General features: G+C 42.3%; 1 protein-coding gene and 2 non-coding genes across 3 annotated transcripts; 2 read left to right on the top strand and 1 right to left on the bottom strand.

Moving 5' to 3' along the window:
* Positions 1-29981: 29981 nt before the first annotated feature.
* Positions 29982-30084, top strand: LOC115833627. The gene has a single exon (XR_004029013.1). It is a non-coding gene; the product is annotated as a U6 spliceosomal RNA (small nuclear RNA).
* A 2233-nt stretch (positions 30085-32317) lies between these two features.
* On the top strand, positions 32318-32424 carry LOC115833626. The gene has a single exon (XR_004029012.1). It is a non-coding gene; the product is annotated as a U6 spliceosomal RNA (small nuclear RNA).
* Positions 32425-47946: 15522 nt separating this feature from the next.
* On the bottom strand, positions 47947-66966 carry LOC100606292 (zinc finger protein 716-like). The gene is made up of 4 exons (XM_003280491.1): positions 66928-66966; positions 60850-60976; positions 60270-60365; positions 47947-48923 (listed from the first exon to the last, which is right to left on the bottom strand). Exons 1-4 carry the CDS (start codon positions 66964-66966, stop codon positions 47947-47949), a joined length of 1239 nt encoding a protein of 412 aa, XP_003280539.1.
* Between the last annotated feature and the right edge of the window lie 5123 nt (positions 66967-72089).

The raw sequence follows: 72089 nt of genomic DNA, 5'->3' as shown, positions 1-72089 counted from the left end.
CTTCTAACCACACCAAGAACTCTTGAAGCATTCAGAGCACTAACAGTAAAGGGCTTGGCCGGGCACAGTGGCTTACACCTATAATCCCAGCTTTGGGAGGCCAAGGTGAGTGGATCACCTGAGGTCAGGGGTTCGAAACCAGCCTGACCAACATGATGAAACACCGTCTCTACTAAAAATATAAAATTAGCTGGGTGTGGTGCCACGTGCCTGTAATCCCAGCTACTCAGGAGCCTGAGGCAGGAGAACCACTTGAACCTGGGAGGCAGAGGTTGCAGTGAGTTGAGATTGCACAGTTGAACTCCAGCCTGGAAAACAAGAGCAAAACTCCATCTCGGAAAAAGAAAAAACATTAAAAGGCTTGGCCTTGTGGCCTCCCACAAGTGGCTATTTTGGATGTTTCTAAATGGTACTAGAGTTTTGACCTCAGCAACTGCCATCCCACATGAAGAATGAATGCTCGTTTCTGTATGCCTTCTTTAGAGCCTTGCCTTCTATCCTCATAGGATAGTTTAACAATGATGGCTAATCACAGACTATTCTAGAGAGCAACAGTTAGCAAGCTGGTGTTCATTAACAATAAGCAAAGTGATAGATTGCATAGTAGTGTGGGTAGATGACTAATTGGATAGATGGATGGATAGGTGGATGGATGGATGGATGGATAATGGGTAAGTGGGTGGATGAATGAATAGATATGTGGATGGATGGATGAGTGGACGAATGGATGGTGGGTGAGTGGATGGATGAGTGGATGGATGGATGAATGGATGGATGGACAGACAGATAAAAATCTCTATCCAATATGTCACGCTTCATCATTTGGAAAAGGTAAAATGGGGTCATATTAGAATGAATCTAAATCCCCTCAACTTACCCAAGAAGAAAACTAACCCTTATCCAAGGATCCTCCCGTTATTTCTGGTAGCCCACAAACACCTTGGATCCACATGGATTCCACCATTGTAATCCCCCTCAAGGGAGCATTGCAGCTGCCCCTGTAACAGTCCCTGTGTGGGAAACTCATGCAAGAGCCAAGGGTGTTTCCTTGGGGGTGATCCCAACATTGCCGTTCCTCAGCCTGCCCAGGGAGTGCTGGATGCCCTCAGAGATTCCTCCCCAACTTCACATTACTCGTCAGCCCTGATAGTGATCAGAGGCCAGTACATTCTCTAGAATCTTGCTGCTGAAGGGCTGGCCCATGGACCCAGAGTATCAACATCACCTGGAAGCTTGGTAGAAATGCCCAGGTCCCAGAGATTCTTATTTAATGGGTGTGGGGTGCAGCGGAGGCATTTGGAGTTTATTTTATTTTATTTTTGAAACGATGTCTCATGGTGCAATCATGGCTCACTGCCTCCTCAACCTCCTGGGCTCAAGGGATCCTCCTGCCTCAGTCTCCCCAGTAGCTGGGACTACAGGCACATGCCAGCACAGCTGGCTAATTTTCTTATCTTTTGTAGAGATGGGGATCTCTCTATGTTGCCCAGCAGGTCTCAGACTCTGGGCTCAAGTAATCCTCCTGACTTTGCCTCCCAAAGTGCTGCAATTACAAGGGTAAGCCACTGCATCTGGCCAACATCAAGACTTCCTCAATCTCCCCAAGTGTTTCTAATGCGTAGCTGAGCTTAAAACCACTATCTCCACTGCTTTTCAAACTTTAATGTGCTGAGGTGTCACCTAGAGAACTGGTTAAAATACAGATTCTGATTTTGTTCGGTCAATGGTGGGGCCTGGAAATCTGCATTGCTGCAAGCTACAGGGCGGTGCTCCTTATCCAACTATGCTTTGCACAGCAAGAATGTGCAGGAGTTCTCTCAGCCCTGTTCTTGGACCCCCACCCAAGAGCCTCAACCCAGTCAAAGGGACAGACCTAGAAATACCCATCACGTTGAGTTTTTCCTCCCCCTCTTCTTTTCCATCTGTTTCCCCAGTTAATAAATCTCCTGTGAAAATTAAAAATCTGGAGTGTGGAAAGGGGTAGGATGGAGGAATAGAGATTATATGTCTGAAGGAACACTCCAGTGGTATGCCTCAGGGATCTGTCCTGTGTGTGACGTGGGATGTGGAAAAGTTGTCAACGTGAGCAATGTCTGAACATCATCTCAGCCACCTACCCACATCCCTCCCAAAAAAATGTGACTATGAGAGAAAGAAAGAGAGAGAGAAGTATTATCAGAGTAAAACTATATTAAAGGGTTAGAGCTCTACTTGCATTTACCCTTAAGATCTTGAGGAAGCTTATAGAAAATTACAAGCATGTTTAATAATCCCTAAAGAGGTCATTTAAATAAATCATTTGTTAGAATCCAAAGTTTCAACTCAAACCCAATTTGGAATTGGCTAACGTGTTGGATTTTAGACACAAGCAAAATCAGTATGGGTTTCACAGCAACACTACTGGAACACAGAGCTGCCCGGAGCACAGAGCTGCCAAGCTCAACAGCCATTCCTCACATCCAGTGACCCTAAAGAAGGGTTGCTGTCACCTCCATGCCCACCACATGCCCTCAGCTGTCTCCTTTCTGGACTTGGGCCAAATCCCCTAATGCTCCTCCTACCCTCAGCCTCTCCTCACTGCAGTCCACAGTCAACCTTCCACAGGCAAAGGGCTCATCATGTCTCTGTCCTAATTTGAGCCTTCCACAGATTCTTCATGGCCCCAAAATGAACCCTAAGTTCCCCAGGCTTGGCACTCAGAGTCCTGTGTGCATTGACCCCAAAGGACCATTTCCCCCCAAAGCTCCCTCCAGCCTCTGGCTGCAAGGCCAGAGCTCAAACTGGCCTCTCACAATTTCCCAAGTGTGTCCAGGGATTAATTCATTCTATTTCCTCCACCTGTGTCCTTCCAGCTTCTGTTCTGTTCTTTTGTGCCTGTCAGAGAGAGCAATCTTTGTTCAGGAGGAGACAGAATAAACCATGAAAAGCAGGAATCAGAGCTCAAGTGGGGTGGACTCTGCAGCACAGCACTTAGGCACTTAGCATTTAGGCACTTAGGCACTTAGCACTTGCACTTAGTGCAAGTCTCTTGAACTGAGTGGATTCCAAAGGAATGCTAAGAACGTATTAATTAGACCGCCAAGCCAGTAGCAGAAGCAGCAAAGAGTAGACCTGAAGATGTACATGCTGAATTCTGCTTCCCAGAAATTGCAAGAGTGATGTTCAAATATATTTGACCACCTGTAAGGCAAAAACGCTGACCAATCAGAAGGCAGCATTGGCCTGGAGTTCTAGAGGCCCCCTGATGGGCTGAGCCTTTGGTTGCCAGGGTTTGATTGGGGGTCAGCGGGATTCAAGCAATTTGCCTGCCTCTGCCTCCCAAACTGCTGGGATTAGAGGCCTGAGCCACTGCACCTGGCCCTTCCCAGTCTTCTTCACAGACCTTCCCCTGCTGGTCGTCTCATTTCTCTCTCTCTATGCTAGGAGTGTGCCTTCATTCCCATGGCTTTGAGACTGCCTGTATGTGCTCCCAACATTCAAATTTGTATCTCTAAACCCTATCTCTCCTTCTGCTACTGATTCATATTTCCAACATCCTGCCCAATATCTTCATTTGAATGATAACAAGAAGCCTCAAATCTAACTTGGCAACAAACAAACCATTTACTCCCATCTCCCACAAAAAGAAAGCATTGCTCCATCCTCAAGCCTTCTTTATCTCAGCAAATAGCATCATCATCGTCCAAATTCTTATGCACAGAACCTAAGCATATTCTTGATTATTTTCCTCACATCTTACATCTAATCCACATATAAGTTCTATCCATTAAACCTCCAAAATTGATATCAAATATCACCATTTCTCCCATCTCCCTTGCTACTTTCCTCATCAAACTACCATTCTCTCTTGCCTGGACCACTGTCCTAATTGGTCTCCCTGCCTCCACTTTTTCCTCACTACAAAACATCATCCACATATCAACAAGGATGATCTTTCCAAATCATAACTCAGATCATACTTATGTTTCTGATGAACAATCTTCTCATCACAGCCAAAGTCCTCAGCAAGGTCCGTAAGATCCTTCATCTACAAGGCACCTGACCACCTGCTTCACATCATCCTCACCACTCTTTCCCTTCTTGCTCACTACTCTCCAGATGTTCCAGCTTCTCTCATTCACAAAAGCCAAGCTGATTCCTCTCTCTGCATCTTTGTACCTGTCATTCTTTAGTCATCCCAGGACCCTCCTCCAGATTGTCACATAAAACTGCCTCCTTCTCATTCAGGTCTCAGTCAAAATGTCCCTCTTCTTTTCCTTACCACCTCAGCTAATGCTGCCTCACCTAGTTCTCTTTCATGTCACCCTATTTTACCTTCTTTGTGCCACTTGATAACTACGGTTATCTCGTTTTCTTATTTGCTACATGTTTATTACCTGTCTCCCACCACAGCTATCAGAATACAAACTCCTTAGGGATAGAGGACTCTGCCTTTTTTTCATTTGCCACTGTCATTGACCCATAGAAGGTATTCTGTTTGCTAGATTGATGGATGGTTGGATGGAGGGATAGAGGAATAGAGGGATGGATGGATGGATGAGTGGATGGATGGATGGATAAATGGATGGATGGATGAATGGATAAATTGATGGATGGATGGTTTAGTGGTTGGATGGATGATGAATGGATGGATGGATTCATGATTGGGTGGTTAGCTGGATGGACAGACAAATGGATGGATGGATTGGTGATAGGGTTGTCAGATGGATGGATGAATGAATGGATGGATGGATGGTTAAGTAGTTGGATGGATGGATGATAAATGGATGGATGGATTGTGATTGGGTGGTTAGATGGAAGGATGAATGGATGGATGATGGATGAATGAATGGGTAGGAGGGTGGGTGGGTGGATAGATGGATGATGGATGGATGGGTGGGTGGGTGGTTAGATGGATAGATGAATGATGAATGGATGGATGGATAGATGAGTGACTAGATGCTGACCTCATAAAGGCTTCATCTTAGCCCTTTCTTTACACTTCCCCTAAACATTTTCATTCCTCCATATTCAACTATTATCTCAGGGTTTATGATCCCCAAATCTGTATCTCCCAGTCCACTTCTTTTCTGCCCATGTGGATGGATATATTCAACTATCTTCTGGACATCTCTAATTAGACGCCTTACAGTGCATCAAGATCAAAGACCCATACTGAAACCTATTTCTCTTCTCAATTTCTTATCCAAATTAAGATTGCCATTATGTACTCAGGTGCTAAGGCCAAGATTCTTGGCACCAACCTTCACTCTTTCCTTCCAATCATTACCAAGACCTGTTGATTCAATCCCAGATCTACATATACTCCTGTCCATCCACACCACCTTGCTTTGTCATCACCCCAACAACTCTCACCAGGAGCATGGTTAACAGTTCCACTGTACTCTCCACCTCTAGGTATGAACCATGTGCCCAATCCCCTTTACCCTCAAGCTGCATGGTGTTTCTTCAACCCAAATCTACATGTATCAGCCCCCTGTAGAAGCCCCTTTGTGGTTCCCTACTGCCCATAAGGACGAAGTCTGAAGTCTTCAGGCCCTTCATATCTGACCTCTCTATTCCCCAACTGCTTGCAGGTTCTCAAGTGTTCCATGCATTAATGTACCCAACATCTTCTGCTCTCCTACTTTGTATGCAGGATTTATTGTAGTTGTCACCCCTGCGGGGATGCCTTCCCCTTCCCCCATTTCTCACCCCAGTCTAGATTAGGGACTTCTACCTGCTTCCATCAAACTTGCTTTCTCTTTTATTGCACCCAGTGCACTGCATCTTTTTTTGTCTTTGTGCATGTCTGTGAGCTCTCTGAAGGCAATGAGAGAGTCTCAAACATTTCTAAATCCTCAAGGTCGAGAACAGCACTGACACAGAAGAGGCATTGAAATGTGTGTAGATTGATGGGTTGGAAACTTGTGGGAGTATAGCATGTATTTTGGAAAACCTAATAAGGGCTCCAGGCATTTTTGAAAGGATCGAGTGATGAACTGGGTTTAACAAGATAAAATTTAATTGGAACAAATGTAAGATTCTGCCCTAAGATTCCCCAAAAGGCACAGGTGTGGGAAGAGGGAGCCATGTGTGGCTGCAGTTTTTTTGTTTTAGTTTTTTTATTATACTTTAAGTTTTAGGGTACATGTGCACAATGTGAAGGTTAGGGGAGGGGGGAGGGATAGCATTAGGAGATATACCTAATGTTAAATGACGAGTTAATGTGGTTGCAGTTTGTATGAAAAGCCTGGGGAGTTACTTGTCAGTAAGCTCAGCGCGGATCAATAGTGTGATCCGACTGCCAAAACAATTAACACAATCTTAGCTTGCACTGAATGTGTAGTTTCCAGAATGAGAGAAGCGATACATGCAGTGCAGTCAGGCCATACTATAGATCTGGGTTCATTCTGAGCTTCACAGTTTAGGACTCAGACAGTAATAGGTGTTGAGGAAAAATACTAGGTGGTGAGAAGACATCAGATCCAGTCTAATGAGAAACAGGTGGAGGACCAGATCCGCTTAGCCTTCAGAAAGTGTCTGGGTCCGTGCTAGCTATCTTCAAACGTCCAAAGATGTTTGAAGAAATAGGCTATACAGCCTATTTTAAGAAATTATTTTCTAACCAAGAAAGCTGTCCAAAAAATGGACAGGTAGAAAGTCTCTTCCAATGGTCATATTTCAAAGTATGAGAGAATTGTCTTTTGAAAAACATAGGTGATGACATCACACACACACACACACACACAATCACAATCACAATTTCCACATGCTACACACCCTGCCCCATCCCTACCTGCTCAACTCCTACTCAAACATCTGCTTAAAACCCTTCTAACACTGTACTGGACTTACTTATTTATTTATTTTTTGAGACAGAGCATCACTCTGTCACCCAAGCTGGAGTACAGTGATGTGATCTCAGCTCACTGCAACCTCTGCCTCCCGAGTTCAAGCGATTCTCCTACTTCAGCCTCCTGAGTAGCTGGGACTACAGGTGTGTACCACCACGCCTGGCTAATTTTTGTACTTTTAGTAGAGACATGGTTTCACCATGTTGGTCAGGCTGGTCTCGAACTCCTGACTTCAAGTCATCTGCCTGCCTCAGCCTCCCAAGGTGCTGGGATTACAGGCATGAGCCACTGTGCCCAGCCCCAAGCTTTTTTTTTTTTTTTTTTTTTGAGATGGGAGTCTCATGCCAGGCACGGTGGTACACTCCTGTAATCCCAGCACTTTGGGAGGCCGAGGTGGGCAGATCACCTGAGGTCAGGAGTTTGATACCAGCCTAGCCAACATGATGAAACCCCGTCTCTATTAATAATATAAAAATTAGCTGGGCATGGTGGTGCATGCCTGTAATCCCAGCTACTTGGGAGACTGAGGCAGGAGAATTGCTTGAACCCAGGCGGTGGAGTTTGCAGTGAGCCAAGATCATGCCATTGCACTCCAGCCTGGGCGACTAGAGCGAAACTCTGTCTCCCTAAAAAAAAAAAAAAAGAGAGAGAGAGAGATGGAGTCTCACTCTGTTGAGCAGGATGGAGTGCAGTGAAGCTATTAACATCATAGCTCAGTGCAGCTTCCAACTGCTGGGTTCAAGTGATCCTCCCATCTCAGCTCCAAGTAGCTGGGACTGCAGGTGTGTGCCACCAAGCTGGACTAATTTTAAAATATTTTGTAGAAATGGGGTCTTGCCATGTTGCCCAGGCTAGTCTCAAACACATGACCTCAAGGGATATTTCTGCCTTGCCTCCCAAAGTGCTGGGATTACAGGAGTGAGCCACCATGCCTGGCCCCTATTGGACTTTGTAATGTGCTTCCCCATATTTGCCTCACTGGCTGACAAGCTGCTTGCTAAATGGACAGCTCTGGTTGTGCTCATCTTCTCTGCTGTGAGGACACTCTCGGGCGTGGCCTCCATTGCACCTGCCAGAACAGTTCTCAAGCCAGCCCAACCTGACCTTGACCATGGAGTCTCTGGCTCCTCCCACCCTTTCCAGACTCAGAGATAGCACCATGCCTCACTCCAGCTATGACTTACAGGGGTTCCCTGGAGGGGTCTTTGGTGACATAGCCCAGGAGTGCCAGAGAGTTTTATTAGTCCATTTTCATGCTGCTGATAAAGATGTACCTGAGACTGAGTAATTTATAAGGGAAAAGATGTTTAATGGACTCACAGTTCCGTGTGGCTGGAGAGGCGTCATAATCATGGCAGAAGGCAAAAGGCACATCTTACATGGCAGCAGGCAAGAGAGAAAAATCAGAGCCAAGCAAAAGGGGAAACCCCTTATCAAACCATCAGATCTCATGAGACTTATTCGCTACTATGAGAAGAGTATGGGGGAAACCGCCCCTATGATTTAATTATATATCCCACTGTGTCTCTCCCACAACATGTGGGAATTCTGGGAGCTACAATTTGAGATGAGATTTGGGTGGGGACACAGCCAAACCATATCAAGAGTTATCACCCTGTGAGGTCTACTCTGACCAAAGAGAGACAGGAGGTGCAAAAAATCCAGCAAATGGATTTACCCCCTCACCCCTTGGTGGGCCACTCTGTGCGCCATAAATTATGGTCCATATGGCCCAACCATGCAGCCCTTGAAGCTGTGGCCAGCTCCCTAATGCACCACTTTGGAAGGGTTTTTTTTGTTTTTTGTTTTTGTTTTTGTTTTTTGTTTTTTGGAGACAGGGTCCCACTCTGTAGCCCAGGCTGGAATGCAGTGGTGTGATCACAGCTCACAGCAGTCTTGACTTCTTGGGCTCAAACAATCTTCCCACCTCATCCTCCTGAGTAGCTGGAACTACAGGTATGTGCCACCATGCCTGGATAATTTTTAAATTTTGTAGAGACAGAGTCTCTCTATGTTGCTCAGGCTGGTCTTGAACTCCTGGCCTCAAGCAATCTTCCTGCCTCAGTCTCCTAAAATGCTGGGTTTACAGGTCTGAGCCACTGCACCCAGCCTGAAGCTTTGTATTTGCTATTTCTCCTTCCTTTTGGCTCTCTCTCTTGCTGCTCTGGAATTGTATCCTCTCCCTTCTAAAAAAACATTAGCCTATTTTAATAAACAACAACAACAACACCCTTCTAAGTCTCCCCAACATCCTTAGGACAAAAAAACACAAGTCTTCATGCAGCTTCTAAGGCTCTGCCCATTCTAGCATCTGTCCCTCTCTATCCTCTGTCCTTGCTTCATCTGCCCCTATAGAAACCTCTCGCCAGACTCTTCTGCCTTGAGACCCTTGCCCAGGCCATGCCTCTGCCTGGAATCCTCTCTTCCCTTCCTTCTATGTGTGTGTTTTGTTTTGTGTTTTTGAGATGGAGTCTTGCCCTGTGGCCCAGGCTGGAGTCTTGCTCTGTGGCCAAGCGAGATTGCCCAGGAGCAATCTCGGCTCACTGCAACCTCCACCTCCTAGGTTCAAGCAATTCTCTAGCCTCAGCCTCCTGAGTAGCTGGGATTACAGGTGCCTGCCACCACACTGGGCTAATTTTTTTGACCAGCCCCTGGTTCCTCATTATACTATTTAAGTTCTGGCCTTCCACTCTCCACCTCTCAAGATGGAACATTCTCTCAGGTATGGTCATCCCTGCATGCTGACATCTGTTGAGGAGGCCCTGTCATTGTCTCTGCTCTCAGATATGGCATGGTATCAGTTAGGATTGTGTTCCACTGCAAATAGTTGTTGTCCTGACTTACAGTGAGTTGAACCCATGGTTCTCAATGTCTGTTCTCCAGACTGGCAGCATCAGCATCACCTGGGTGTTTGTTAGAAGTGAACATTCTTGACCAGGCATGGTGGCTCACACCTGTAATCCTAGCACTTTGGGAGGCCAAGGCGGGAGGATCACGAGGTCAGGAGATCAAAACCATCCTGGCTAACATGGTGAAACCTCATCTCTACTAAAAATACAAAAAATTAGCTGGGCGTGGTGGCGGGTGCCTGTAGTCCCAGCTACTCAGGAGGCTTAGGCAGGAGAATGGCGTGAACCCGGGAGGCAGAGCTTGCAGTGAGCCGAGATCACGCCACTGCACTCCAGCCTGGGCGACAAAGTGAGACTCCGTCTCAAAAAAAAAAAATACTTTGGGCCAGGTGCAGTGGCTCAGACCTGTAATCTCAGCACTTTGAGAGACTGAGGTAGGAGGCTTGCCTGAGGCCAGAAGTTCAAGACTAGCCTGAGCAACATAGCAAGACCTTGTCTCTACTAAATAAAATAAAGGTATATAAACTAAAGGCATATAAAAGTACTTTGGTCCAGGTGCAGTGGCTCACATCTGTAATCCCAGCACTTTGAGAGACTGAGGTAGGAGGATTGTTGGAGGCCAGGAGTTCAAGACCAGCCTGGGCACATAGCAAGACCCTGTCTCTACAAAATAAATAAATTAATTAAACAAGTGAAATGTTTAAAATTAGGAAACAAAGTACAATGAAATGAAACAGTGATTATACAAATGAAAAGTCATATAAGTACCATTATCTTCTTTCTTATAATCTAAAGGAGGAGGTCATTATTTTCTTTAATAGAACTGGGTTGTTGTTGTTGCTTTACTCAATTAAATTTCAGTCACATTTCTAGACTTACCCTATCCTTTTTCTCTTCAGACATTTCAAAGAGGTTTGAGAAACAAAATTAAGAGACTAGGGAAATAAAAGACAACAGACAAGTATGTTTCACATGTAACTCAGCAGGTTATTTTAGGTCAAGTATATCCTTACCGAGTCTCTGCCTGCTTGATCTATCAATTACTGAGAGAGGGATATTGAAGTCTCCAACTGTAATAGTGGATTTGTCTACTTCTTCTTGCATTTCTCTCAGTTTTTGCTTTACATATTTTCATTGGTGATTAGATATACAAACATGTAGGATAGTTAGATCTTCTTAACTTCTAGAGAATTGCCCTCCTTATCGTAATGTAATACCTTTCTTTATCCCTAATCAGGTTAGTTGTTCTGAAGTTGGCTTTGTTTGAAATTAACAGAGCTACTCTAGCTTGCTTTTGACTAGTATTAGCGTGGTATATTTTTGTGTCTTTGCTTTTTCTTTCTTTTTTTTTCTTTTATTTTTAGTTGGCATGCAATAATTGTCCATAGTTATGGGATATAGAGTGATATTTCAATACATGTCTACAGTGTGTAATGATCAAATCATGCTAATTAGCATATCATCACCTCAAACATTTACTTTTAACCTACTTGCCTTTTTATATTTAAAGTGGGTCTCCTGTAAACAACATATAATTGGGTGGGTTTTTAAAAATCTACTATGACAAACTGTATTTTAAATTTATATATTTTGACCATTCACATTTAAAGTGATTATTGATTTAACTGGATTCATATCTACCATGTTTGTAACTATTTTCTACTCATTATATTTTGTTCCTCTTTCCTTCCTCTTTTTCTGCCTTTTCCGTTTTTAATCAAGCATTTTATGTCTTAGCATATCAAGTATACTTCTTTTTAAAAACATTTCAGTGGTTGTCCTAGGGTTTCTGATTTACATTTTTAACTAATTAAGTCTGCTTCCAAGTAACACTAAACCAGCTCACATGTAGTGCAGGTACCTTAAAATCTTCCCAATTTATCCTTCTCATCCCCTATGATATTGCTGTCATTCATTTTACTTGCCTATATGCTGTAATCACCAAATACCAGGTCTCGCACTCTCGGGCAAGTTCACACTCTGCCTCCAACAAGTCATTAAAATTATTATTTAAGTTTTTCTACCAGTTGATCATTCTGTTGTCTTCAGGTTCTGGTAAACAGATCTTGGCTATGTCTCTTTGGATTTTCCTCTGTCTCCAGATGTCAAGGTGGCAGTTTGCCTGAAACCTCTATTCTCTGAGGGACCCAAGAAAAGTCACCAATTTTCAGTTTGTTTGGCTTTTACTTTTTGTGAAGGATGGGAATGATGATTTCCAAGCTCTTCATGTGTCGGAGCTGAAATTGGAAGTGGTCCAGCAGATTGGTTTATATCATGGAGACTGTAGTTGTGTTTGCTGGTTTTCAAAAGCATCGAAGCCTCAGTTCAGGCATGCTTCATCCAACTAGCCAATTCTGGACTCAAAAGAGAGACAGAGTATTTTCTAGCTCACATGAAAGAGATCATTTAATCTTCCAGTCTGATCTGAGGAACCCAGACATGGTGTTACTTGCACAAAGCAAGAACAGTGAAGTCCCTGCTTGGTGTTGGTTACAACCTCAATGACACTGGTGTCATTGTTTCAGGACATAACTGACATTTTTCAGTACAGACACCTCAACTCCCTACCCTAAGCAAGGACTGGACTATACAAACTCATCTCCCAGATAATCACTATTATTTATACACTTATCCACCCAACAGCTCACCAGAATTAATCTGCTCTGTCCAAAAAAAGTTTTAAATCAAGGATTTGATTGTAATATGCACTTTAAAGACACTTAGGCAAATTGTTGGCTTAAAAAAAGAAGAAGAATCCTGATTTCTCCAGAACTCTATCTGCCTGCACTCCGTATCTGGCAGCTCCACACAATGAGAACTGATGCTTGCATTGATGATGCTCCAGCACTACAAGATCCTGGAGAGCCTTTGAATCACCCAAGAAAGATTAAATTATGTTCAGTAACACTTAGTGTTAAGTGCATTTTATACTGTATTCCACATCTACAGAATTTGATCATTCATAGCAGGCACAAGGTGACTCTCTTATTGTCCAGGTTCTGATTCATTTTAGCTCAATTTGAATTACAACGGTTTATCAAACACCCACTGCTCATCCCAAACTACGGAACACACTGGAAGGTATATTCCATTTATTTGTGGAGCTTAAAATTTCATGTTTAAAAAAAGGGGAAACAAGCAAACAGAACAATACACATCTTATAACCATAATACTCAGCACATGCAAGAGTTGATTGGATGACTGTGTTTGCTCAATGACCTATAAACACAGTGCTAGACAGGCACAGAGACAACAGTAATTAGAGAATGTGCCACGAGGAGAAAATATTTCCACTCAGCTATGTCAGATGATCAGGACTCTGGCAGTCAGTAAAGTGGAGGAAAGTATTCCAGCAAAAGGGAAGTGATGAGAACTTCTAGGGAATGGAGAAAATCCTGGTATTTCTGGAATCTGTGGGTAGGAAATGCCAAGAAATGTTGCAGGAAAACCAAATCACAGAGGGCCTTGAATGTCAGGCTGAGGAATTTGAATGTTTTCCTGTAAGCTCTAGGACACTGGCAAAGGTCTTGAGCAAAAGAATGACATAGTCAAGTGTGCTTTAGAAATATCACTCCAGAAGCACTGGGGACAGCAGATTGGGGTGAGATGGGGAAGTGGGAGACATAGAATCCATTTAGAAAGTGGTGGCATATGTTCAAGCAAGCGATTACAGACAGCAGTAATGAGAAAATGGAAACGAGGGCATGATTCAAGAGATACTACAGAGGTAGATTTAATAGCACTTGGCAACCAATTGGCTATGAGAGGTAGAAGGAGTTGAAGATGGCTCCGGAGTCATTTGCAGAAAGAGCTCCAGTTCTCCACACCACCCTGGATCCACAGTCTTTGCAATGTGACTTTGTAGTTCCTGTTTTTTTTTTTTTGTTTTTTTTTTTTTTTTTGAGACGGAGTCTCGCTCTGTCGTCCAGGCTGGAGTGCAGTGGCCCGATCTAGGCTCACTGCAAGCTCCACCTCCCAGGTTCACACCATTCTCCTGCCTCAGCCTCCCGAGTAGCTGGGACTACAGGCACCCACCACCATGCCCGGCTAATTTTTTGTATTTTTAGTAGAGACGGGGTTTCACCATGTTACCCAAGATGGTCTCAATCTCCTGACCTCATGATCTGCCCGCCTCGGCCTCCCAAAGTGCTGGGATTACAGGTGTGAGCCACCGCGCCCAGCCTGTAGCTCCTCTTATCCAGAGATGAAGTCTATTTGCCCCCTAAAATTGGGTTTTAGTTCTATATTGCTTGGGTCTTGAACCAACACTGAATAGTTAGGTTGGTGTAAAGGGAGAGAATGCTGAAACCCCATAACTTTGTTTGGGTTTCCCCAGCAGTGTACTCTATGACAAGGATTCAAATGGATATAACATATTTGGGAGATAATCTCAGGAAGCACAGGTAGAAGAGTGGGGAAACGAGGCTGGGGGAGAAAGGAAGCGACAAAGGGTATGCTGTCTAGCAACTTACCACTTTGCACAACTGAAGCTTAATCCTGCTGATATGGTTTGGCTGTGTCCACACCCAAATCTCATCTTGAATTATAGCTCCCACAATTCCCACATGTTGTGGGAGGCAGCCGGTGGGAGATAATTGAATCATAGGGGCAGTTTCCCCCATACTGTTCTCCTGGTAGTGAATAAGTCTCACAGATCTGATGGTTTTATAAGGGGAAACCCCTTTCACTTGATTCTCATTCTCTCTTGCTGCCACCATGTAAGAAGTGCCTTTTGCCTTCTGCCATGATTGTGGGGCCTCCCCAGCCATGTGGAACTATGAGTCCATTAAACCTCTTTTTCTTTATAAATTACCCAATCTCAGGTACGTCTTTAATAGCAGCATAAAAACAGACTAATACCCCTGCCGAGTAACTCTGGGAGATGTCTCTGAGTTATCCCACCAGAAGCATTAAAGATTATCTATCGGTCATTGCTTTAGTGTTGCTGGTGAGAGGATAGGGAACTTCTATGGCCTGTCTGACATGGGAGCAGAACTACCTCTGGCTCACGCAGCTCCTGCCTAGGCTGCTTCCAGATGGGACAACTCTTAGATAACCAGATGCAGGTACTTGCTGGTGGGACCAAAGTGCCCAGAAGAGCTGCAGGCCAATGGGAAATGAGCAATGCCCCATGTTCTGTGGTGAGATCTATGCAAACCTACTGCCAAAGTCTGTGGAAGCTGAGACCAAAGAAAGAGGCAGAGAAATCCAGCTTCTCAGAAATAACATTTAATGGGAACTTATGAAAAGAAGCCATGTCTCAGGCAGCCTCAAGATGGTTGGATCCCTACACTATTACCCCCCAGACCCAGGGCTTATGTACCACAGGGTATTGCCTAAGGGCAAGATATATAGTAAGTGTGTGTTTACAATAACATCCATGTTGCTTTTACCTAAGGGCAGGATTTACAGTAAGTAAACGTTCTTACATAAGGAACAGTAGATAAAATAGAAATCTTAGAGGCATCCCCAGAACTAGGGTTAATCAGGAGTCAACATGGTGGATTTAGCATCCAAGATGGAGTTGCTTTAGCCTCCATGCCCCGTATGTGTGCACTGCATCTCTTCTACCAGGAAAATAGGACTGGAGTTCGGACAGTGGGACAGAGCAAGGAGGAGGAGAACAGAGTTGTTAGAAGCTAGAGATATGCTGTCCCTAGGATCATGGTGGACCCCAGCTTCATTTGGGGAGTTCATATGCTGACACAATCGTAGGAACCAGAGGCTTGGGCAATTGTAAAATCCTCAGACAGTATGTTAAGCACACATATACACACAGACATGTCCACATCAGAGGTGAAGTCTGCAGTTGGTCTTGGTGCCCTAAGTGTACTAGGCATGTGCGTACCCATGTGCCTGTACACTTGCATCTCCCCATTCCCCAATGTCTGCCCCATCTATATGACTGGTTCTCATGGGCCATGTGCTTCTCCATTAGTATCAGACTTGTCTTAGTCTGTTCAGGCTGCTATAACAGAATACATGCAGTGGGTGGTTTAAACAACAAGTCATTTCTCATGATTCTGGAGGCTGAGGAGTCCAAGATCAAGGTGCCAGCCTGTTTGGTTTCTGGTGAGGGTTCTCTTCCTGGTTTGCAGGTTTGGTTTGCAGACTGCTGCCTTCTTGTTCAATCTACACATTGCAGAGGAAGATGAATCATGTTCCTCTTTCTCATCTTGTAAAGACACTAATTCCATCACAAGGGCCTCAACTCATGGCCTCATCTAAACCTAATCACCTCCCAAAGATCCCACTTCCAAATACCATCAAGGTGAGATTAGAATGTCAACATATGAATTTGTGAGAATGGAGAGGGATACAAACATTCAGCCCATAAAAAGCCCTTTCCTTGAAGCCCAGATAGCTTGGCTGGGTCCTTCCCACCTTGTCTAATTCTTGCCAGACCCATGTTTCTGCAGTCAGGACCCTGCCTGGAAAGCCTTTGCTACCACTTAGACTCCTGCTCAGATGGGATAAGACATTTACAACCAAAGCCCTGACACTCACCATACTTTAATAAATGTCACTCTCCAAAGACCTCTGCAGCAAACCCAAAGCCCCTGCATTTGGGAATTCTTTGGGGACTATGGGCAGCCCCAGTGAAGTCAGTTTACCTGTATCCCTTGGACTCTGTCATTTGAACAAATGGCTCTCTCTTCCCCCATCGCCATATCCTTGTAGAGCCAGCCCTGCAGTCAGGTTAATTCATCCCACTCCCCAACCCCTCCACAATTTCCACTGCTTCCTTCTCTGGTTTGGTCCATTTTGCAAAATAGCTTGTTTTATGCACTCATCAATTCAGTCAATATTCATTAGCACCTGTCACATGCCAGGCATTGCTGGGATTCAGGAGTAAGAGAGCATGTGATTTATAGGTGCCACCCAATGCAGAAATCCCTGTTGTCTGAAAAAGGCAAAGAGTACACATGCAGAGATTTACTAACAGGAGAGCACTAGCATGCTGGCTCCAGCACTGACTGAAGCTGGTACCAGGCAAGTGAGTCAGTATAATCGCCCAGCAAAAAAATAAAATAAAATATAAATGCATTTCTACAACCCAGGACTATAGGAGGCAAAATGAGGACAGAGACCAGGCCTTGGCTTAATGATGGTTCTCAGCTCATTAGTGGTTCCCAGTTGACATGAGGCAGCCTAACAGCTCAGTCCAGCTTCCCAGCACCCCGGATCTGAGAACAGAAGCACCAGTGGGAGGCAGCTTTCCCATGGTGAGGCTCTGTGGAAGCATTTGCAGCATCAGAGAGCTCTTAAAATGCTCAGCTGGAGGAGCTGCCAGGTCTTATCTAAAAAGCTATGTGCTTGGCACTGAGTCTGGTGGGGCCTGATTCATACTGAAACCACTGAGAGCCATGGACAAGAGTGTTTACAGACTTAGAAAACCCTACATGCTCTGGTAATTTTTTTCTTCTCCCCTGAGAAAAGTAGGAGTTAAGAGATTTATGGAACCTCCTGATTTATGGGGGACTCAGCCCTCCTCCCCTGATGGTCTTTCTCCAGGGCATTCCCATTTATTCACATGGGAGAAGAGAGGCAGTTCCAGGCTCCCTTGCATGGAGACACAAACATCATTTCCCCTGGACACACAGCGTACTTACACAGCACTTTCTAAAACCACAAGCAATACTGATAGCATCCCGAGTGACTCTGACAAGCTATCAGGCTGGGCTCTGTTTCCCCATTAAACCAGCATAGCCCAGCCCCTGCCTCTGAGAGCTTGAGTTGGCTTAAAGACTATATTCCATCTTAGATCCTAGATTTGCCTGCTTGTCACATCAGCTAGGAGCAATATCATGTTGCATTTTCTTACTCCCAAATCCTGGAAAGAGCAAGACAAAAGCTGGTGCAAGGTTGGTCTGTGAGTCCTGCCCTCCCGGGGAGATGCCTACTGTGGCATGAAGTTGTCAAGGAGGCAGAGGAGGTCCCTCTACCACATGACCAAATGAGACTTCCCTAACTGTAACAGCAAGTCCCACCACCCTCCAAAGAATATTTCATTACTTTGCTCCCTTTGCAGATGTGGGAACAGAAGTACAGATTTTTTTTCTTTTAAGAGAAAGGGTCTTGCTCTGTCACTCAGGCTGGTGTACAGTGGTGCAATCATAGCTCACTGCAGCCTCAAACTCCTGGGCTCAGTCTTCCTGCCTCAGCCTCCTGAGTCATGGAACTACAGGTTTGTGCAGCCACGCCTGCCTAATTTTTACTATTTTTTTGTGGAGATGAGGGTGTCACTACATTGCCCAGGCTGGTCTTGAACTCTCAACCTCAATTGATCCTCCCACCTCAGCCTCACAAGGTGCTGGGATTACAAGAGTGTGCCACCATGCCTGGTCCTGGAAGCTCATATTGATTCTGGTCTTTCCAAGTGTCACACAGCTAGTAAAGTGTGGGGCCAGATTTGAACTCCAATACACACTTGAGTAGGCATCCCTTCTACTCTCCCCCGATTCCCAGCCCCGTGTTCCCCAGACCATAAGAGAGTGATTCCCAAGGCCGTCTCCTGGGATCCCAGCTATATGAGTCTGAGGTCTCTGAAGGGCTTAGCAGATCCCCTCACCGAGCCCTCAGAGGCCCCGGGATGAAAGAGATTATGTTAAGCATGAACAATTTTTTTTCTTGTTAGATTGTCCAGTTTTTGCCTTTCAGCACGTTCCTAGTTTCAGTCATTCCTTTTCCTTTCCAGACTCCAGGAGCCAGAAATAAACACAGGCAGCCTTCGCGTTGATGTAAATAAGCATTGGCTTTATTGAACTCATCTGCTCAGGCTGTTGGTTGAAATCACAGCTCTGGAATGTTTTCTACCCCTGGGGCATTCGGGAAGCTTAGCTGCTGCCCTGCCTGGGCAAGTTTGTTCTGCTTCTTCAAGAAAGACCCTCACTACAGAAGCCATGGGTTCATTTCCTTGCTATCCTCAGGACTCGGGAGTCTAGCCCTTTTCTCCCCATTTAATTCATGTATTTATTTATTTAGAGACAGGATCTTGCTCCACATTGAGACTGGAGTGGAGTGGTGTGATCACAGCTCATGGCAGCCTCGAACTCCTGGGCTCAAGCAATCCTCCCTTCTCAGCCTCCCAAGTAGCTGGGACTACCGGTTTGCTCCACGACTCCTGGCTAATTTTTAAATTTTTTTTAAAAGACGGTGTCTCACTATGTTGCTCAGGCTGGTCTCGAACTACCCTCAAGCAGTCTTCCTGCCTCAGCTTCTCGAGTAGCTGGGACTACAGGTGCACACCACCATGACTGGCTAACTTCTAAAATCTTTTGTAGAGATGCGGTATCACTATGTTGCCCATACTGGTCTCACACTCCTGGGCTCAAGTGATCTGCCTGCCTCGGCCTCCCAAAGTGCTGGGTTTACAGGCATGAGCCACCACACCTGGCCCCTTTTCTGGTCATTAACAGTCATTTTCCCTCAGACTTTTTCTCTCCTCTGACACCCCCAGAAGCTGCCTCCTGCCTCCCAGTCCTGCAGACTACTTGGCCCCATCAATCTGTCCTGGGACCTTGAGTTCAAGGACAGACAGAACCAAGGTGCAACGCATAGCCACAGCCTCTGGCACCCATCAGCCCACCGTGGCCCCATGTTGATGTCCCATGCTGCTACACTTTGCACTGGGGCTCTCTTCTCTTGTAATAACAATTAACAGTAGCAGCTAAGTGCATCAGACACTTGTTATATGCCAGGTGCTGCCATAAGCCCTATGCAGGTATTGATTTTTGCATCCTCACAATCGCTCCAGGAAGCTGAGGCACTGACAGTGATGAGATAATCTGCCCAAGATCACACAGCTAGCAGGAGGTTCAGCTGGGATTTCAACCCAAGAAGTCTGGCTCTTGGGCTGGGATTCTTTTCTATAGAAAAACTCAACTTTGAAGCATGCATGTCTCCGCACCCCACTGGTCTAGAAGCCCCATCAGGAAGTCAGAGCCCATGTCTTCTGTCATGTGTGGTTGAGTTTTTGTCTTCTTGGAGTTGCTCTTTGTTTTCTGGTTTTCATTTGTTTGCCTCTCTCCCTCATTTCCTGCTTCTCCTGAGAATAACTCATGACTTGAGCCTTTACTGCAATCGATGGCCTCATCCTCACTCTGTTCTTTCTCTCTTGCCCCCACATTCAATCAGTAGCCACGTCCTGTGGATTCATTCATTTCAGAAATATTTAGTGAGCACGTACTATGTGCCAAGCACACAGTAGGTGAACAAAATACATGGAGTCTGTGTACATGGGGCACTTTTCTTAGCAGCAGCGAATCCACACGGGTCTACAGCAATCTCAATTCTTCCCTCCTCAGAAGAAAGAATTCGATCGAGGGGCATAGGGCATGGGAAGAGATTGAGGCAAGTTTTAGAGCAGGAATGAAAGTTTGTTAAAAAGTTTTACAGCAGGAATAAAAGGAAGTAAAGTATACTTGGAAGAGGACCACATAGCGACTTGAGAGATCAAGTGCAGTTTGACCTTGGACTTAGGGTTTTACAGGTTGGCCTGCTTCTGGAGGGTTGCATCCCTCCTCCCTAATTCTTCCCATGGGTTCGGCTGCCCACAAGCACAGTGGCCTTCCAGCATCTGGGAGGGGCCGCATGCGCAGTGTGTTTCCTGAAATTGTAAGCATGCTCACTTGAGGCGTTCTTCCCTTACCAGTCAAGTTTTCCTAGAGGAAGGTAATATGCCAGTGAAACTCAGCCATTTTGCTTCTTAGGGTGCATGCTTGAGCCCACTCGCCCAACTCCTGAGGTCTTATTGGGAAGCTGCTGATCACCAGTTTCAGATTTTTTCTGTCTATGGGGAGACTGCCTTTCCCTGGCACTGGTTGCAACAGATTATATTCTAGAGAGACAGCTTAACAGCCACCTGCCTGCCCATCACCTGCTGGCTGCCTGACGTTGCTGGGTTTGGAGTGGGGGTGTCCTCTCCTGCCGTGCTCATGTCTGCCTGACTGCCTACTGGAACACTGTCAGTATGCTTGTTCTGCCTCTTGTCTCTCATACCCACTGGCTCAGAAACCAATACCCCAAAATATGACATTTAGACATGCTGAAATGAAGGACCTTCAAGGTCTCTCTGTCCTCCCTACCTCCACACCTGAGAAGCTGAAATTCCTTTATCTGCCTGAGATCCAGAACCACCAGGGAGAACAGCTGTTTTTCCTTCCCCTGTCTATCTCATTATCTATTGCAGAAAAGAAGACCAAGATGTAACCGCACTTGAATAGACCCTTTACAAGTGTAAGGATTGTCTCTGAGGATCATTTAAATTCCAAAGATAACTATTTGCAACTTCCCCAATCCATTTATTCTCCCTAGTAATCCCCTCGACAGAATTCTTCTCCCTGATCCTTTCCCATAACCTGTTTTACCAGGATCCAGGCCTGCATTCTTTCTGTAACCTCAAAATGATCTATAAGCTTCTGGTCTTGAATTACTGACCTCAAGCAATCCTCTTGCCTGGGCTTCCCAAAGTGCTAGGATTACAAGCAAGAGCTATTGCGCCCTGCCAAGATGGCATATAATCTTCTGTAACTCATTGGGGGGTTGGGTCTTTATTCTGAAGGCTCTTGTGTATACGTGTTAAATAAATTTGTATGCCTTTTCTCCTAGTAATCAATCTGCCTTATGTCAGTGATTTTCAATAAACACTTAGAGGGGGCTAAAGCCTTTGCAAAGGCTGGTGAATCTGCCTAAATGCTCTTCTGCCTGGATCACTCACCTCTGTTTAGACTTTCCTCAAATGTCACCTTCTCAGCAAGGCCTACCCTGTCTACCATATTTAAAACAGCACCTCACCCCTGTACTCCTATTACCCTGCTGTGCTTTTTATGTTACACAGAATAATTTATTATACATCAATTTATTTACTATATTTATTGCATTTTTGTATTATGTATTAATTTACCTTTATTACATTTATCATATTATAAAAATGTATTATATTTATACTTATTGTTTTAAGTGGAGATTTATTCTGTTTCTCCACTTGCCCTGTAAGCTCCTTGTGAATGGAAATCTTTATTTTGCTCACAGACATATCCCAATGATATGGTTTGGCAGTGTCCTCACCCAAATCTCATCATGAGTTGTAGCTCCCATAATTCCCATGTGTCATGGGAAGGGCCCAGCGGAAGGTAATTTGATCATGGGGGTGGGTCTTTCCCATGCTGTTCTCATAACAGTGAATAAGTGTCAAGAGATCTGATGGTTTTATAAAGGGGAATTTCCCTGCACAAGCTCTCTCTTGCCTGCCACGACGTAAGACATGCCTTCTGCCTTCCGCCTTCCACCATGATTATGAAGCTCCCCAGCCACATAGAACTGTGAGTTCATTCAACCTCTTTTTCTTTATAAATTACCCAGTCTCAAGTATGTCTTTATCAGCAGCATGAGAACAGACAAATAAACCCAAGCACTTAAATTGGTACCTGATGCATAGAAGATGCTCAGTAAGTATTTGTGGACTAATGAATAAATAAGTGAATGGATGGGTTATATGTCTTCAGCTCTAGCATGATGGTCTGTGCATCATAGGTATTTAATTATTGCTTACCAAAGGGAAGAGCTCCACAATCAGATCCAGTCCACTTTATTGATGACAGCAGTCCTGGAAAAAAGAGTGTTAGGTATGATCTCATTCTTCCTGTTTGCATTTTTGTTCTTAGGGACAGAGTCTTATTGTGTCATCCAGGCTGGAGTGCAGTGGTGCAATCATAGCTTACTGCAGCCTCCAACTCCTGGGTTCAAGCAATTCTCCCACCTCAGTCTCCCAAGTAGCTGGGAATACAGGTATATTCCACCACACCTGGCTAATCTTTAAAAATTTATTTAGAGACAAGGTCTCACTACATTGCCCAGGCTTATCATGAACACCTGGGCTCAAACAATCCTCCCACCTCAGCCTCCCAAAACACAGTTGTGAGTCAACTTTTTCAGCCCTCTATTTGCAGTTTTAGGACCAAACCACAGTCATGGACCCTGTCAGATATAATCAGGATGAAGGGAAGTTCAGAGCTCACCAGGATCCCTGGAATCACATCCCTTCAAGCCAGCAATAGGTGAGCCCATTTCCTCTCTACCTGCTCCACCCTGGGGACCCTCATCCCTGCAGACAAGGGCCCCAGCTCTCAACCATCAATCTGGTGTTTTTCCTCAGCCTGCTCTGACCTTAGCAACCACATTTCATGATGGCTGGTTTCTACTTTGAGACCCACTCCCAGGCTCTTGGAGTTGGCTCCTACTTCTTCCTCCTCCAATTTTTAGCTGCTCTATGGGGAAAGAGCATTTAGGCAAATCCCACTAGCCTGTGCAAAGGCCCTGTGGCAGGATCGTGATTGGCATGCTTGAGGCTTGGCAAGGAGGCAATGTGTTTCAAGTGGAGGAACAAGAGGCAGACTAAAGAATGGAGGAAGGGGTTTAGTTGCTTCTTGCTGTGTTGTTCCCAGTTCCTGGTTCTGGGCCTCCTTCCCAGTGTTCCAGGGCTAGATTCTGCCCATATCTCCTTTCTCCAAGCCCCTGACCCCTGATTCCACTTCCTTGGCAATGGGTGTCTCAAGCATCAAGAGCCATGGCCTAGTAGCTCCCAAAAAGAGCCAGTAGTAGGCTTTCTGGACAAGCTTCTGGGGTTGAGGACTCCATAGCTGCTTGTTCTATTCTAGGCCGCATCAAAGGCTGGGATCCTGGGCTATGCACTGACCACAGCTTAGCAGAATACCCAGATCTTGCCTTTCTTCCTCCATTTCCAAGTAGCCAATCCTTGATGTATTAGTGAGGGTTCTCTAGAGGGACAGGATTCATAGAATAGATGTATATATGCAGGGGAGTTTATCAAGGAGAATTGACTCACACGATCACAAGGTAAAGTCCCACAGTAGGCCATCTGCAAGCTGAGGAGCAAGGAAGTCAGTCCGAGTCCCAAAACCTCAAAAGTAGGGAAGCCGACAGTGCAGCCTTCAGTCTGTGGCCAAAGGCCTGAGAGCCCCTGGCAAACCCCTGGTGTAAGTCCAAGAGTCCGCAAGCTGAAGGACTTGCAGTCTGATTTTTAAGGGCAGGAAGCATCCAGCAGGAGAGAAAAATGGAGGCCGGAAGACTCAGCAAGTCTAGTCCTTCCTGGCTCCTCTGGCTGCTTTATTCTAGCCACGCTGGCAGCTGATTAGATGGTGCCCACCCAGACTGAGGGTGAGTCTGCCTCTCCCAGTCCACTGACTCAAATGTTAATCTCCTTTGGCAACACCCTCACAGACACACACAGGAATAATACTTTGCTTCCTTCAGTCCACTCAAGTTGACACTCAATATTCACCATCACAGTGAGTCTGGTCTGCTTTCCAGACTCACACTTTTACATGTCACCTCCCAGACATGCTCCTGCATCTGGTACTCCAGATGTGGCTGGTCTGGAGGATTGTAGACTCTTTCTAGTTGGCCTTGGTCTATTGAATTCTCTCAAAGTTCTTCTATTGCTATTCAGCATCCAGCATCTCTAGACCACATGAATAAGGGTCCTGGGAAACCAGAGGGAGAAGGGGAAGCAGAAAGTGGAGATGCAGGCCTGGTGGGGGCTGCACAGATGTTTCTCACAAGTCCAGGCCAGGAGTCAGAGAGCAAATGGAGCTTAAGGGTATAGAATAAGTTCTGAGGAGGGAAGATTACGTCAGCCAGTACCTAAGCAGTGGAGCTGGCCGTCATTACCTGAATCTGATGTCGTTAGACCAGACAAGTACAAGTTCTCAGTTGCCTCTGGTTGACTTTTCCTGGATTTGAGTAAAGAAGGAAAGGAAGATAAAGAACCAACTCTGGTGGAAAAGAGAAAACAGCCCAGGTCCTGTCCACATGGATTACTTTTGCAGGACTACTTTAACACTTTAGCATGAACACAGTGGCTTTAAAACAGCAGTCCCTAACTTTTTGGCACCAGGGACTGGTTTCGTGGAAGACAATTTTTCCATGGACCATTGTGGGTGGGGGGGTGGATGGTTTTGGGATGATTCTAGGGCGTTACTTTTTTTGTGTGTGTGTGTTTTCTGTATTTTTGTAGGGATGGGGTTTTGCCATATTGCCCAGGCTGGTCTCAAACTCATGATCTCAAGTGATCCGCCCACCTCAGCCTCTCAAAGTGCTGGGATTACAGATGTGAGACACTGTGCCCAGCCAGCATTACATTTATCATGCACTTTATTTCTCTCATTATTACATTGTAATATGTAAGAAAATAATTCTACAGCTCACCATCATGTAGAATCAATGGGAGCCCTGAGCTCATTTTCCTGCAACTAGATGGTCCCATCTGGGGGTGATGGGAGACAGTGACAGATCATCAGGCATTAGACTCTCATAAAGAGCATGCAACCTAGATCCCTCGCATGCTCAGTTCACAATAGGGTTCACAGTCCTATGAGAATCTAATGCCACAGGTGATCTGACAGGAGACGGAGCTCAGGTGGTAATGCCAGCAAGGGAGAGCGGCTGTAAATATAGATGAAACTGTGCTCACTAGCCCACTGTTCACCTCCCGCTGTGTGGCCTGGTTCCTAACAGCCCACGCATCTGTCATTTTATAGGCCTGGAAGTCTGAAGTCTGTAGTCAGTCTCACTGGGCTACAGTTGAGGGATTGGCAGGGCCTGTTCCTTCTGGAAGCTCTAAGGGGAGAATCGGTTTCCCTGACTTCTCCAGATCCTAGGGGAACCGTCATTCCTAGGTTTGTAGCACTTTCCTCCCTCTTCAACCTCCACTTTCATCATCACATGACCTCTGCTCTGACTCTGACTCACCTGCCACCCTCTTCTAAGAGCCCTTATGTTGACATGGAGCCCACTGGATATTCCAGGATAATCTCCCCATCTCAAGGTCCTTGACTTAAGCACATCCCCAGAGTCCCTTTTGTTATACAAGGTAACATTCCCCAGTTCTGTGGATTAGGCCATGGCTCTATTTGGAGGAGCCATTATTCAGACCACCTCACCCCTCCTGGGGTCAAGGCATACCTTATTACATAGCTGGGCCACTCATCCCTTCCTAGGCTTATCTAGGAAATTTATGTCCTAGGGAATCCCCAGGGTGGAGAGAAAATAAGGTCCTCCAGGAGCCTATCAACAGGGACCCATGCAAGGGCCAGGCTGCCAGCCTACAGCCTCCCGCTCAGGAGTGGGAGAATCTCACACGTTCACTTTGCCCTCCCGCTTTGGAAAACCTTCCCTGGAAGGACTTTCTGTCCAGCCCATGCTCCACACTGCCTTCTGTGTGATATTGATGAGCGAATTAGCACACTCTGCTCAACCCTCTGCTGTGAGAGGTCTCCCTGTGGAGTGATATTTGAATAAACACCTGAAGCAAGAGAGCAAGTGAACCAGCCATAAAAGGGACAGGGCATGGAGTAAGCCACACGGAGGGAATAAAGGCACAAGGGCATGTAAAAGGAGAGAGCTTGACCAGCTTGAGAAACAGACAGGCCAGTGTGGCTGGAGCACAGTGAGTGAGAGAACCAGCGATTGGAGACATCAGTGGGAGCCAGATGATGCATGACCTTGGGGTCAAGCAGAGAAGTCTGGGCTTGTCTAAAAGCAAGGGGAGCTGACAGAGTGGATCCTGCCTATAATCCCAGCACTTGGAGAGGCCGAGGTGGGAGGATCGCTTGAGGCTGGGAGTTTGAGACTAGCCTGGGCAACATAGTAGACCCTGTCTCTACAAAAATTAATAACAATAAATTAACTGGGCATGGTGGCATGTTGGCATGTGCCTGTAGTCCCAGCTACTCTGGAGACTGAGATGGGAGGATCGCTTCAGTCCAGGAGTTTGAGGCTGCAGTGCGCTCTGATCACACCACTGCACTCTAGCCTGGGCCACAGAGCAAGACCTTGTCCCTAAAATAATTAGCCCCACAGCTCATATACTCTGCACATATACTGAGTTAGCACCATGTGGATGCTGCCATGGTTTATAATCTTGCATCTTGTGGAGTGGTGGCTGGACCCACTTAAACTATTGTATGCATTCAATTCTCATGCTGCTTATAAAGACATACCTGAGACTGGGTAATTTAAAAAGAGGTTTAATGGACTCACTGTGCGGCATGGCTGGGGAGGACTCACAATCGTGATGGAAGGCAAAAGAAGACCAAAGGCACATCTTACATGGGTGGCAGGCAAGAAAGCGTGTGCAGGGGAACTGCCCTTTTATAAAACCATCATATCTCGAGACTTATTCACTATCATGAGAACAGCACAGGAAAAACCTGCTCCCATGATTCAGTTACCTCCTACTGGGTCCCTGCCACAAACACGTGGGGACTACAGGAGCTAAAATTCATGATGAGATTTGGGTGGGACACAACCAAACCATATCATTGGTTTTTCCCCAGGTTCTCCCACATAAGTCAGTGGATGCAGATGGATACTTGTGACAAAGGGCACCATTGTGGTACAGACACTGAATACACTGAAGTCCCAGCTCCTGCCCTGCCAGGATACCCTGTCCCACCTGCCAGGATCTGCCGTTAACCAACTCCCTCTTCAGGAGGTGGCCATATATTCAAGAGACCATTTTCATAATTTTCTTTTTCTTTCTTTCTTTTTTTTTTTTTTTTTTGAGAAAGAGACTCTTGCTCTGTCATCCAGGCTGGAGTGCAGTGGCATGATCTTGGCTCACTGCAACCTCCACCTTCTGGTTCAAGCAATTCTCATGCCTCAGCCTCTGAAGTAGCTGGGATTACAGGCTCCCACTAGCATGCCCAGCTAATTTTTTGTATTTTTAGTAGAGGTGGGGTTTCACTATGTTGGCCAGGCTGGTCTCAAACTCCTGAGTTCTGATCCGCCCTCCTCAGCCTCCCAAAGTGCTGGGATTACAGGCTTTTGCCACCATGCCCAGCCCAGAAATTTTGTATTTTTAGTAGAGACAGGGTTTCACCATGTTGGCCAGGCTGGTCTCAAACTCCTGATCTCAGGCAATCTTCCTGCCTCGGCCTCCCAAAGTGGTAGGATTACAGGCATAAGCCACTACACCCGGCCTAATTTAAACATTTTAAAGTCTTGTTTAAATTTTGAAATAAAATCTCAATTTGGTTTTTAAAAAACCTCTGTCCAGGTTGTGATGACTGACATTTGTAACTTCAGCACTTTGGGAGACTGAGGTGGAAGGATTGCCCAGGAGTTCAAGACCAGCCTAGGCAACATAGGGATACCCAGTATCTCTAAAAAATATTAATAATAATACAAAAATTAGCCTAATCTGGTGGTGGGCTCCTGTGATCCCAGCTACTTGGGAGGCTGAGGCAGAAGGATCACTTGAGCCTGGGAGGTCAAGTTTTCAGTGAGCTAAGATTGCACAACTGCACTCCAGCCTGGGCAACAGAGTGAGACCCTGACTCAAAAATAATAATAATAGTGCTTAGTGCCACATGCCAGGAACCACAATGACAACCATTCAGAAGGGTGTTGAGTCAGGGCCCACTGAGAGCCAGCAGAGAGTCTGACTGGGGACCCTGCCCTTTTCCAGAAGGTGGAGGTGCAGAGGAGCTTTTAAGGATCACGGCTTCTCACCCTGGCCCTGAACCCACTCACATCAGTAGCTCTCTGCACAGCCAACTGGACAGCTCACACCAATACATTAAACCTCCTTATTTCTTGCTGGATGCAGTGGCTCGTACCTGTAATCTCAGCACTTCGGAAGGCCGAAGTGAGAAGATAATTTCAGGCCAGAAGTTCAAGACCAGCCTAGGCAACATAGTGAGACCCTGCCTCTACAGAAAATAAGGTGGGAGTGGTGGCATGTTCTTGTGGTCGCAGTTACTCAGGAGGCTGAGGCAGGAGGATCTCTTGAGCTCAGGAGGTTGAGGTTGCAGTGAACTATTGCACCTTGCACTCCAGCCTGGAGGACAAAGCAAATCTTCTCTCATAAAAAAAAAAAAAAAAAAAAAAAGAAGCAAGCCAGCAAGCCAGCAGGTTTAATCCAGACTTAAGAGGGTATCGGCCAGGAACGGTGGCTCATGCCTGTGATCCCAGCACTTTGGGAGGCTGAGGTTGGAGGATCACATGAGATCAGGAGTTCAAGACCAGCCTGGCCAAATGGTGAAACTCCATCTCTACTAAAAATACAAAAATTAGCTGGGCATGGTGGCACAAACCTGTAATCCCAGCTACTCAGAAGGCTGACACATAAGAATCGCTTGAACCTGGGAGGCAGAGGTGGCAGTGAGCTGAGATCACACCACAGCACTCCAGCCTGGATGACAGAGCAAGACTCCGTCTCAAAAAAAAAAAAAAAAAAAAGAAAGAAAGAAAGAGAGAAAAGAAAAGAAAAAAAAAGGCCCTTCAAATAGAGCCATCTGCACGATGCCTGCATTCCTGCTATAGCCCCAGCCGACTGGCTTTTCATTCTATGTCTGCACAGGAACATGGTTAGAAAAGGTATCCTAGTTACATTGCAATGAAAAATGTCTACCTGTAACCTTCACTATTTCTTGCAGGCACCTATAACCTGTGGAAAGGGTGAAAAGCTCAGAAGATTCTATTATCTATTTGATTTTATTTATTTACTTTTGAGGCTAAGTCTCGCTCTGTCATCCCAGTTGGAGTGCAGTGGCACGATCGTAGCTCACTGCAGCCTCAAACTTCTGGGCTCAAGCAATTCTGCCTCAGCCTTCCAAGTAGCTAGGACTACAGATTTGTGCCACCCTACCAGGGTACTTTTTTTTTTTTCTGTAGAGATGGGGGTTTCACTTTGTTAGCCAGTCTGGTCTCAAACTCTTGGCCTAGAGTGATCCTCCTACTTTGGCCTCCCAAACGGATGGGACTACCAGCATGAGCCACCATGCCTGGCCTCACATATTTTGATATATAAAACACCGAAGATCCTTTTAAGGAGCTGAACAAACCAGTAATTTTTAAAGAAAAAAGTAGTGGGAGTGTCTAGTACAACCAAAACCAGGCATCAAAGTCAGCAGTTAAACATTCCAGGCTGGGCACAGTGGCTCACGCCTGTAATCTCAACACATTGGGAGGCCCTGGTGGGAGGACTACTTGAGCCCTGGGAAGTGAAGTTTGCAGTGAGCCATGATCATGCCACTCTATTCCAGCCTGGAAGACACAGTGAAACCCTGTCTCAAAAAGAAAGAAAGAGAAAAAGAAAGAAAGAAAGAAAGGAAGAAAGAAAGAAAGAAAGAAAGAAAGAAAGAAAGAAAGAAAGAAGAAAGAAAGAAGAAAAAGAAAGAAAGAAAGAAAGAAGAAAGAAAGAAAGAAAGAAAGAAAGAAAGAAAGAAAGAAAGAAAGAAAGAAAGAAAGAAAGAAAGAACGAACGAACCAGTGCTCACTTCGGCAGCACACATACTAAAATTGGCATGACATGGGATGAGCATGGTCCCTGTGAAAGAATGACACACAAATTCATGAAGCATTCCATATTTTAAAAAAATTTCAGAACCAAGAAAATAAATGAATCAAAAGAAAGAGAAGACCCTGGTGATTCCTTTGATATTAGAAAAAATCAGCCAGGCACAGTGGCTCATGCCTGTAATCCCAGCACTTTGGGAGGCTGAGGCAGGCAGATCACTTGAGGTCAGCAGTTTGAGACCAGCCTGGCCAACATTGTGAAACCCCGTATCTACTAAAAGTACAAAAATTAGGCCAGGTGCGGTGGCTCACGCCTGTAATCCCAGCACTTTGGGAGGCCGAGGTGGGTGGATCACCTGAGGTCAGGAGTTCAAGACCAGCCTGGCCAACATGGTGAAACCCCATCTCTTAAAAATACAAAACTTGGCCAGGTGTGGTGGTGAGTGCCTGTAATCCCAGCTACTTGGGAGGCTGAGTCAGGAGAATTGCTTGAACCTGGGAGACAGAGGTTGCAGTGAGCTGAGATGCCACTGCACTCCAGCCTGGGCGACAGAGCAAGACTCCATCTCAAAAAAAAAAAAAGTACAAAAATTAGCCAGCCGTGATGGCACATGCCTGTAATCCCAGCTATGTGGGAGGCCGAAGCAGGAGAACTGCTTGAACCCGGGAGCCAAGATCACACCACTGCACTCCAGCCTATATGACAGAGCGAGACTCCATCTAAAAAAAAAATTAATTAATTATTATTATTATTATTATTTTAGATGGAGTCTCGCTCTGTTGCCCAGGCTGGAGTGCAGTGGTGCGATCTCAGCTCACTGCAGCCTCCACCTTCTGGGTTCAAGTGATTCTCATGCTTCAGCCTCTCAAGTAGCTGGGATTACAGGCTCCCACTAGCACGCCCAGCTAATTTTTTGTATTTTTAGTAGAGATGGGGTTTCACTAGGTTGGCCAGGCTGGTCTCAAACTCCTGATTTCATGATCCACCCACCTCAGCCTCCCAAAGTGCTGGGATTACAGGTGCTTGCCACCATGCCTGGCCCAGAAATTTTGTATTTTTAGTAGAGACAGGGTTTCACCATGCTGGCAAGGCTGGTCTTGAACTCCTGACCTCAGGTAATCTTCCCGCCTTGGCCTCCCAAAGTGCTAGGATTACAGGCATAAGCCACTACACCTGGCCTAATTTATTTTTTATTTTATTTTATTATTATTATTATTTTTGAGACAGAGTCTCACTCTGTCACCCAGGCTGGAGTGCAGTGGCGCGATCTTGACTCACTGCAAGCTCCGCCTCCCAGGTTCGCACCATCCTCCTGCCTCAGCCTCCTGAGTAGCTGGGACTACAGGCACACGCTGCCACGCCTGGCTAATTTTTTGTATTTTTCTTAGAGATGGGGTTACACCGTGTTAGCCAGGATGGTCTCGATCTCCTGACCTTGTGATCTGCCCGCCTCAGCCTCCCAAAGTGCTGGGATTACAGGCATGAGCCACTGTGCCTGGCCCGTCCGGCCTAATTTAAACATTTTAAAATCTTGTTTAAATTTTGAAACAAAATCTCAGTTTGGTTTTTAAAAAAACTCTGTCCAGGTTGTGATGACTGACATTTATAATTTCAGCACTTTGGGAGGCTGAGGTGGGAGGATCGCCCAGGAGCTCAAGACCAGCCTGGGCAACAGAGGGATACCCAGTATCTCTAAATAATAATAATAATAATAATACAAAAATTAGCCGAGTCTGGTGGTGGGCTCCTGTGATCCCAGCTACTTGGGAGGCTGAGGCAGAAGGATCGCTTGAGCCTGGGAGGTGGAGGCTGCAGTGAGCTGAGATTGCATAACTGCACTCCAGCCTGGGCAACAGAGTGAGACCCTGACTCAAAAAAATCATAATAATAGTGCTTAGTGCCACATGCCAGGAGCCACAATGACAAGTCAGAAGGGTATTGAGTCAGGGCCCACTGAGAGCCGGCAGACAGTCTGACTGTGGGGACCCTGCCCTTTTCCAGAAGGTGGAGGTGCAGAGGAGCTCGTAAGGATCACGGCTTCTCATCCTGGCCCTGAATGCACTTACATCAGCAGCTCTCTGCACAGCCAATGAGACAGCTCACACCAATAAATTAAACCGTCTTATTTCTTGCTGGACGCAGTGGCTCATGCCTGTAATCTCAACACACCGGGAGGCCCTGGTGGGAGGACTACTTGAGCCCTGGGAAGTGAAGTTTGCAGTGAGCCATGATCATGCCACTCTATTCCAGCCTGGAAGACACAGTGAAACCCTGTCTCAAAAATAAATAAATAATAAATAAATAACTAGTGCTCACTTCGGCAGCACACATGCTAAAATTGGCATGACATGGAGAAGATGAGCATGGTCCCTGTGAAATGATGACACACAAATTCATGAAGCATTCCATATTTAAAAAAAATTTCAGAACCAAGAAAATAAATGAATCAAAAGAAGAAGAAGACCCTGGTGATTCCTTTGATATTAGAAAAAATTGGCCAGGCACAGTGGCTCATGCCTGTAATCCCAGCACTTTGGGAGGCTGAGGCAGGCAGATCACTTGAGGTCAGGAGTTTGAGACCAGCCTGGCCAACATTGTGAAACCCCATATCTACTAAAAGTACAAAATTAGGCCGGGTGCCGTGGCTCACGCCTGTAATCCCAGCACTTTGGGAGGCCGAGGTGGGTGGATCACCTGAGGTCAGGAGTTCAAGACCAGCCTGGCCAACATGGTGAAACCCCATCTCTACTAAAAATACCAAACTTAGCCAGGTGTGGTGGTGAGTGCCTGTAATCCCAGCTACTTAGGAGGCTGAGTCAGGAGAATTGCTTGAACCTGGGAGGCAGAGGTTGCAGTGAGCTGAGATCATGCCACTGCACTCCAGCCTGGGTGACAGAGCAAGACTCCATCTCAAAAAAAAAAAATGTACAAAATTTAGCCGGATGTGATGGCACATGCCTGTAATCCCAGCTATGTGGGAGGCTGAGGCAGGAGAATTGCTTGAACCCAGGAGGCAGATGTTGCAGAGAGCCGAGATCACACCACTGCACTCCAGCCTGTATGACAGAGCGAGACTCCATCTAAAAAACAAATTAATTAATTAAAGTTCAAGGGATTCTCCTGCCTCAGCCCCCTGAGTAGCTGGGACTACAGGCACGTGCCAACATGCCTGGCTAATTTTTTTGTATTTTTCATAGAAACAGGGTTTCACCACATTGGCAATCTGGTCTTGAACTTTTGACCTCAGGTGATCCTCCTGCCTCAGCCTCCCAAAGTGCTGGGATTACAGGCATGAGCCACTGTGCCCAGCAATAGATTAATTAAATTTTAATTTTTTTTAAATTTGCAATTCTGAGTTTGCAAGAAGAGTGAACTGTGGCCTGGTGACCGGCACAGAGCATTTTAGAGTTCACGGCCTGCTCTCTGGGAAACTGTTTTAGCCAAAGTTGTGGCATCATCTCTGGCCACTCACTTTATTCAAAAGACCTGGCTCAAAATGACTGTTTATGGAAGTCAACTCTAGCCTCAAGAGACAAAAAACCACTGGAATTCTACAGATATTCAAAAGAAGGTAACTAAGCTTAGTAAAAAGCAATGAAGGGCAGGTACAATGTCTCATGCCTGTAATCCCAGCACTTTGGGAGGCTGAGGCAGAAGGGTCACTTGAGGCCAGGAGTTTGAGACCAGCCTGGGCAACATAGTGAGACCCTGTCCCTACAAAATAATTTTATTTTATTTTTATTTTTGGAATTTTTTTTTTTTTTTTGAGACAGAGTTTCACTCTTGTTGCCCAGGCTGGAGTTCAGTGGTGTGATCTCGGCTCACTGAAACCTCTGCCTCCTGGGTTCAAGTGATTCTCTTGCCTCAGCCTCCTGAGTAGCTGGGATTACAGGCCTGTGCCACCCTGCCTGGCTAATTTTTTGTATGTTTAGTAGAGCCAGTTTCACCATGTTAGCCAGGCTGGTCTCGAACTCTTGACCTCAGGTTTTCTGCCTACCTTGGCCTCCCAATGTGCTGGGATTATAGGTTTGAGCCACGGTGCCCAGCCCAAAAATAATTTTAAAAATTAGCTGGGCATGTTGGTGTATGCCTGTTGTCCCAGCTACTCCAGAGGCTGTAATGGGAGGATCACTTGAGGCCAGAAGTTTGAGGTTGCAGTGAGACAGGATTGCACCACTGCTCTCCAGCCTGGGCGACAGGGAGAGATTTTGTCTCTAGAAAGGAAGCAAGGAAGAGCTTCTCCTCCAAATACGCCCACTTCATCTGGGGCAGTTACAAGATTCCAGGAAATACGGAAAACCTAGCTTGAGTGCCTTTTTGGATGTATGTTAATGGGAAAACAAATCTCATTAATTAACTCATAGAACGGCTAAGAGGAAAGAATCTTAGGGGATGTGTGGTTTCACTCCCTAATTTTAAGCATGAGGAAACTGGGTACCAAAGAGACGAAGTAACTCACTAGGTAGAGAGAGAAGAGCCTCTCTTACCACAAGGGGTCTTTCATTGAAAAACCAGCAAAACTCGTTCCCTGCCTGCATCCTCCAAGATCATAGCCCAACATAGAATAGAAATGTCTTCACTTCAGAGGACAACCGGTTTGTCCTTTGCCTTTTACACCCCTTTCAGCAAGCGGTATTTCTCAGCTTTGTGTTTGTGCAAACTCTTGAGTAGCACAAACTCCTGAGCTAAGAGACACTCCACTCCGTTTGCAATTGAGGGCAAAGGCTGGGATGCTTGGGCACAGCTCCAGGCTCCTTTCCCAGAAGTCTGGGGTGGCTGAAAAAAAAGAATTTATTTTTCACACACTGAGTAGAGACTTGGCTCATCAAGTAGAGGTAAACTTACCCCTTTTTTTTTCCTTGAGATGGAGTTTCACTCTTGTTGCCCAGGCTGGAGTGCAGTGGCATGATCTCAGTTCACTGCAACCTCCCACTCCCAGGTTCAAGAGATTCTCCTGCCTCAGCCTCTCGAGTAGCTGGGATTACAGGTGCCTGCCACCAGGCTCCAGCTAAATTTTTTATTTTTAGTAGAGACGGGGTTTCGCCATGTTGGCCAGGCTGGTCTCAAACTCCTGATCTCAGGTGATCCGCCCGCCTTGACCTCCCAAAGTGCTGGGATTACAGGCGTGAGCCACTGCACCCGCCCTTAGAGTTGGTATTTTATAAAGATTAGAAGTTTACTTAGCTCACAATTTTAGATTATGGAAGTCCAAGAGCACACCACTGACATCTGATGAGAATCAGATTTCCACATCACAAAATGGCCAAAGGCATGAGGATGACAGAAGGTGGACACCAGAGAGCTTACTTTTATAGTAGACCCAATTTCCGGCCAGCTAACCCACTCTGGAAATAGTGACACTAATTTATTCATGAGAGTAGATCCCTTAGAACCTAATATCTTCTTAAAGGTCTAACTTTATAATTTTATAACAATGGCAGTTAAATTTCAACATGAATTTTGAAGGGGGATTGAAACCATAGCAATTTGTTTTTATTAGATAACTAAATTATTTGATATTTAAAAAATTATCGATTTGCCATTACTTTTAATGGCAAAAACCGCAATTACTTCTGCACCAACAAAATGTCTTTGTTTTTCTTTTCATGTTGTCTTCTCTTGTGTTTTCTTGATTTTTTTTTTTTTTTTTTGCTTTTGTTGTTATATGCTTTGATTCCCATTTCTTTTTTTCTTTTTCTTTTTTTTTTCATATGGAGTTTTGTTCTTGTTGTCCAGGCTGGAGTGCAATGGCACCAACTCAACTCCTGCCTCCCAAGTTCAAGTGATTCTCCTGCCTTAGCCTCCCGAGTAGCTGAGATTACAGGCATGTGCCACCACGTCTGACTAATTTTGTATTTTTAGTAGAGACAAATTTTCTCCATGTTGGTCAGGCTGGTCTCTAACTCCCGACCTCAGGTGATCCACCCGCCTCAGCCTCTTAAAGTGCTGGGATTACAGGTGTGAGCCACCGCGCCTGGCCACTTGATTCCTTTTTCTTTTGTGTGTATACTACAAATTTTCTTTTAGTTACCAAGAGACTTACCTAAAACGTCTCAGTTATAACAGTCTAGCTTACGATAATAACAATTCAACTTCAATGTATAGAAAGACTCAGCAATTGTATTCTCTTCAATATATGATTTATATCACACTTTACATTTTTTATATTGTGTATCTCATAATAAATTATTTAAGCTATATGTATTTTGAATACTTTTGTCTCGTGGCTTTTATCCCTAAGTTAAAAGTAATTCATGCACCCCCATTTACAGGTATCATTAGTATTTTATTCATTTTTCTCCACCTATACCTAAATAATGATGTAATTTAATTCTAATATTTATTTTATGTATAATTAATTTAATAGTATTCTAGAAAATTATATTGTTTTTGCTTTGGAATATTATTTTCTTGTGTTCATATGGCTGTATTATAGATCTTATATTTTGTGTAATAGCAAGAATATATTAATAACATAAATAACTTTACCTAGTATCTTTTAAATACTTATTAATTTAAAGGTTCCATTTTTTCATTAGACTTTTACTAATTCTTCTAATGTATTTTTTGTGAAGTTTTACTGCTATACATTGCATGCCAATAATTAAAAATGCCAGATTTTCATAATTTCATAGTCACATTTGAAAACTGTAGTTATTTAAAGAATTATTTTCTGATACATCTATGCTAATATTCAGTATTTTATAGGTCAACATGTTTTACTTTTGTTTTTAACTCCATTTTACTGCATGTTTTTTTCATATAGGTTCCTTTGGATTATTTAATTGTATTTTTGTTTTTAATGTTACATTTATGATTTGGATGGTAATTATTCACTATGTATTATTTATAAAGATGTGGTGTTTAATAGGGTCAGGAGTGGTGGCTTATGCCTGTAACCCAAGCACTTTGGGAGGCCAAGGAAAAAGGATCACCTGAGGTCGGGAGTTTGAGACCAGCCTGATCAACATGGAGAAACCCCATCTCTACTAAAAATACAAAATTAGCTGTGCGTGGTGGCACATGTCTGTAATCCCAGCCACTTGGGAGGCTGAGGCGGGAGAATCACTTGAACCTGGGAGGCGGAGGTTGCGGTGAGCCGAGATCACACCATTGCACTCCAGCCTGGGCAACAAGAGTGAATCTCTGTCTCAAAACAAAACAAAACAAAAATGTGTTTTAATCAAATATAAATCGCTGTGTTTCACTTGGAGCAAATTTTAAAGAACAAGGATAAGTGAGATCCCTTCCTTCCTCCCTCCCTTCCTCCCTCCCTCCCCCTGCCCTCTCTTTCTTTCTTTCTTTCTTTCTTTACTGGTACCAAAACAGAGCTATAGACCAATGGAACAGAATAGAGCCCTCAGAAATAATACCACACATCTACAAGCATCTGATCTTTGACAAACCTGACAAAAACAAGAAATGGGGAAAGGATTTTCTATTTAATAAATGGTGCTGGGAAAACTGGCTAGCCATATGTAGAAAGCTGAAACTGGATCCCTTCCTTACACCTTATACAAAAATTAATTCAAGATGGATTAAAGACTTAAACATTAGACCTAAAACCATAAAAACCCTAGAAGAAAACCTAGGCAATACCATTCAGGACGTAGGCATGGGCAAGGACTTCATGTCTTTCTTTTTTCTTTCTTTCCTTTCTTTTCTTTTTTCTTTTCTTTTCTTTTTTTCTTTTCTTTTCTTTCTTCTTTCCTTCTTCCTTCCTTCCTTCTTTCTTTCTTTTCTTTCCTTTCCTTCCTTTCTCTCCCTTCTGTCCGTCCTTCCTTCCTTCCTTCCTCCCTCCCTCCCTCTCTCTTTTCCTTCCTTCCTTCCTTCCTTCCTTCCTTCCTTCCTTCCTTCCTTCCTTCCTTCCTCTCTCTCTCTCTCTTTCTTTCCTTTCTTTCTCTTGCCGTGTAACCCAGGCTGGAGTGCAGTGGCAGGATCAGGGCTCACAGCAACCTTCTTCTTTCCTTCCTTCCTTTCTTCTTCCTTCCTTCCTTCCCCTCTCTCTCTCTCTCTCTTTCTTTCCTTTCTTTCTCTTGCCCTGTAACCCAGGCTGGAGTGCAGTGGCAGGATAGGGGCTCACTGCAACCTTCGCCTCCCAGGTTCAAGCTCTTCTCCTGTGTCAGTCTCCCGAGTAGCTGGGACTGCAGATGCGCATCACCACGCCCGGCTAATTTTTTTGTATTTTTAGTAGAGACGGGATTTCACCATGCTGGCCAGGCTGGTCTTGAACTTCTGACCTCGTGATCCACCTGCCTCAGCCTCCCAAAGTGCTGGGATTACAGGCGTGAGCTGCCGCACCCAGCCCCATAAGTCAGACATTTCTATTGCCTATAAAAGTTACTAATGTAATATTTGCGTGTATAAATATTGCTCCATTTTGTTTATTATCTTGCTTATTTCTTTTCTCAGGTGGTTGTCAGTGTTTTATTGTCTGATGAGTAGTCAGGCAGTCTAAAATTACCATCTATTTATTGTTTGAATCTATGTTATTGTGTGAGAAAAACACTTGTTACTTGAAGTAATTTTTCAAAAATGTAACTATTTTATGAGAGATGTAAATATTTGTGATTAAAAACATAAAATTATCATCTTAAACATCTTAAAGTTGTATACTTAAGCTATATGTTTAGTACTTTTAAGTATATTTACATTATATGAAACAGATCTCTAGATAATTTTATCTTTAAAAAGTACAATCTAATGTTCAATAAACTGTCTTCTCCTTCTCTTTTCCGCTTCTGAAGAACATCATTTTACTTTCTGTTTTGTCTGTCTCTTTTTAACTATCTTATGTTAGTCAACATATTTTTTCCCACATCTTTAATTTTGACAAATAAGTTATTCTCCTCTCCGTTCAGATTCATCAGGAAATTGAATCATATCTAGAAGAATTAAAACTGAAAGACGAGTATGTTTGTAAAAGCAATGCAGATTATCATACTAATAAACCCTAAAATTTCAAAGGCTTAGCAATATAATACATTTTCTGCTTACACCACCATCCCCTTTGGTTTATTTCTGGTTAAGAAAACTTCTTTATGATTATTCGGAGATTAGATTTTTTTCTAAATTTTCTATCTGCATTCTCCTCTTTCTTCCTCCAATAGATGAAAAAAGATGCAAAGAAGACACATGTGCTTTTTATCCACACATCACTTCTAGTCACTATGCTCAGCAGAGTCAATGTGGGCAGAGCTGAGAATAGCAGTTTTCTGGCAGGACAGCCACTTCTCGGCAAAACATGACACAATAAAACTATAAATCTTTCATGGAAAGCTAACATGTTCTCAGCAAATTAAGCATATGCATGAATACAATTCTTGTGGCAAAATAAAGATTCATTTTGTTGATTCCTATTGAGCTCAGGTAATAGCAAATAGAAAACCAGCAAATGTAGAGCAAAAAAATTATTTGCAATCGAAATATTGTGGATAAAGTTATTCTGTCAATTAAAGTAAAAATATTTTTATCTCATACTAATCGTCTTACCTATAGTTGTATAATATCAAATGCTACTTTTTATTAACAATTGTACTTCATGTAAGTATTCCATTTATATCACCCTTCTTCACTGTTTCAATGCCTTCTGATGTGGTACTATGGCTATTTTAAGAGTAATGATGAAGAGCACTTGTCTGAATTGTTCCCATGTGACAAACACTGTTATATGGTCCAAGGTAAACACATTTATTATTTTCTTCTAAATTTACTGATGACATAAAATTCTCAGCTAAGAAATACTTGATCTCATTCAAATACGTTTTATGAATTTTGGTTGACATTTCGGTGTCTCTGACTTAAATGGCATATTGAAAATTTCCATGAATCCAGATAGAGTGTTATACATGAACAGTCTCTTACTAAAAACCTTTCTGAGCTGGGTGCAGTGGCTCACGCCTGTAATCCCAGCACTTTCGGAGGCTGAGGCGGGCGGATCACCTGAGGTCGGGAGTTCGAGACCAGCCTGGCCAACATGGAGAAACCCCGTCTCTACTAAAAATACAAAATTAGTTGGGCATGGTGGCACATGTCTGTAATCCCAGCTACTCGGGAGGCTGAGGCAAGAGACTGGCTTAAACCTGGAGACGGAGGTTGAATTGAGCCGAGATCCTGCCATTGCACTCCAGCCTGGGCAACAAGAGTGAAACTTCGAAAAAAAAAAAAAAGCCTTTCTGAGGCAGAGTAAGATTCATAAAATGTCTTCATAATACAGAAGAAATGTGTTAACTATGTTCCCAGTAATCAACTCTGAACACTGAGCATTCTCAGTTCCCAGTGTTCAAACTGAGTCATTCAGGAAAAATTGGTATCTCTGTAAGGAGGCAGAAATAGGTGTTTGGGGGAGGATCACAACATTACACATAAATGCTTTCTACATGCACCTGTTAGGATCTTAATCTAATTGGTCTCTCATTTGCATGGCTAGATAGTTACTGAATCTAGTCACACTATTTTGTTTTTAGCAGCTAATGACACCTATTTCCCGTAAGTTTCATACAATAACTTGCTCAGCTAAAACACGAATATTTTGTTAATTTACCCTAAATTGAGGGACTAGATTTGCAATTTCTAATCTTTCAATGTGAAAGCAAATAAGAGAAGAGTAATGTGTATATGTAGCATGCATTTTCTTAACTATCAAAATTCTTCTCATATTGCCTTGGATACTCTAGGCAGCCACCTAAAAAACATTCCCTCCTAATTTTTTAGCCAGGATATTAGATTTCAAAAGGTCAAGGACTTAATAATTGGTCTAAGCCAAACTCTTGTCTTTGCTTCTTTAAAAGAGCATGGCAATTATGCCAAGCCATTTAAAAATGTGGATCTGATGGCTTTTATTTTATTTCAAATGTTTTCTCTAATTGTTTGCTCTAATTGTCTTATTGTGTTGATGTAGAAGAGAAACTATCTACATAATAATTTATGCATTCAAGAAATATTCATGTTAAGGTGATCAAAGTTCAATATTGTATTACAGAATAGTAGAATACTCTAAAATTAGTCAGATTATTTATAAATTCATCAATTTTTCAACATTTTCCAATGTTGAAATTAAATAATTGGCTATGCTTTTTCATGATAAATTCAATTCTAGGATAGTACTCACTGGTCTCCATATTTTTTCCCCTTTTTTTTCGGGGGGGTCGGAGATGGAGTTTCACTATTGCTGCCCAGGCTGGAGTGAAATGGTGTGATCTCGGCTCACCACAACCTCCGCCTCCTGGGTTCAAGGGATTCTCCTGCCTCAGCCTCTTGAATAGCAGGGATTACAGGCATGCACCGCCATTCCCAGCTAATTTTGTATTTTTAGTAGAGATGGGGTTTCTCCATGTTGATCAGTCTGGTCTCGAACTCACTATCTCTGGTGATCCGCCTGCCTCACCCTCCCAAAGTGCTGGGATAACAGGCGTGAGCCACCGCACCCTACAGGTATTTTTGTCATTAATTATGTAAAACGGAGTTACCACAATGGTGCAGAAATGCTAATTTAATCAGAATGGGAATGAATTCAGCCTTGTTGGTAGACTATTGGTATCCCAGAGGCTGATCATTTACTTCAGCTGTGTAGACATTGCTTCATAATGCCAGGGAGCCCTTTCAACCAAGTTGCCTTTATTTCCCATTTGTGTGATCATGTTCTGGTCCGTTTTTCTTAAGCTGTCCCAGATGAGGGGTGATTATTTCTTGCATAAATGAGATCCCTTCTTTTTCCTCTGCCATGAGATCCTCCTATTTTCCTTACTGAAATCAACAGGTTGAAGGCAGAAATGGAGACAATATACAAATATATCCCTTTCCATGTGGCCACCATAAACAGCTTATGGCATAGAAGAAGCAGGGGTGTTCTTCTATGATGTGCCCTTTCTCTTAAAAGCACCTCTGATTAAGTTTAGTCTAATCAAGATAATCTCTCTTATGATAAACAGGAAGCCAATACATTAGTAACATTATTACACGAATAATGTCTCACCACAGTCACACATTTTCTGACACTCAGGAGAAAAGGACTACACAGCAGGTGTGCACGGAAGTGGGAACCTGAGGGTCATCTGAGAATTTTGCCTACCCACCTGAATAGACTTCTAAAATCGCCTTTCAGTTGCTTTTGTTGTCTTTTTAAGTAAATGAACATATCATCTGCAAACAATAATTAATTGAACTGCTTTTCAATTTTATTCATTAAAGTTATTTATATTTCTCTGGCTTATATGAATATTTCTTATTTATAATATACATTCACACATATACATATATATTACAAATGTATCTATTTTCATATTTGTTAAATTTTTAAGAATGGATGTTAAAGGTAACTTATTTTCTGTTTGAAAGTGTTTTGATTGTTGTTTTCAAGAGTATTATTTCTGGAGTCAAAGTTGCTTGTGTTTTAATACTGGCTCTGCTGTTGTGAGGAATTTATTTCTCTCACTGGCTCTGTTTCTTTCTTTATAAATTGAGGATAATAATGACACTTTTGTTATTAAGTTACCATGTCTATTAGTCCATTCTCACACTGCTATAAGGACACACCAAAGACTAAGTAAATTATAAAGGAAAGAGATTAATTTGACTCACAGGTCAGCGTGGCTGGGGAGGCCTCAAGAACCTTACAATAATGGGAAAAGGTGAAGGAGAAGCAGGTATCCTTTTCACTAGGTGAAGGAGAGCAGGAAAAATTACCACTTATAAAACCATCCGATCTCATGAGAACTCACTCACTATCATGAGAACACCATGAGTGTCATTCTGCCCCTGGCCCCTTCCAAATCTCATGCCCTTTTTATATTTCAAAACCAAACATGCTTTCCCGACAGTCCCCCAAAGTCTTAACTCATGTTAGCATTAACCCAAAAGCCTAAGTCCAAAGTCTCATCTGAGACAAGGCAAGTCCCTGCTACCTATAAGCCTGTATATCAAAAGCAAGTTAGTAACTTCCAAGATACAGTGGGGGTACAGGCTGTAGATAAATTCTCCCATTTCAAATGGGAGAAATTGGCCAAAACCGAGGAGCTACAGGCCCCATGCAAGTTTGAATTCAACGGGGCAGTCAGTAACTCTTAAAGTTCTAAGATGTTCTCATTTGACTCCATGTCTCACATGTGGGGCATGCTGATGCAAAGGGTGGGCCCTCATGGCCTTTGGAAGCTCCTTCATGGACTGGAATAGAGTGCCTGTGGCTTTTCCAGATGCACAGTGCAAGATCATGGTGGATCTGTCATTCTGGGGTCTGGAGCACAGTGGCCTTCTCACAACTCCAGCAGGCAACTTCAGTGGGGGCTCTGTGTGAGGGCTCCAACCCCACATTTCCCTTTAGCATTGTCCTATCACAGGTATTTTATGAGGGCTCTGCCCCTGTAGAAGACTTCTGCCTGAATATCCAGGCATTTTTATATATCCTCTGAAATCTAGGCTGAGGTTCCTAGAGCTCAACTCTTGTCTTATGTGCACTCCCATGCCCAACACTGCATGGAAGACACCAAGGCTTGAGGATGGCACTTTCTGAAGAAATAACCCAAGCTGTGCCTTGGCCCCTTTTAGCCACAGCTGGATGTGGAGCAGCTGGGATTAGGGCACCAAGTCCCGAGGCTTCATAGAACAGTGGGGCCCTGGGCCTCAACCATGAAACCATTGTTTCCTCCTATGGCTCCTGGCCTGTGATGGAAGAACCTGTCTCACATCTTTGACATGACCTGAAGACATTTTTCCCATTGTCTTGGCTATTAACATTGAGCTCCTTTTTGCTTTTGCAAATTTCTGCAGTGGCTTTAATTTCTTTCCAAAAAATGGGTTTTTACTTTCTACCTCATGGTCAGGCTGCAAATTTTCCAAACTGTTATGTTTTGCTTCCATTTTAAACAGAAGTTTCTCATCTCCATCTGAGACCACCTCAGCTAGGACTTTATCATCCATATCACTATTAGCATTTTGGTCAAAAGCATTCAACTAATCTCTAGGAAGTTCCAAACTTTCCCACATTTTTCTATCTTTTTCTGAGCTCTCTAAACTGTTTCAACCTCTGCCTATTACCCAGATCCAAAGTCACTTCCACATTTTCAATTATCTTTATAGCAGTGCCCCAAACTCCCAGGATTAATTTTCTGTATTAGTCTGTTTTCACGCTACTATGAAGATACTACCAGAGAATGGGTAATTTATACAGAAAGGAGGTTTAACTTACTCACAATTCTGCATGGCTTGGGAGGTCTAGGAAACCTGCAATCATGGTAGAAGGCAAAGGATAAGCAAGTACCTTCTTGACTAGGCAGCAGGAGAGAGGGAGAGCAGAATAAACCACCACTTATAAAGCCATCAGATCTTTTGAGAACTCAATTACTATCATAAAAACAGCATGGAGGAAAATTATCCCCGTGTTCCAATCACCTCCCACCAAGTCCCTCCCTTGACACATGGGGATTACAATTTGAGATAAGATTTGGGTGGGATAAGATTTTACAGTAACAAATTCAATACAAGGCACAGAATATAGATTTTTTTGGAGAATCTCTGAGGTTTCCAGGTTTCTCGTTAATTATCCACCTTATTAAAATAATCTTTTTTGTTTCAGTATTGTTCTTCAGTTCTGAAATGCATACAAACTCACACACAAACACACTCACTTGCTACATAACTTTCTTATGTGTAAGGTATATCTTTTTAAAAAATTTTTTAAACTGTGTCTTGCTCTGTCATCCAGGCTGGAGCACAGTGGTGGCATCTCCGCTCACTGCAACCTCTGTATCCCAGGATCAAGCGATTCTCCTGCCTCAGCCTCCCTAGTAGCTGGGAATACAGGCATGCACAACCACGCCCAGCTGATTTTTTGTATTTTTAGTAGAGATGGCATTCCGAGATTACAGGCATGAGCCACCGTGCCTGGCTGATATATCTTTAGAGTTATATATTTGTATATGTAACTCTATGTAAATAAAAACTAAAAGTCTGTTTTGGTTTGTCAGCAGAGAGGCCACATGTACAAAAAAAATATAAAATAAATTTCAATAACTATTTAATCAAGACTCAGAAATGTATGCATATTAATTATACTCATGTAACTTTTATGATCATAAAATGACCCTGTGGTTAATAATAATTCAATTGCACATACTGAAATAACTAAAACTCTGTAATGGGATTGCTTGTAATACAAAGGATAAATACATGCTCGAGGTGATGAATACCTCATTTACTCTGCTGTGATAATTAAATAATGTATGCCTGTGTTTAAATATCTCATATATGCCATGTGTATGCCACACTGTCTACCCACAAAAATTTTAAAAAATCTAAATAAGGTAAAAAAGAATACAAATTTGACCTATGAGAACAAAATTATTCAACTTATTTGCAGTTTAAAACCACTAGAGGGCCAGGTGTAGTGGCTCACGCCTATAATTCCAGCAATTTAGGGCACCAAGGTGGGTGGATCACCTGAGGTCAGGAGTTCAAGACCAGCTTGGCCAACATGGTGAAACCCTGTTTCTACTAAAAATACAAAAATTAGCCAGGTGTGGTGGCGCATGCCTGTAGTCCCAGCTACTTGGCAGGCTGAGGCAGGAGAATTGCTTGGACCCAGGAGGTGGAGGTTGCAGTGAGCCAAGATCATGCCACTGTACTCCAGCCTGGGCAACAGAGCAAGACTCCATCTCAAAACAAACAAACAAAAAACACTGGCAAAAAAGAGATTACCAGAGATGTCATTCCCCTACATTACCAAATAGTATATTGTTACCATCGTTCACTTAGAACCTTAAGTAAAATGGGACACATTAATGTTGATGGTAAATTTACACTTCATTCAAAGTACAATAGTTTTAACACATTAAAAACAACTTTGTTTAATGAAAAATTAAGATCACACATAATCTTTAAAAATTTTTAAAATTTATTGCATTTTATTGCATAAATGTACATTGATAAAAAACAATCTCTCATATCTCTGATGCAACAATTGACGAGATACTTTCACAATGGGAAGAATCAACATGAAGTAATCTGACACTTGAGTTACATTATTATTTGCTTTTCAGAAAATCTAATTTTGTTTTACAGAAAAAGCATACCTTGAATGTAATTATAAATCTCTGAAAACAATCTACTTCTTTAAAATATATATAGTGTTAGCTTTGGATCTCTCTTACACTCAACAGTCTGATTTAGTGTAATGTCTGAAGTTTCAGTGCCTTTATTATTTTTACTGTGAATCCTCAAATGTTTATATAGACAATTTTTGATTAAATGTATTTTCCCCGTTTACTAGACCTGCAAAAATGTTTAGTATAAACTGGTGTCTGTTTCACCAGTTTAACTGCTTCAGATTTTTCCTTTAAATAAAATGTGTACAATAAAATCCATAATGCAAGTAAAGGTACAACAATCCTCTTTATGTTTGTATGTTTGTCTTCAGAATAAACAGTTTTTACTTTAAAGGTCTACATTTTCTGAAAAGTCTTTTTACAGTAATCACATTTATAGTGCTTTTTTGGTTTTTTTGAGATGGAGTCTTGCTCTGTCACCCAGGCTGCAGTGTAGCAGCCCTATCTAGGTTCATTGCAACCTCTGCCTCCCAGGTTCAAGCAGTTCTCCTGCCTCAGCCTCCCGAGTAGCTGGGATTACAGGTGCCTGCCACCACGCCTGGCTAATTTTTGTATTTTTAGTTAAAATGGGGTTTCACCATGTTGGCCAGGCTGGTCTTGAACTCCTGACCTCATGATCCACCAACCTTGGCCTCCCAAAGTGCTGGAATTACAAGCATGAGCCAACATTCCCAACCTATAATGCTTTTATTAAGCATAAACTTTATGATACTGAGTAAGATGTGTGCTGATATTAATGGCTTTTCACATTCTTTGCACAATTTTTCTCTAGTATAAATGCTTTCCTGTGCAATAAGATGTGAAAATTTGTTAAAAGTTTTGCCACATTCTTCATATTTGTAGGAATTTTCTTCAGTATAAATTATCTTACCTACCAAAATGTGTGACTACTATTTAAAGGCCTTGCCACATTTAACACATTTCTAGAGTTTCTCACCAATATGATTTCTCTTTTTTAGAAAAGTTTGAGGTGTGGTTAAATGCTCTGTCACATTTTTTATGTATGTAGAGTTTCTCTCCAGTATAAAATTTTTAAATTAATAAGGATGGAGAACCAGTTAAAGGCTTTGCCACATTTTTTTTCTACAATTGCTGGGGTTCTCTCCAATATCAATTTCCTTAAATTTGTTCAGGTTTGAGGACTTTTTAATGACATTGCCATATTCCTTATTGTAGGGCTTCTCTTCAGTATTCTCTTATGTATAATGAGTGTTCAAGACTAGGTAAAACTTTACCACATTCTTTGCTTTTGTAGGGTTTCTCTCTAGAATCAATTATAAGATATTGTGTAAGGCCTGAGTTGTGCTTAAAGCTTTTGTCACATTTTTTACCTTTCTAGGGTCCCTCTAATATAAATCCTCTTAGGCTTTGGGAGGTTGAGGCATATGGATCACCTGAGGTTGGGAGTTTGAGACCAGCCTGGCCAACAAGGCAAAACTATGTCTCTACTAAAAATACAAAAATCAGCCAGTGTGGTGGCACATGCCTGTAATCCCAACTACTCAGGAGGCTGAGGCAGGAGACTCACTTGAACCTGGAAGGCAGAGGCTGCAATGAGCTGAGATCATGCCACTGCACTCCAGCCTGGGTGACAAAGTGAGACTCCATCTCAAAAAAAAATTTTTTTCAATAAATTCTCTTAGGTTTATTAGGTTTAAGGGTTAAAGGCTTTGTTACATTTTTTTACATTTATAAGATTTTTGTCCAATATGAATTCTCTTATGTTCAATTAAGGTTGGGAACTGGTTAAAGGCCTGGCCACATTCTCTACACTTGTAGTGCTTTTTTCCAGTATAAATTGTTTTATGTATTATGAGGCCTGAGGGTGGACTTTGCCACATTATTCACATTTGTGGGGTTTCTCTCCAGTGTGAATTCGCTTATGTTTCTTAAGGGTTGACGAGCAGTTAAAGGATTTGCCACATTCTTCACATGTGTAGGGTTTCTCTCCAGTATGAATTCTCTTGTGGTCAGTGAGGGTTGAGGATAAGCTAAAGGCTTTGCCACATTCTTCACATTTGTAGGGTCTCTCTCCAGTATGAATTCTCTTGTGGTTAGTAAGTGTTGAGGAGTGCCTAAAGGCTTGGCCACATTCTTTACATGTGTACGGTTTCTCTCCGGTATGAATTCTTTTATGTTTCTTAAGGGTTGAGGACCAGCTAAAGGCTTTGCCACATTCTTCACAAGTGAAGGGTTTCTCCCCAGTATGAGTTCGCTTATGTCTAGTAAGGTTTGAGGATAAGCTAAAGACTTGGCCACATCCTTCACATGCGTAGGGTTTCTCTCCAGTATGAATTCTCTTATGTCTACTAAGGCTTGAGGACCAGCTAAAGGCTTTGCCACATTCCTCACATCTGTAGGGTTTCTCTCCAATATGAATTCTTTTATGTGTAGTACAGTGTGAGGAGCGGTTAAAGGATTTGCCACATTCTTCACATTTGTAGGACTTCTCCCTAGTATGAATTATCTGATGTTGATTTAGGTGTGAAAGCATGCAAAATGATTTGCCATATTTTTTACATTTGAAATGTTTCTTTCCAGTATATCTTGTCTTATGTCTATTGGAATTTGAAAATTTGCCAAAGACTTTGACACATTTATGAGTCTGAAATGTTTTGTTTTGGATAGCTGACAAACATTGTTTAACATCATTATAACCTCCTTTGTGCACCTCACACTCACCCACACTTTTACAGCATTTTTTAAATTGTAAATTCTCATGTCCACATTTTTCATATGTTCTTGGTATTACTTTTTGGAGTGAATCTTTTATGCCCTGCTCTGGCTGAAGATCTTGTGTGAAATGAGAACACATAACTGAAAGACATAAAAATCACAAGTTACTCCACTTACTGGACTCAGATAAATATACTTTACAAATCGAATATATAAAATTATATATGGTACATTAGCAAAATGGCATATCAAAACACCACAGGCCATAATTCCTTCATAGATGTATAAATGTAACAGAATCATAGTATTCAAAATACCTTTGTTGGAAATTTATAAAGTGTGTGTACCACGTGAGCACTATGTCAAGAGCTTTATAGATAGAAAAGTCTGCTACATTTACTCAACACAGCCCTTCCTCATCCCCAATAGAAGAACGTGGTGTCTTTAATGACAGATTTAATTCTTCTGAGATCAAAAGTGAATGTTACAACAGCAGAAAGACTGCAGTACCATGAACAGACAATAGGTGTAGAAAGTAGTTACTGACCAGTAAGAAATATGAAGAAGTCTTTTAACTGAAAAATGAATACAAAATTGCAGACAAGACACATCCTGAGAACATATTTGTGAGACTCCCAGAATCTTTACCCAAGACAATTGGTTTCAGGCTATGCCAGGAAAGAGCTGTATTATAAAGATCATGAAAGGTAATTTTATGTTAATGTCTAAATCTCAACCAAAGATTACAATGTATACAAAATATTTGGGCAACATGGTCTAACCAAAAAAATCAAAATTTGTGAAAAAGCAACTATAAAAATAAAGAGATACATATTAATTTTTAAAATTTAAGATGATCCATATTATGCTCAATGAGAAAAATGGAAAACCAGACACCTAAATAAAATCAGAAAAATAAGAATATCAACAAAAGGCTTGGAATATTAAAAATAAACAATTGTGGAGGTAAAAAAGAATAACTGACAAAATTTAAAAGTAAGAAAAAAGTAATATAAAAAATGAAGAAGCTAAACAAACAAACTAGGGTATACACAAAAAGATCCATAACACATATTTAAGCAAAGTTTGAAAAGTCACAAACAATAAGATAATCTTGGGAGCTGCAAGATAAAAGTGAGGTATTATTTATAAGCATAGTCCTCCGAGACAACCAGTGAATTTGTCAACAGAAACCTTGCAGGTCAGAAAAGAACTGTGTAAAATGGTCAAAGTGCTGAAAAAAATCTTCATGGTGAGAATAATATAACCAGCAAAAATGTACTACAAAATAAACAAAAAAATAAAGATCTTCCAGAATAAACAAATGCTGGAAAAGCATATAAACACTGCATGTGCCCTAAATAAAATGCTGAAAAGAGGTCTTTCCACTTAAAATAATAAGATGAAAAAATATATAATCATATAAAAATGCATAACTTTCTGAAAAACATATGCATATACAAAAAATAAAATTCTGTGGCATTATTGTGATTGTGCAGAAAGCATTGTTAGTAATTTAAAATTTGAAATATATGAGTAAAAATAATCATAAAATACACAAAGATATAATTTGCAACATCAATATGAAGTATAGGGTAGATATAATGAGGACAAATTGTTCTATGCAACTGAAGTCATTTTTTTACCAGTTTAAAATATACTGTTGTAACATTAAGAGGTTTTATAAAATCTCCAATGTAGCACAAAGAAAAAACATTTATAGACGCACAAAAAGAAAATGATTACTAGCATGAGCCAGATTGATATGATATAATGGTAAAACGAGTCCATTTGCTAGGAATCTATAACTATTATGTCTATCTATAGGTATCTGCATATATAACATCAGGGCTTCAAAATATGTAAAGCAAATATTGACAGAAATGAAGCAAGAAATAAAATAGCAACAAAAATTATAAACATTAATACCTCAATTTCAATAAAGAATTAAAAATTTAAATAAAAATCAATTAAAAAAACAGAAAACCCAAAGAACATTATATTGTGTATAAACTCATTTTGCATTTCTATAGAAAATAACCTGAGACTGGGTAATTGATAAAGAAAAAGATTTCTTTGGTTCACAGTTGAGTAGACTGTACAAGAAGTATATGCCAGCATCTGCTTCTGGTGAGGATATGAGGAAGCTTACAATTATAGCGGAAGGCAAAAAAGAACCAAACATGTCACATAATGAAAGATGATGCGAGTGTGAGGTGGAGGAGCCAGGTTCCTTTAAACAACTGCTCTCATGTGGATTAACAGAGTGAGAACTCTATGATTACCAAGGGGATTGTGTCAAGTCATTCATGAGGGATTTGTCTCCATGATGCAAACACCTCTCATTAGGCCCCACATCCAACACTGGAGATTATATTTCAACATGAGATTTGGAGGGCATCTACTCCATATGACCAACCAAATAGGCTAAACAGACATGTACAGAACTCTCCAGTGAAAAGCAATTGGATACACAATATTCTTATTTGCACCTGCTGTATTCTGTTAGAACACATAAGTCTCAGAAAATTTCAAAAGATCAGCCAGGTGCAGTGGCTCACAGGTGTAATCCCAGCAGTTTGGGAGGCCAAGGTGGAAGGATCACTTGGGGCAAGAAGTTTGATACCAGCCTTGCGAACACAGTAAGACCCTGTCTCTACAAATAATTAAAAATTAGCTGGGCATCACGGAGTCTCGCTGATTGCTAGCACAGCAGTCTGAGATCAAGCTGCAAGGCGGCAGCGAGGCTGGGGGAGGGGCGCCCGCCATTGCCCAGGCTTGCTTAGGTAAACAAAGCAGCCAGGAAGCTCGAACTGGGTGGAGCCCACCACAGCTCAAGGAGGCCTGCCTGCCTGTGTAGGCTCCACCTCTGGGGGCAGGACACAGACAAACAAAAAGTCAGCAGAAACCTCCACAGACTTAAATGTCCCTGTCTGACTGATAGCTTTGAAGAGAGTAATGGTTCTCCCAGCAGGCAGCTGGAGACCTGAGAACGGACAGACTGCCTCCTAAAGTGGGTCCCTCACCCCTGAGCAGCCTAACTGGGAGGCACCCCCCCAGTAGGGACAGACTGACACCTCAATTGGCCGGGTACTCCTCTGAGACAAAACATCCAGAGGAACTATCAGCTGAATTTGTGGTCTCACGAAAATCCGCTGTTCTGCAGCCACCGCTGCTGACACCCAGCCAAACAGGGTCTGGAGTGGAACTCTGGTAAACTCCAACAGACCTGCAGCTGAGGGTCCTGTCTGGTAGAAGGAAAACTAACAAACAGAAAGGACATCCACACCAAAAACCCATCTGTACTTCACCATCATCAAAGACCAAAAGTAGATAAAACCACAAAGATGGGGAAAAAACAGAGCAGAAAAACTGGAAACTCTAAAAAGCAGAGCACCTCTCCTCCTCCAAAGGAACGCAGTTCCTCACCAGCAACGGAACAAAGCTGGATGGAGGATGACTTTGACGAGTTGAGAGAAGAAGGCTTCAGACGATCAAACTACTCTGAGCTACGGGAGGAAATTCAAAACAATAGCAAAGAAGCTAAAAAATTTGAAAAAAAAATTAGAAGAATGGATAACTACAATAACCAATGGAGAGAAGGGCTTAAAGGAGCTGATGGAGCTGCAAGCCAAGTTTTGAGAACTACGCGAAGATTGCAGAAGCCTCAGTAGCAGATGCGATCAACTGGAAGAAAGGGTGTCACTGATGGAAGATTAAATGAATGAAATGAAGTGAGAAGGGAAGTTTAGAGAAAAAAGAATAAAAGAAATGAACAAAGCCTCCAAGAAATTTGGGACTATGTGAAAAGACCAAACCTACGTCTGATTGGTGTACTTGAAAATGACGGGGAGAATGGAACCAAGTTGGAAAACACTCTGCAAGATATTATCCAGGAGAACTTCCCCAATCTAGCAAGGCAGGCCAACATTCAGACTCAGGAAATACAGAGAACGCCACAAAGATACTCCTCGAGAACAGCAACTCCAAGACACATAATTGTCAGATTCACCAAAGTTGAAATGAAGGAAAAAATGTTAAGGGCAGCCAGAGAGAAAGGTCGGGTTACCCACAAAGGGAAGCCCATCAGACTAACAGCTGATCTCTCTGCAGAAACTCTACAAGCCAGAAGAGAGTGGGGGCCGATATTCAACATTCTTAAAGAAAGGAATTTTCAACCCAGAATTTCATACCCAGCCAAACTAAGCTTCATAAGTGAAGGAGAAATAAAATACTTTACAGACAAGCAAATGCTGAGTGATTTTGTCACCACCAGGCCTGCCCTAAAAGAGCTCCTGAAGGAAGCACTAAACATGGAAAGGAACAACCGGTACCAGCCACTGCAAAAACATGACAAATTGTAAAGACCATCGAGGCTAGGAAGAAACTGCATCAACTAACGAGCAAAATAACCAACTAACATCATAATGACAGGATCAGATTCACACATAACAATATTAACGTTAAATGTAAATGGGCTAAATGCTCCAATCAAAAGACACAGACTGGCAAACTGGATAAGGAGTCAGGACCCATCAGTGTGCTGTATTCAGGAAACCCATCTCACGTGCAGAGACACACATAGACTCAAAATAAAGGGATGGAGGAAGATCTATCAAGCAACTGGAAAACAAAAAAAGGCAGGGGTTGCAATCCTAGTCTCTGATAAAATAGACTTTAAACCAACAAAGATCAAAAGAGACAAAGAAGGCCATTACATAATGGTAAAGGGATTAATTCAACAAGAAGAGCTAACTATTCTAAATATATATGCACCCAACACAGGAGCACCCAGATTCATAAAGAAAGTCCTGAGTGACCTACAAAGGGACTTAAACTCCCACACAATAATAATGGGAGATTTTAACACCCCACTGTCAACATTAGACAGATCAACGAGACAGAAAGTTAACAAGGATATCCAGGAATTGAACTCAGCTCTGCACAAAGTGGACCTAATAGACATCTACAGAACTCTCCACCCCAAATCAACAGACTATACATTCTTTTCAGCACCACACCACACCTATTCCAAAATTGACCACATAGTTGGAAGTAAAGCTCTCCTCAGCAAATGTAAAAGAACAGAAATTATAACAAACTGTCTCTCAGACCACAGTGCAATCAAACTAGAACTCAGGATTAAGAAACTCACTCAAAACCGCTCAACTACATGGAAACTGAACAACCTGCTCCTGAATGACTGTTGGGTACATAATGAAATGAAGGCAGAAATAAAGATGTTCTTTGAAACCAATGAGAACAAAGACACAACATACCAGAATCTCTGGGACATGTTCAAAGCAGTGTGTAGAGGGAAATTTATAGCACTAAATGCCCACAAGAGAAAGCAGGAAAGATCCAAAATTGACACCCTAACATCACAATTAAAAGAACTAGAAAAGCAAGAGCAAACACATTCAAAAGCTAGCAGAAGGCTAGAAATAACTAAAATCAGAGCAGAACTGAAGGAAATAGAGACACAAAAAACCCTTCAAAAAAGTAATGAATCCAGGAGCTGGTTTTTTGAAAAGATCAACAAAATTGATAGACCGCTAGCAAGACTAATAAAGAATAACAGAGAGAAGAATCAAATAGATGCAATTAAAAATGAAAAAGGGGATATCACCACCGATCCCACAGAAATACAATCTACCATCAGAGAATACTACAAACACCTCTATGCAAATAAACTAGAAAATCTAGAAGAAATGGATAAATTCCTCAACAAATACACCCTCCCAAGACTAAACCAGGAAGAAGTTGAATCTCTGAATAGACAAATAACAGGTTCTGAAATTGTGGCAATAATCAATAGCTTACCAACCAAAAAGAGTCCAGGACCTGATGGATTCACAGCCGAATTCTACCAGAGGTGCAAGGAGGAACTGGTACCATTCCTTCTGAAACTATTCCAATTGATAGAAAAAGAGGGAATCCTCCCTAACACATTTTCTGAAGCCAGCATTGCCCTGATACCAAAGCCTGGCAGAGACATAACCAAAAAAGAGAATTTCAGACCAATATCCTTGATGAACATTGATGCAAAAATCCTCAATAAAATACTGGCAAACCGAATCCAGCAGCACATCAAAAAGCTTATCCACCATAATCAAATGGGCTTCATCCCTGGGATGCAAGGCTGGTTCAACATACGCAAATAAATAAGTGTAATCCAGCATATAAACAGAACCAAAGACAAAAACCACATGATTATCTCAATAGATGCAGAAAAGGCCTTTGACAAAATTCAACAACCCTTCATGCTAAAAACTCTCAATAAATTAGGTATTGATGGGACGTATCTCAAAATAATAAGAGCTATCTATGACAAACCCACAGCCAATATCATACTGAATCGGCAAAAACTGGAAGCATTCCCTCTGAAAACTGGCACAAGACAGGGATGCCCTCTCTCACCACTCCTATTCAACATAGTGCTGGAAGTTCTGGCCAGAGCAATCAGGCAGGAGAAGGAAATAAAGGGTATTCAATTAGGAAAAGAGGAAGTCAAATTGTCCCTGTTTGCAGATGACATGATTGTATATCTAGAAAACCCCATCATCTCAGCCCAAAATCTCCTTAGGCTGATTAGCAACTTCAGCAAAGTCTCAGGATACAAAATCAATGTACAAAAATCACAAGCATTCTTGTACACCAATCACAGACAAACAGAGAGCCAAATCATGAGTGAACTCCCATTCACAATTGCTTCAAAGAGAATAAAATACCTAGGAATCCAACTTACAAGGGATGTGAAGGACCTGTTCAAGGAGAACTACAAACCACTGCTCAATGAAATAAAAGAGGATACAAACAAATGGAAGAACATTCCATGCTCATGGGTTGGAAGAATCAATATTGTGAAAATGGCCATACTGCCCAAAGTAATTTATAGATTCAATGCCATCCCCATCAAGCTACCAATGACTTTCTTCACAGAATTGGAAAAAACTACTTTCAAGTTCATATGGAACCAAAAAAGAGCCCACATCGCCAAGTCAATCCTAAGCCAAAAGAACAAAGCTGGAGGCATCACGCTACCTGACTTCAAACTATACTACAAGGCTACAGTAAGCAAAACAGCATGGTACTGGTACCACAACAGAGACATAGATCAATGGAACAGAACAGAGCCCTCAGAAATGATGCCACATGTCTACAACTATCTGATCTTTGACAAACCTGACAAAAACAAGAAATGGGGAAAGGATTCCATATTTAATAAATGGTGCTGGGAAAACTGGCTGGCCATATGTAGAAAGCTGAAACTGGATCCCTTCCTTACACCTTATACAAAAATTAATTCAAGATGGATTAAAGACTTAAATGTTAGACCTAAAACCATTAAAATCCTACAAGAAAACCTAGGCAATACCATTCAGGACATAGGCGTGGGCAAGGACTTCATGTCTAAAACACCAAAAGCAATGGCAACGAAGGCCAAAATTGACAAATGGGATCTAATTAAACTAAAGAGCTTCTGCACAGCAAAAGAAACTACCATCAGAGTGAACAGGCAACCTACAGAATGGGAGAAAATTTTTGCAACCTACTCATCTGACAAAGGGCTAATATCCAGAATCTACAATGAACTCAAACAAATTTACAAGAAAAAAACAAACAACCCCATCAAAAAGTGGGCAAAGGACATGAACAGACACTTCTCAAAAGAAGACATTTATGCAGCCAAAAAACACATGAAGAAATGCTCATCATCACTGGCCATCAGAGAAATGCAAATCAAAACCACAGTGAGATACCATCTCACACCAGTTAGAATGGTCATCATTAAAAAATCAGGAAACAACAGGTGCTGGAGAGGATGTGGAGAAACAGGAACACTTTTACACTGTTGGTGGGACTGTAAACTAGTTCAAGCATTGTGGAAGTCAGTGTGGCGATTCCTCAGGGATCTAGAACTAGAAATACCATTTGACCCAGCCATCCCATTACTGGGTATATGCCCAAAGGACTATAAATCATGCTGCTATAAAGACACATGCACACGTATGTTTATTGCGGCACTATTCACAATAGCAAAGAGTTGGAACCAACCCAAATGTCCAACAACGATAGACTGGGTTAAGAAAATGTGGCACATATACACCATGGAATACTATGCAGCCATAAAAAATGACGAGTTCATGTCCTTTGTAGGGACATGGATGAAACTGGAAACCATCATTCTCAGTAAACTATCGCAAGGACAAAAAGCCAAACACTGCATGTTCTCATTCATAGGTTGGAATTGAACAATGAGAACTCATGGACACAGGAATGGGAACATCACACTCCGGGGAATGTTGTGGGGTGGGGGGAGGGGGGAGGGACAGCATTAGGGGATATACCTAATGCTAAATGACGAGTTAATGGGTGCAGCAAAACAACATGGCACATGGATACATATGTAACAAACCTGCCCATTGTGCACATGTACCCTAAAACCTAAAGTATAATAATAATAATAAAAAGAAAAAAAAAATTAGCTGGGCATGGTGGGGTATGCCTGTAGTGCCAGCCACTCAGGAGGCCAAGGTAAAAGGATTACTTGAGTCCAAGTGGTTCAGGCTACAGTGAGCCAAGATTCTGCTACTGCATTACAGTCTGAGCAACAGAGTGAGAAACCCTGTGTCAAAAAAAATTTAAGAAGAGCAAAATCATACAGTGTATGTTTTCTAACCAAAACGGAATAAAACTAAAAAGAAAAAAAGTGATACTGGCAAATCAAAAACACATGGAAATAAACACACTCTTCACTGTATTCTTGCACAGGGTCAAATAATATAATTTAATATTTTTGCTCAAGGGTCAACATATTTAAGCGACAACTTAATTTGTTAAGATGTCAATATAACCCACAGTGGTGAACTAATTTAGTATAATCTGTATCAAAATTCCAAAAATATATTTATTCCTGGAATATTGTTTAACATTTTTAAATTTTATTATGAACTATATCTAGAGAAACACACAGGAAAAACACAGAGGCATTATACTTCATAATTTCAAATCATAATAAAAAGCTGCAATAACAATAACTATGTGGTATTCACACAAAGACAGATAAAGACATGATAGAACAAAATAGGGGGCCCAGCAATTGAACTCTTCTGTGTATGACCAAATAATCTGCCTCAAGGTTGCCATGAGCAAACAATGGAGAAAATATAATCCCTTCAACAGGCAGTGTTGAAAACTGGATATCTACATTGAAACAATGAAGTTGGATGCTTTAATTGCATCATATACAAAAAATATTTTAAACAAAATACTTTGACTGAAAAAAACTAATGAAACTCTTAGAAAAAAAGATACAGTGGAAAGACATGACATTGGTCTTGGCACCATTTTCTTAGATATGCCATCAAATGCATGAGCAACAAAGAGAAGAACAGAAAAATTTAACTGGGCTAAACTTCAAAATTTCTGCAATCAAATAAAACATTTAACAGAGTGACAGTGTCACCCAAGAAATGGGTGACAATATTTGAAAATCACATGTGATAAGACTTAATATTGAGAATATATAAACAACTCCTGAAACTAGACAACAAAAATTAATTACTTGATTTAGAAATGGGTGCAGTGGCTCATGCATGTAATCCCAGAACTTTGGGAGGCTGAAGTGGGCAGATCACCTGAGGTCAGGAATTCGAGACCAGCCTGACCAACATGGTGAAACCTATCTTTACTAAAAATACTGGGCATAGTGGCACATCTCTGATCTCAGCTACTCAGGAGGCTGAGGCAGGAGAATCATTTTAATCTGGGAGGCAGAGGTTGCCATGAGCCGAAATTATGCCATTGCACTCCAGCCTGGGCAACAAGAGCAAAACTCCACCTCGGAAAAAAACAAACAAACAAACAAAAAAAAAAAACAGAAATGGACAAATGATTAAACTAAATTTTAATTTAAAAAGATATACAAATGAAAAGAAGCATTTGACAAGTTGCACAAAATTAACAATTTATAGAAAAATGCAAAACAAAATCACAATACAAAACAAAATTACTTTACATCAATTAGGATGGCCACTATAAATTTTTTTAAAACACCAACTATGTTGATAATGTAAAGAAATTCAAACCTATGTAAGTTGTTGATGAGGAAAAAAGGTGCAACCATCATTAAAAAAACATGAATGTTCTTCAAAATGTTCTTCAAATAATTAAAAATGAAATTATATAATCCAGCAATACTATTTATGAATCTATGTCTAAAATATGCAGCACAGTAAAATGAAGACACAAGAGGTACCCTGCTTGCATATGCCCACACAGCAAATATCATAACCCAGCCTCTAAGTAAATAAATACATACATATATAAAAATTTAAAAATTGTAAAACACTTTAAATTATATTTCAAGGCTATAGTAATAAAAACAGAATGGCATGTGCAGAAAAATGGACAACCACCAATGAAACAGAAACTACTGTTCTCACACATTTTAGACATGATGCAAAAAAAGAATTTTAAAAGTGGTTTAAAATAGAGTTTCTCAAAAATATGCAGATAATTACTGTGTCCCCAAAAGCAATGGCAAAGCAGTCAGTTTGTGCAGTCCTTGATAAGCCATAAAGAAAACTTTGGCTCACACTGTAAACTTGAAGAAAGATTATTGAAGCAAAAGTAGAATCCTTAGAGAATTTAACAGCATGGGGCAGAAGATGTGAGGTGGGAAATTAAAGAAAAATAAAATAAAAAAGAAAGAGAAATAAGATTTCTTGTATTAGGCTGACTTGTCCCAGAGGCAGCAACAGGCACAGCCCAGACCCAGGAAAAGTCTTGACAATATTATCTAATGTGCTCTGGAGACTCTCCCAGCACTCCCTCAACACTGGGAGAAGAAAATCAAATTTTCCTTTGTTTTATAGTAAAAGTTTATAGACTCCTGTTCTCTGTAACTAGTAACTTCAAGTATTCTGTTTTATCTAAGAAGTACAGTGAAAGTCATGAGAAGCCTGAGCAGGCCTGAACCACAGCTGTCTAGGCACCATAGTGAAGGTTATGGGATAAGCCCGTGCCTGGGCAAGCCTAGATAACAGACATCTGGGTTGCCTGGCAATGGTTATGTGCAATCATGAGTTATGAACCTGTTACAATTTGATTAACTGTCTTTTCCCTGCCTCTGTGTCCCTGCTTTCATGCCACTGTAAACTTGCTTCAAGCTAGCCCACCCACTTTTGTGAAGTGTGTATAAAACTCAAGTGCTGTCTTTGTTCTGGGCCCAGTCTTTGGAGGTGAGTCTGCTGGATCTGCACTCAATAAAAGATTCTCCTATTTTAAACCCGAGGTCTCTCTCATCCGCCTAAATCCTGCAACAGGTGTCCCTATGTGAGAGCAATAGAAAAAAATGATTCGGGCTTCCCAGAAACTATTTCCACCAAAGCACAACTCCCCAGACCACATTTTAAGGACTGGATGCCTTCTTAACTTGTGTACCTCTCATCCATGTCATCTACTTAATTTGCTCTCACCTACCTGGGTGTTTGGCTAACATCTCATTTCTCTTTATATTCCAGGGCTCTTTATTTTGCTCCAGACGGGTGATCAAGTCTGGCTTAGAGACAGCAATACCTGTTTTATTAAGAAAAAAAGTAACATAAATCTGGCTGAATTCTTTAATTACCAAACTAGTCTTATGCTTAGTAAAAAGGATATAATGGAAAGTTCTAGAAAATTAATATTGATTCATAACAGAACTTTCTAAATATTTAGAAATTATTTTAAATGGGTAGGTCCTTAATTTCACTACTCAATAATACTGAATCAAAAATTGATGGTGGCAACTGAATTCTAAGGCGTCGGCAATGATATTTTATGCCATGAGACTTTTGGAATTGCCACTAACCTAGAGCAAAAGATACATAAGCTCAGGAAAGGGAAAAGTTCAGGTCAAGATAAAATATCCTGAAGAATCTGTTCTACACCAGTGAATCCCCAAGATTTTCTTAAATTTGGAGAGCTACAATTCATTCATGCAAAGCAGAAATTACCAAAATCATCTTAGAAAAGAGAGAAAGGCAATATGTTAGGAATTGTGTATTGAAGTTATCCTCACCCAGGGAGACCAGGTTTCTGTAGTTCTCTAACATCACATCTCTATATAAATTCTGCTGAGCACGATCCAGGCATTGCCATTCCACCAGAGAGAACTCTATAGCCACATCTCTGAATGTCAACAGTCCCTGAAACAAACAAACAAACAAACAAAAATGAACACACAAACACCAGGTGGCCATAGGCAGAGATTTTTATTTGACTCAAGTTTAAAAAGAGAGTAAAAAGAAGTGGTTCTCACTTATAAGAGTGACTAAAATTATTCAGTAAGATAATTTTTAACACTGAGGTATTCTCTAACTCTGAGAGGATAGCGTAAGATCCACAATACCATGGTAGATTTGATATTTTTCTGGACAATAAATGATAAAATGAAGGGCATCAACATGGACATGTCTGGTTTTTTTTCTTTTCTTCTTTTCTTTTTTTTTTGAGACTGAGTCTCCCGCTGTTGCCCAGGCTGGAGTGCAGTGGCGTGATCTTGGCTCACTGCAACCTCCCACTCCCGAGTTCAAGCAATTCTCCTGCCTCAGCCTCCTGTGTAGCTGGGACTACACACGTGAGCCACCATGCCTGTCTAATTTTTGTATTTTTAATAGAGACAGGATTTCTCCATGTTGGCCAGGCAGGCCTTGAACTCCTGACCTCAGGTGATCCACCCACCTTGGCCTCCCAAAGTGCTGGGATGGCAGGCATGAGCCACCTCACCCGGCCGAACATGTTTATTTTTGAGTGCTGTATTTACATCATACAGAATAAGTTGTGTATGTTTCTCAGAGAATTCATGATGAGGTGGAAGGTACCTCTCAATTCTTAATATGTGCAATAAATTAAGATCTTGTTGTGAGATTTTGTTTCAGGAGATTTAGGAGAAAGTCTGAATTTCTGAATTTTTAGCAAGCTCACCAATGTTTCTAGCCTAGTAAGAATATTTTGTCAAATATCCAGTAAGTGGCAGAGTCTGGGTTTTTCCCAGTTTCTCTCACCTGTAAATAAAGATAAGAGCCTTCATCTTTAAAAGACAAATATATGAAAAGTCATCTAAAAAGAAAGGACAGCTTCCAGATTAAATGCGATGGTTTATGCACTTCAGCTAGTAAATCTCCTAAGTGTACTTAATAATTAAGAGAATAACAACTAACTCTATAGTGGAAAAAATGTCATAGAGATCTTGAATCAAGTGAATAAAACTGTTATCAACTGCACTGGGACACATTTTTATTATGTGCTGATGCACACAGCACACAACATCACTGCTATTTCTCTCCTCTCAGAAAAGTAAATTGTAATCTAAATTCAATTATATATAAATTTTATTTATTTATTTATTTATTTATCGAGACGGAGTCTCGCTCTGTCGCACAAGCTAGAGTGCAGTGGTGCAATCTCAGCTCACTGCAACCTCTGCCTCCTGAATTCAAGAAATTCTCCTGCCTCAACCTCCTGAGTAGCTGAAAATACAGGTGCATGCCACCATGCCCGGCTAATTTTTGTATTTTTTTTTTTTTAGTAGAGACTGGGTTTCACCATGTTGGCCAGGCTGGCCCCAAACTCCTGACCTCACGTGATTCAACTGCCTCGGCCTCCCAAAGTGCTGGGATTACAAGCCTGAGCCACCACACCTGGCCTAAATTTAATTATAAAGAAACATCAGTTTTATGCAAAGTTGAAAGTGCAGATAACTTCCCTGTTCTGTAATTTGTAACAGTAATTTTAAGTAGTCTTTCCTTAGCACCCTGGAGAGCAAGTACCTCCTAATAGTTTTTTCAGAACTTTCTGGGTAATAAATGCTATCCTATTTAAATGAGCATTTTCTAAACCTCAACATGACATGTTTCACTTTTCACTAATATCCAAAGACAACTGTGTTTCACCAATAGAAATCTTGAGTATCCACACCTTCTCATGTTCAACAGCTACAATGGGCACATTTTAAATATTGCAGGTCATAAATTTGTGGTGAGAATTCTGGAAAGCATACAAGAACCCAAGATGAAGAGAATGTATAGAACACTGTGATATATAGAAAAAATTTTTTTTTGGAACCCCTTGACTATCATAAAAATAACAAAAAATAGTTGAAACAAACTTACTAGGGATCAACAGTACAAGTAGAGAAGTAAAAACTTCCAAGTTCCGAACACAAGGCATTCCAAAAGGCAGAGTGGACACAGCGCTTGATCTGGGACATGCTCACCAGAGAAAAAGTGATTTTTTTTCTTTTCCTCCTCTTTCTCTGAAATGTATTTTCAGGTAAGATGCTCTGGACATATCAAACCTGCATCTTGAGAATACGCCTTTAAAGCACAACCTATTCACCTGCTACCACCACACACACCCACGGGCAGAAAGACCAAGGCTTGCAGAAAACATCCGCCCATTTTTGTTGTGCGTAACTGAAAAGACTTAAGAGCAATGAGAGAACAATGAGCTTCTCCATAACTATTAAAATATATTTCTTTTTCCCCTGCCCTCCCCAATCAGACATCAGCAATTTTCTTTTTTTTTTATTATTATTATACTTTAGGTTTTAGGGTACCTGTGCACAATGTGCAGGTTTGTTACATATGTATCCATGTGCCATGTTGGTTTGCTGCACCCATTAACTCGTCATTTAGCATTAGGTATATCTCCTAATGCTGTCCCTCCCCCCTCCCCCCACCCCACAACAGTCCCCGGTGTGTGATGTTCCCCTTCCTGTGTCTATGTGTTCTCATTGTTCAATTCCCACCTATGAGTGAGAACATGCGGTGTTTGGTTTTTTGTCCTTGCGATAGTTTACTGAGAATGATGGTTTCCAGTTTCATCCATGTCCCTACAAAGGACAAGAACTCATCATTTTTTATGGCTGCATTGGTGGGACTGTAAACTAGTTCAACCATTGTGGAAGTCAGTGTGGCGATTCCTCAGGGATCTAGAACTAGAAATACCATTTGACCCAGCCATCCCATTACTGGGTATATACCCAAAGGACTATAAATCATGCTGCTATAAAGACACATGCACATGTATGTTTATTGCGGCACTATTCACAATAGCAAAGACTTGGAACCAACCCAAATGTCCAACAACGATAGACTGGATTAAGAAAATGTGGCACATATACACCATGGAATACTATGCAGCAATTTTCTTTAGAGTAATAGGAGCATGAACCACACTGACCTCTTCCTACCAAACTGAAACAGGGCAGACAGTGCAGCCTTCCTTTGATGCAAGGGTTAAACTAAACTCTCCTGAAAGTATCTTGAACCCCTCAAGTTTATAAATCATTTGGTAATCTTGGCCCCGCTCTATGCAATGTGATTCTGCAGGATCCAAAAGGGTCCAGGAATGGGCTTTTCCAACAAGTCCCCTGTAAATGCTGATTGTGCTGTCCCAGACACATTATTAGCATTAGCAAGAGAAAGCAGGCACAGCAAAGAGTCCCTTACACACATCACATTTGACACAAAACAAATACTTCCGGTATAAATAAAGACAACCAATCTCCATCCTGAAATAATATATTTTTTGTTGGCTTTTTTAAGTTTACAGAGACAACGGAAAACAGCAATGTCTGAGTGAATCTGCACTTGGGAAACCTGTACACATTTACTAATAAAATGTTTATTAAGCAGGTACCATGTGTTCAGGAGCATGTCACAGAACACTGTGCTGGGAATAACACATTATGTGATTTAAGTTTCATAGCACCCTGGGAGTTGGTACTAAGTGTTGAATAATTTTTAGCATTTAGATTAAGAACACAGCATTTTCATTTCTTCTTATGATTCTCTATCATTAATTTTAAAAAGAAAATGTATAGAATAATAATTAAATACAAAAAACACAAGAAATTATGCAATTACATAAAAAGTGAATAATCAGCTTCCAAGTGGCTATTTTGTAAATAATGAAATTAAGGCAGAAATAAAATTGTTGAAACTAATTAGAGCCAAAATACAACATACCAGAATCTCAGAGTTACAGCCAAGGCAGTGTTAAGAATAAAATGTATGTCACTAAACATCCACATCAAAAAGTTGGAAAGATCTCAATTTAAAAATCAAATGTTACAATTAAAATAATTTCAAAAGTAAGAGCAAAGCAACTTCAAAGCTCGCAAAAGTCAAGAAATAACCAAAATCACAGCTGAAATGAAGAAGGTTGAGACAAAATAACTATAAAAATTTCAACGGGCCTTGTGCTGTAGCTCATTCCTGTAATCCCAGCACTTTGGGAGGCCAAGGTGGGCAGATCACGAGGTCAGGAGTTTGAGACCAGCCTGGTCAACATGGTGAAACCCTGTCTTTACTAAAAATACAAAAATTAGCTGGGCGTGGTTGTACATGCCTGTAATCCCAGCTACTCGGGAGGCTGAGGCAGGATCGCTTGAAAAATGGAAGGCAGAGGTTGCAGTGAGCCGAGATCACGTCACTGCACTCCAGCCTGGGCAACAGAGTGAGAATCCATCTCAAAAAAAAAAAAAAGTTCAACGAAACCAGAAGTTGATGCTATGTAAAAATAATAAGATGGAGACAACACTAGGCTAATGGAGAAAAAAAGAAATAATTCAAATAAAAACAATTAGACTACAAAGTAAAAAAAAACAAAAAAAACAAAACCAAAACCAAAAAAACAGATGCTTGTGAGGCTGTGGAGAAACTGAATGCTTATACGCTGCTGGTGAGAGTATGAGTTTGTTTAACCATTGAGAAAAGCAGCTTGGAATTTTTTCAAAAACCTGAAAACATAATTACCATTCCCAATCTCACAATTGGGAATATACCCAATGAATGTAAGTTATTCTATCATGAGGACGCATGCACGCATATGTTAATTACAGCACTATTCGCAATAGCAAAAACAAGAAATAAAACTGTATATCTTCAATGGTAGAGTGGATAAAGAAAATGTGGTATGTAAACACCATGAAATACGATGCAGCTATAAGAAAGAACAACATCATGTCCTTTGAAGCAATGTCAATGGAGCCGGAGACCGTTATTTTTAGAAAACTGGTGCAGGAACAGAAAATCAGAAACTGTATGTTGTCACTTATAAGTGGTAGTGAAATAATGAGAACACGTGGACACAAATAAGGCAACAGCAGACACTGAGGCTCAGTTCAGGGTAGGAGGTCGGAGGATGAAGAAAATCAGAAAACAAATCTGTTGGGTACTATGCTTAGTACCTGAGTGATAACATAATCTGCACACAAAAACTTCATGATATGATTTTACCTATATAACAAACCTGCACATGTACTCCTGAACCTAAAATAAAAGTTAAAAAAAAAATTCGACTGGGCGCGGTGGCTCATGCCTATAACCCCAGCCCGTTGGGAGACTGAGGCAGGCAGATCACCTGAGGCCAAAAGTCTGAAACCAACCCAGCCAGCATGGTGAAATCCCATCTCTACTAAAAATACAAAAATTAGTTAAGCGTGGTGGCACGCACCTGTAATCCCAATTACTCGGGAGGCTGAGGCAGGGCAATCACTTGAACCTGAGAGGCAGAGGTTGTAAAGAGGTGAGATCACACCACTGAATTTGGTTTGCTTCATCATGCAACTTGTAACAGACTTTTCTTCAAGTCTCTCCCATGGATCACAACCCACAAACCATAGCTGGGCACTCTATGATTCTTGAATCACACTTTGATTCAATTCTCTACTATTTTTACAGTGACTCCCATGTATCTCTAAAAGGAAAAATGAGGAACTAGGGATCCGAGGCACCACAGCTCTTTCCACTCATAAATCCTGCACCCTGAGTCTGGATTCTCCCCTGATGACTTTCCCATCCCTGCACAATCTGGGTGAGATGAGGCGCTGGGAGTGCAGAGCTGCCCAGAGAGGCCTCCAGTCCAGGGCAAAGCCACCACAGAGGAAAAAGACAGAACTCCCAGGGTCCCAGCCACTGGCCCAGGCACCATGTTATGGCTCGAGGGGACTAGAGCTGAGCTGGGCCAAGGAGGATTTGGGTCCTCAGATTCCAGAGCTGACTGCGAGGAAGTCTGGATCCTGCTACAGCCACTTTCAGCCGGTTCCAACCAGCCCCCACCCCTCTCTCACGAGGACAGACCCAACACTCACCATTTCTCGGCTTCCAGGGGTTTCCGGTCTTTTAGCCATAAATCTGCGAATACGTTCAGGACACAAGTCCACAGAGGCTTGGCCTCTAGGAGCAGAGGGCGCAGAGCAGTGAAGAGAAGAACTGGAGCTCTGGACTCAGGGAAACACAAAGGACCCGCAAAATTACGGAAGTGTCCTGTTCTCTCCAGCTGCACGCCTGATCGGACAGTTTCTAAGCCCCTGATTGGATAAGGTTTCAGGACCCACCCTTTATGCCTGAGTGATGGAATATTTGATCAGACACTGGGCTGAACCGAAGCAAAAAATAACAGCCTAGGCTGCTGCCTTTACAGATAGGGCTTCTTCCCTGATCTGAGCCAGGCCGACACCAGAGGATATTTGCATTTAACCTTGTGTATAACGTCATGTGCATTTATAAATGATGTATAATATAGTTATTCATAAATTGAAGGAATATAATGACAATTCTTTTTAAATTTCGGATTTTATGACCTTCCTTGCTGCGGATCCTTTGCAGTGATATGGTTTGACTCTGTGGCCCCACCTAAATCTCATCTCAAATTAATTCCCTTGCGGTGGGTCACGCCTGTAATCCCAGCATTTTGGGAGGTTGAGGCGGGCAGATCATGAGTTCAGGAGTTTGAGACTGGCCTGGCAAATATGGTGAAACCCCGTCTCTATTAAAAATACAAAAATTAGCCAGGCTTGGCAGCACAAGCCTGTAGTCCCAGCTACTCCAGAGGCTGAGGCAGGAGAATCGCTTGAACCCAGGAGCCGGAGGTTGCAGTAAGCTGAGATGGTGCCGTTGCACTCCAGCCTGGGCTACAGAGCGAGACTAGATCTCAAAGAAAAAAAAAATGTAATTCCCACGTGTTAGGGCAGGGACCAGGTAGGAGGTGACTGGATCATTGGGGTGGATTATCCTTATGCTGTTCTGGTGATAGCAAGGGAGCTCTCAAGATACCTGACGGTTTAAAAATGTGGCACGTCCCCCACCCACCCCGGCTTAGGGCAGTGGGCGTGATCCTACATTTGGGATTGTAACAAACGCCTGGGCAAGCACAAAGGTCTGAAAGCAGATTGTGAGTCTCACATGTGCCATATAAAACCCTCAGGTGGTACAGACAGTGTCATAACAGGGACCAGCAAACAAGCGAGATTGTGACTCTCATATGCACACCTGGCCCACAGTAAGAATTGTCACCCTCCCACCTGAACACAGCCTCCTTACACTGACGTCAATCTCACACTCAGAGGCAGTTAAAGTTGAAATTATGACTCTTAGACGTGAACACAGTCCACAGGTAGCATGGTGACTCTCACACCAAGATTCAGCAGCCCTGTGAGGCTGTGGCTCTGCTACTGGGACACTGTAAGTGGGGTTCAGGCTCTCATGCACAGAGCCAGTCCACTGTTCAGGTTGTGAGTCAAATACTTAACCACATCTCGCAAGATATGTTGACTGTCATAAGTGAAGCCAGGACATTTGTGGGGTTTTAAATCTTATCTTTAAATCTTTCTGCAGGTGTAATTGTGACATATACATCTTCCCAGCATCTGATTAATTTTACTCTGTTGCCTGGGCCCAGTGTACAGTTGAGATTGTCACATATACCTGGGCCATGTACTATATTTAGTTCCTCTTCTGCATGAGACCTGTCATCAGGGGAAATTGTAATGTATCTCTGGACCAATCATCAAAGAATTGACTCTCCTTTTCTGCCTGGGTCCTGCCCTTAGTTTGGATTGTGACATATCACTGGACCTTTAACCCAAATGATATAACTCTTTTTTCTGGGTTCTAATTACAGAAGGCATTGTGAAATATCTCTAGGCCTATTGCCTGGGTAATGTAACAGTCCTGCCTTGGCCCTGCCCACAAGGGGCATTGTGACATATTGCTGAGCCCAGTACCTAGGTGATATGACCCTCCTGAATTGCCCCTGCACTCAGGGGAGATTTTTGACCCTGCCCAAAGTGGCAATTGTGACATATCTTTGGCCAGCACCCAGGAGATCCAAACCTTGTGCCTGGTCTCTCTCCACAGTTGGAATTGGGAAACACACATGGGCACAGCTTACAGGTGGAATGATGACTCATACCTGAAGATATTTTGACCCTTGTAGTCTTGGGACAAAAACTAAGGTCCTATGTCTTCAACTTGTAGGATGGTCACAGAATATTATGACTTGCATGCACGTTGTATGAAGCCCTCAAGTGCTACAAAGAGTGCCAAAATAGAGCCCAGCATGCAGGTATAACTGTGGCTGTTGTATGCAAACTCAAATAAAAGTAAAGATCATCAGCCTTCCACATTAACAGAACCCATTGTTGAGGTTTTGAATCACACACCAAGAGGCAATCAAGTTGGAATTGTGAATCTCATGCATCATCCAGTCGACAGATGAGATGATAACACCAAGTCTAGGATTTAGAACACCTGGGGGCTGTGCTTCCCCTATCAAAACACAGTCTGTTGGTGAGATTTGGGCTCTTATGCATTGACTTAGTCCACTGTTGTGATTGACTTGCATACTTGAACTCAACCTACAAGAGGTGTTGACTCTTATACTTTTAGCAGGAAAATGTCCCAGATTGTGAATTTCTGCTATTAACTGGGTCCAGGTATGAGTTTCATTGCTGTTTCTGTGAGCTGGGTTCAAAAATGAGTCACTATCTCACCTGTGGCTGCATCTACATATTACAGTCACAATTCCAAGTCTGGATTGCATTTGCATGTGAGATTTAGGACCTCACCAGTGAGCACTGTCTATGTATGAGGATGTCAATTCTATCAGATGGATGTGCATATAAGAGTCACAACCTCACCATTGTTCTGGGTCCTGTTATGACACTGTATCCCTTGAGGGCTTTATACAATATGTCTCGGTATCATAATACACTATGTCCTTTATTTAAGTAGAAGACCCAGGACCCCGCCTGTTGCCCTAAGCCTAGATATCAGAGTCAAAATCTGTTCTTTTAGCTGGATCCAGGTATGTGAGTCATCATCTCACCTGTGAGCTGTGACCATGTGTATGTCACAATTTCACCTGTGGGCAGGAACCAGACATGAGAGTCATATCACCTGGGTGCTGGGTAAGTGATATGTCACAATTCTTACTTGGGCAGGGTCCAAGCAACAGAGGAGAGACACATCATCTATATGACTGGTCCAGTGATGGGTGAAAATCCTCTCTCAGTGCAGGGCCCATTCAAGAGAGTCATATCACCTAGTGGCTTGGCCAAGCGATATATCACAATGCCCCCTTTGCACTGGGCCAAGACGGGACAGTTACATCACCAGGGAGCTGGGTCCAGCTACAAGTCATAATTCCTTTTGTAAAAAGTATCCAGGCAGAAGAGCAGAGTCACATCACCTAGTGGATGGGCCCAGAGAGATGCCACAATGCCACTTGTGGGCTGGGCCCTGGGAGAAGAATAACATCACCCGGTGCTGGGCCCAGGAATATGTTGTGATCCCAACTGGAAAAAGGTTCCAGACAAGAGAGGAGAATCACATCATCATGTTGAGAAGCCAAGAGATATTTACAATCCCCCCTGTGCACATGTCCCAGGCAGAAGACTTGAATTACCTTTTTACTTAGACCAGTAATGTCACAATGCTTCTTCAGGACAGGGCACAAACAAGATAGGACAGTCACATCATTAAATGCTAGGCTTAGTGATATGTCATAATTTTACCTGTGGGCAGGGTCCAGGCAGAAGGAAAGATTTACATCACCTAGGTGCTCAGTAAAGAGATATATTACAATTCCTTTGAGGGAAGTAGCCAGGCAATATAATCACATCACCTAGATGCTTGGCCCAGGTATAAGTCACAAGATAACTGTGTGTTGGGCCCAGAAGGACAATAAAATTACTAAGTTTCTAGGTAGAAGTGCATGTCACAATTACACCTGCAGGAAGGCCCAGGAATGAGACTTCCAGTTCCACACATTTCCCCATTCCAGGTATAAGAGTCAACAATTCCTGAGACTTAGGTTCAAGTACATGAGTCACAATCTCAATAGTGGATTGCATCTTTCCACGAGAGCCCCAATCCCTTCTCCAAGCTATGTTCCAGTAGGGGAGTCACAACCTCAATGCTGTGCTGAATCCTGGTTGAAGAGTCCCCACTTAACCTGTGGACTGGGTCTGTATATGAGAGTCACAATTCAAACTCTTGACTGCCCCTGGGTTTGAGCTTCAGAACCTCAATCATGAGCTGTGCACACTTGGGCATGTGGCAATTTCTACTTTTGGCTGTGTGTTCATACAAGACTCTCAATCTCAGCTGTGTTCTGGGCCCTGTTATGAGACTCTCTGTACCCACGGGGTTTATTCAATATGCATGGGTGTCATAATCCTCTGTGATCTTCATACAAGTAGAAGACCCAGGACCTTACCCATGGCCCTAGTCCTATCTATGAGAGTCAAAATCTCTCTCTTTGGCTGGGCCTATGTGTAAGAGTTATCATAATGTCTGTAAGGTGGGTAAAAGCGTATGTCACCATCTCAGCTGTGGGGATGCACGGGCAGGTGCAGTGAGAGTTGAGATGGGAGGAGGGTTGTGATGTCCTCTGTCAGGATGTAATTGTTATTGTTTTGGGGCTGTTTTTAGATATTGTCAAATAAAATAAATTTAGATGTAGGTAAGAAGTAACTTTATTCTAAAGTAATATTGTGGCGGGGCACAGTGGCTCACGCCTGTAATCCCAGCACTTTGGGGGGCGAAGGAGGGTGGATCACTTGAGGTCAGGAGTTCAAGACCAGCCTGGTCAACATGGTGAAACCCTGTCTTGACTAAGAATACGAAAAATTAGCTGGGTGTGCTGGTGGGTGCCTGTAAATCGGAGCTACCCTGCCTGGACCAGTATCTGTAGCACTAACCAGTCTTTTCACCAACTGACTACTGTTCCCTACCCATAGGTTTTTTTTTCTTTATTTTTTTAAATTTTCTTTCTTTTTTTTTTTTTTTTTTTTTGAGACCTAGTTTCACTCTTGTTGCCCAGGCTGGAGTGTAGTGGTGGGATCTTGGTTCACTGCAACCTCCACTTCCTGGGTTCAAGAGATTCTCTTGCCTCAGCCTCCCAAGTAGCTGGGATTACAGGCAACCACCACCATGCCTTGCCTGGCTAATTTTTGTATTTTTAGTAGAG

This window comes from Nomascus leucogenys, unplaced genomic scaffold (genome assembly GCF_006542625.1).
Source record: "Nomascus leucogenys isolate Asia unplaced genomic scaffold, Asia_NLE_v1 Super-Scaffold_349, whole genome shotgun sequence".
NCBI classification, from domain to species: domain Eukaryota; kingdom Metazoa; phylum Chordata; class Mammalia; order Primates; family Hylobatidae; genus Nomascus; species Nomascus leucogenys.
The sequence above is the reverse complement of the archived record's forward strand: the minus strand, read 5'-3'. Positions and strand labels throughout refer to the sequence as shown.

What these genes read in the sequence shown, in the direction of transcription:
- LOC100606292 (XM_003280491.1), bottom strand. Translation starts at nt 66,966, where the DNA reads ATGGCTAAAAGACCGGAAACCCCTGGAAGCCGAGAAATG. An exon ending in CCCCTGGAAGCCGAGAAATG is followed by an intron (nt 60,977 to 66,927) that starts GTGAGTGTTGGG and finishes TGTTTGTTTCAG; the next exon opens with GGACTGTTGACATTCAGAGA. An exon ending in CAGAAACCTGGTCTCCCTGG is followed by an intron (nt 60,366 to 60,849) that starts GTGAGGATAACT and finishes TTAATAAAACAG; the next exon opens with GTATTGCTGTCTCTAAGCCA.